Here is a 66,188-nt window from a genome sequence, read left to right on the forward strand (position 1 = left end):
GTCTTATGATAGACTGAGATGGTATTGTGGTGCTATCAAAGAAACTAATCCCGGAAGTATTGTTGTGTGTGAAATTGATCATTGCAGTAATAAATTTAAACGGCTATTCATCTGCTTCAATGCATATGCAACTGGTTTTATCCGTGGATGTAGGCCCTTGGTTTTCTTGGATGGCACTCACATAAAGAATAAATACAAGGGAAATATTTTGGTTGCTGTTGCTAAGGATGCTAACGATGATCTTTTCACATTAGCATATTCAGTCGTGGATGCTGAAAATGATGATAATTGGGGGTGGTTTTGTTTCCAACTTAAAGGTGTTTTGCTTTCGCATCACTGTACCACATTTGACCAGTTCACCTTTTTCTCAGATAGGCATACCGGGATAATCAAGGCTGTTGAGTTAATGTTCCCAAGTAGTTATCATGCTTACTGTCTGCGTCATTTGGTAGATAATTTTGTGAATAAGGTTTGTTACATAATTGTATAATTGTGGTATTAATTTTTTTTTAAATATTACTATATGTACTGTTTTATAATATTTTTTTATGTAATCTGAATGTAGGTCATGCGGAAATACCCATTTCACAACAAGAAGTATTGGTCATCAGTTTTCAAGAAAGCCGCATATGCCCCATCAAAACAGGAGTTTGAACAACATATTAACAATATAATAAAGTCAATGCCAATTGCTAGAGACTTCATAGTGAGATCGTCTCCAGAAAGTTGGGCAAATGCATGGTTTCCGGGAAATCGGTGGGGTGTTATAAATAATAACATAGCCCAGTGTTGGAACAATTGGGTTAAAGCAGCACGATTTCTTCCTATTGTTGCCATGGTGGACCAGATCCGCATTCAAATTATGGACATCATGCACAGGAGGCGTGAAGCGTCAATGGGGATGATTAAGATATTGAGTCCGTCAAAGGAGAATGTTCTTGCAAAAACATATGCGGAATCTCGTAGTTTGAAAGTGTTGAAAGCATGTTCTTGGAGTTTTGAGGTTGTGGACGGAGATAAATCATTTGCTGTTGATTTGTGTGCTACGACTTGTTCGTGCAAAGCCTGGCAGCTTAATAGGCTTCCTTGCAAACATGCATGTGCAGCAATAGAGTCAAAAGCATTGTCTTTATATGATTTTTGTGATAAATACTTTAAGACAGATTCATATCGTGAAACTTATAGAGGAATTCTAAATCCGATCCCTACATTTGAGATGCATAAGGAACTTTTAATGTTTTACGAGAAACACAACAAGAATCGTGTTTCCATGAATTTTGTTCTATCATTGCTCCTACAATAGGCATTGAAAATTTATGTTCTTTAATGTATGGGCTTCCTTCATGAGGTTGTTCCTATTATTCATGTGCAGATGGTTTGTTTCTATGTATAATTGGTGGAAAGAAATTTGTTGATATCAAGAAGGGTTATTTCTTTAGCATCAAAAGGAGCAACTTATTTATTGAACTGAATCTTTTTGCCATTATTTATCCTGGACGCCCATCGATTGTAATTTCATGTCGTGTGAAACTACAAATCGACATAACACACGAATAATTTTAAAAAAATTGGAAAAACTCACAGTTCTCGAAGATCAATGAAAATAACTTCTCCAATGAATAAATTACAAAAATCGACAACAAACGTTGTAAGATCCACACAAAACCACAAAAACATAAAAAAATTTCGAAAATGAAAAATCGGAGAAACTCACGGTATTTCTCGATTGATTTTGTTTGTTACCTGTGCGCCTTACTAATGATTCTCTGTAGTTGCCAGAAGACCCTTTCGGCCGATGGGTTTCTCCGATCAGTAGCGGCTGGGTTTTCTCAGACGAGGGTCGATTTCGTGGGTTGGGGGAAGGAGGATTTTACGAACAGAGGAGAGAAAATAGAAAAGGAATAATGGAGAAGTACGGTTCCAAACAAATCCTAATAAATGAAGTCTGGAAATATTAGCTGGAAAAAAAATTAAAGACAAATTTAATTAATTATTGATTTAGGGACTCAAAACAAAATAATATTGGATTTAGGGAGTGCAGTATATTATTTTATTAATTGGGGACTGAGCACACATTTTAAGTTTTCATGGGGTATTTTTCAACAATCCTCCCATAATATAACTCTATCCCAAAATGAATTGAATCGGATTAAAATATTATTTAAATCAACATATTATGAAAAGAATATTTTATTCTTAATTAATCTTTGTATTTTATTTAATTTGAAATATAAGGCGCCGTTTGATACGTGTGGTGGGATAAGTAAATGATTAGTAATTAGAGTGATTAAAAAAATAAGATATATGAATTAATATTATGGTTGATAAATAAAATAGTGTTTGGTATGATTTTAAAATGATCGATTAATTTTGTAAATTTTATTACAATGACAAAAATATTCCAAGTGTTAATCAAATATATATTCGTAAAATAATTGGATAGATAATTAAATATTTATAATTATAATTTATATTTATTAAAATTAATTTAAATATATTATAAATTTGTAAATATGTATTTACTTTTATAATTAAAATAACAATAATATTTTGAATGTTAATGTTAAATAAAGTTTAGTAATAATTACAATATTATTGTTTTTAAAATAAATATAAATATTTTTAAAATAATTTGGTAAATAATTAAATATTTATAATTATAATTTACATTTATTAAAATTAATTTAAATATGTTTATTAGAAATATATTTGAAAATATTACGATAATCATTAAATAAAATAAATTAGAATTTAATAAATATTTATTTTTATAAAAGAATTAATCAATAAGATTAAATATTTATAAAAATTTAATTTAAGATAGATTTGTATTACAAATTATTTTTTTTAAAATGATAGAAAATAATAAAAATATATAAAATTAATTTATTAAAAAATATATAATAAAAATTTAAATATTATATTAATTTATCATTATCACTATTCAAAAATTATATATTATCACACATTTGAGGAGAGATGTTTAATCACACAAATAACATAAATAGTTAGGACTTTCAATCATAATCAAGGGCCTCTATGCTAAATTAAAAATGAACCAAACATGATATAAGGGATGATTATTTAATAATCATTCCCTTATCATGGCTACCAAAAATAACCTAAGTGTTTTGCATTCCCAGACTTGTTTGATCTAATATAATATTGACATTTGTCCTATATGATTTGTTTTGCTATTTATCTATAAGATATAATATCTTGGATTTGAATAGAGTCTTATTCCTAATAAACTCTTGTTTCCATGTTTGTAGGATCTTTTTTTCATGGAAATATAATTAGGTCAAGATATGAAGATTTATATATATAGAATATTGAGATAGGAATGATCGACGACTTGGAAAGGATTGCTACGCCGCTGCTGGAGTTTTTCCCTAAATATACACGACGATCAGAGTTGAAGATAATTTTCAAGTTGAAGAATTTGAGTGATTGATTCACGTTTATGTCGTGTTGCTGATTGGTATTGAAGACACATGAAAAACAATACTGACGCAGAGCGTTGATCAAGAGTGCTCTTCTATTATTTGTTTTAATCAACTTCGGTCTTTCCATCTTGTGTTTTAGTTTGGTTTATTTTGATTCGTTGTAATTCCTTGGAATGTCAATTTTGATTTTGTTATTTTCACTAGTATTATTTTGTGTAAACAATTTACATCTTTTCTAGTGAATTTTTGTCATGAGACGTTGCACAAGTATTTGTGCACATCATAAGTATTTGTACTTGTGTATAATTTAAAACATGTGTTTATTCATTAAAAGTTTACGTATGTGTTAAATAATCAATTTTTGCTTGCATGTTGTGCTCCTCGTGTTGACAACATCAGAGCATAACACTAATTTCTAATACACACAATATATTTATTCTTGAACATTTATGATTAACAGCTCTTTCATAATATTTGATCGAATTTAATCCGACCAATTAAAGTAGGTTCATATTCATTTTAAAACATATCAATCTCGTTCAACAACCATGACGCAGATTAAACAAGATTGATAGATCTGATAGGCGTCCCCGCCCATCGGCTTCTGAGGAAGTATGTCAAAAAAGTCAAAATGACATTGCCAACAATCAATTTGTTTCAGAAAGTCAAAATTGTCAGCGCAATTTTAATATGGCTGTAAAAATTATTGGTGAAGATTTCTATAATTTTTTTCCCACGTTTTTCTAGGAATATAGATATAGAAAAGAAATTAATCTCAATTGATGCTATCTTCTATGCAATATTACATTCAATACAAAACTATATACACAAAATATAAGGTATGATTGTCTCACGAGTTATTTTTATAAGATCAATATTTGACTTAATATATATATACACACACATATATACACCATCGCTTAGCGGTCCGCCAGAATTTGTAGATAAACCTATCAATGGGTTTGATACACCTTCATCTGTTCATATAATTTGGCCTTACTGAGAGAGAATGTTTGTAGTATGATAAATGTAAACTAATCTCATTAAATTGCAAAATCAGTACCTCCATCAGCTGCTACAGTATTAGGGGTGTCAATTCGGGTGGGTTGGGTCGGGTTGAGTAATAGTAATATTTAAAAATTGCTTAACCGGATCCCGGGCCAACATGAAAACTCTTAACCCGAACCTACCCGATCAACCTGTATAACCCGATCTTGAATTTTTTAAATAAAATTCAAAATAATAATAATAATATTTTAATTTAAACACGTAATAACAAAATCTCTCTCATATATGATTTAAATTTGAAAGTCTAATTGTAAAAAAATAAGTATATTTACTAAATCAAATAAACAATTATTTTAAAAATAAAAAATGTTCAAAATAAATATTAAATTATGAAAATATATTATATAAATATACAATAAATATTTTTCCAGAAATACAATATATAAAAATATAAGTAATATTTATTAATTATATATTTTTTAAAAAAATTAAAATTTCGGATCAACCCCCCAACCCAACCCGAGCTTTTTTTTCGGGCCAATTATCGGGTCCAACTCGATCTGACCCGAACCCGAAAACCTCAAACTTAAACCTGATTTTTTTGGGTTGGTGGATTGTGTCGGATTTTGACACCTCTATACCGTACGACATCTCACACCAATATCTGCTAGCAATCTATCTTCAAGCTATGAGATCCTCCTACTAAAATTAGCCAACAAAGCATCTATCTGGGCCTTCGATCGATTGAATTTTTCGTCCAAGTATGTCTGTAGCTCATCCATCTTTCCAGCGATCAGGCTCACCACACTATCGTTGACAATCATCCATAGTGTCACAAGCGCGAAGAAGCAAAAAAGCGATAAATTGTCTTGGGCTTGAAGAGTAAAGCACAAGTTTTATAGAGCAAAAGTGCAAAAAACAAAATATTTTTTGAAAAATAAAAATAAGATAAAAAGTCTTTGGAAATGTTATATATGAAATATCAAGATCATCGTCATCTTCATGTTCATCTACATTTTCCAAATTTCCGTCATACTCTATCGCTTGATTTGTATCGGTCGCTATCTTCTTCCTCAGTTATATATCATCAAGGTTGATCTCTGCTTCATCTACAAGATTAGTTTGATTCTTCAAATTACTCTTTTTTTGCATGAACTCTTTAAAGTAAAAACTTGTGTGAGACGGTCTCACGGGTCGTATTCGTGAGACGGATCTCTTATTTGGATCATCTATGAAAAAATATTATTTTTTATGTTAAGAGTATTACTTTCTATTGTGAATATGGATAGAGTTGACCCGTCTCACAGATTAAGATCCGTGAGACGGTCTCACATGAGACGCACTCACTCTTTAACTTATTCTCGAACATGCTCCGGACATTTTAGACCTGCTTTCAAAATTCTTATTGTCCCTACTAAATGTAGCTTGTGTCTATAAATACCAAAATTTATTATATTACACAAAAACAACACAATATTTGGATTTTTATTATCCGAAAATGTTGCATAATTCGAAACAATATACTTTTGATTTGATGGAATGGTTGTATTTGACATAGGGAACAACTGAAAAATAAATATAGTTACCTACTAAAATAAATAATAACAAAACAGTTAATTTTTTTTTTTTACAGATATTCACAAGGGTTTTACCAATTTTGGGCAGCAAAGAGGAGAAGAGGGGAAGTGGGAACAACACAGGGATGGCGGGACAGAAGCGAGGGCGAGGCAGTGAGAGACGAAGACTGGTGGTTAAAAACTGAGAAGCGAGACGGCGAGCTGCAAGGTTTAGGGGCTTAACATTTTTTTTAAGCAGACTTAAAATTGCACTTCCAAAGTGTGAATTTAATCTGCCAAAGCTTTTTTTAAAAAGGACATGTGCGGCTTCTATGAAGCTCACTAGCGAGCGCTAGCCTTGCACATCAATACAAAGCGCACGAAAGCACTCGCTTCACAGACTTGTTGCACTTCGGAGTTCCATGAAGTGCGTGCCTTGTGCCTTGAAGCGCTTTGTGTTTAAACGACTGAAGCGAGCGCTTTTGACAACTATGCATTCATCTGCAGATGGTTAGACAGTGCCATGGCTCTAAAATTCGCTAGGCGTTAGTCGAGCGCCAAACTAACACCTAGAGCCTAAGACACCTAAGCGGGGATTAGGTGCCGTTAGGTGGACTCTACGGTATCGAGAGACTTGTAATAGTTCTTAGACTAAATTTCAGCCAAAATTTTATTAAAATCCAATTGACACTTGATTCATTCCTTCTGCTTCTTCTGCTAGGATCAGAATAATAGGCAATGTAAAAGAAATCAAAATAAAGAGAAAAATTACTTTTAGGGTCTTGTTCGATTTGTTTATGTGTGCAGAAGTAAACATACAAAGAAGATGAGAGTGGCGTGTTGGGACAAGCGTAAGCCAACAAATCGTGGTTTTAATTGATTTTCAATCCCAAAAAATTAAAAGCATGAGCCTATAATTCTTTTTTTATGTCATGTTCTAGTTTAATTCGGCTTTAAAAATAAAAGCTCTAAATTTTTTTGCCAAAAATACTTTAAACACCTAGGCCCGTCTTGAACCGCCTAAGACCACCTAGACCCGCCTAGACGCCCTTGCCGCATAGGTTGGCCGCCTAGAACATTTTCGGTGCGGTCAAGCGACGCCTAGGTGGCCGCCTAGCCCAAGTTTTAGAACACTGGGTCACGGTGCCAGTGCAGAGGTATGTGGATTGGGAGACGATTGGCGAGAATGTTGCTGTGGGATGGGAGATGGCGTGGTCACGGAAATGTTGGACTGTGCCGGAGTGACACATGTGGCAGAGGAATGAGGATGGGGATGCTGAACTGACGTTTGGAGAAGACACTGGTGACTAATCATTCAATTTAGCGACATTATTGAGCGTAACAAATAGAAACAACAGTTTCGCAAGAAGCTCTATTATTTCAAATTGAGCAGTTAACAGCTAGATAAATTTCAAGAAAATAACTATGTGCATTCGATTGCTTGTCGTTCTATCGAATGTTCCCGACAAAGAGTTACCTGAGCTAAACCAACAAGCGCAGGGTTCTCGGGAGAGAGCCCTAGCGATAAGAAGCAATCTATGCCATTATCAAGATGGCCAATATACTAATGCAAGTTAAATCTTTTACGATGCAAGTATGTCATATCATAATAGCTCAACCAGCAGACACTAACCAAAAATCTCAATTCTTTCGAAATATTTGTTGGTTACAAATTCGAAATCGCCACATACAATTGCCTCTTCTTCAAGTCAGGTCATCAAAGACAAAAATACACGGTATCAAATCCAGGAATCCACCAAATTCATCAGAGTGAATAACTAAGAACCCACTACTTCTTAATTCTTGAAACTCTATTTAGTTTTCCCTTCTCAGCACAATCAATTTCAGGGCAAACTTACCATGACCCACTAAGCAAACAGCACATAATAATTCATAACAGCAGAGATTCAAACTTAGGAAGGAAAATAATACAAACAAAGGAAAAGGTCAGGGTAAATATGTTAGCCAAGATCTAGAAGATCGGTTCACAAAAATTAATTTCTTGTGATTTCAATCAACTCTTTTTCACAGGATCGATTGTTCTACGTATTTAACACGAATTAATTAATTACAACACACAGAAAATAGAGATTACGTTTGAAGCGTGTATACGATCTTTCTCTGCACTAGATCTACGCTCCAAACCTCCAAACCTTCTCTGGCGTTCTCTCAAACTCTTAATGTAGGATTGTGTGTGGTCACAAGTTACAATATCACATATATATAAAATATATTTGTGATATCTTGTAACAAAAAGATAATAACAATATCTTTTAGTATATAAATTTAAATGGACAGAATATATTATTCCATATCTAGAAGATTTGATGATAAACTTCCATGTAATATTCTGTCCGGATAAATTTATCCCACATATACCATAAATTATAACTCATATAATTTATCCGAGTTTATATTAGAGCCACCAAAGGGACCTGGTCGGGTTCAATTAAATTAAGCTCCAATAAATTAATTTGATCCAATCAACTCATGATTAATAAAAATAATATATTAATCTTATTCCACTCCACTAAAAGAATAAGATTGCACTCTCAAATTAATTGATATTACTGATGCACAAAATCAATAATTATATCCTCTGATTTATCGACCCAACATATCACCCCTGTCGATCAATTAGAACATCTAAAACATGGTATCAAGACCATATAACCCATATTAGATATTCATAGCTTCTCAACCCTCATCTTCTCTTTGACAGTCCCATGTAATCACATCACATAATTAATTCAACAAGAATAATGAATTACTGAGCTCAGATTTTACTGTCTTCTAGAAGAACTTGTGAGTTTATGATCATACCTGTTGACTAGGTGACAGATTCCATATTACGAACATATGTTCTTTGTTATTTCACTTTGATTCCCAAAACATCGAGATATTGACCAATAGTTTGGTCTTACTCATTGATGTATCAAAGAACCTAAAGTTAGTAATCAAAGTTCATTATCCGCTCAGGATTAAGGTGTTATGTACGACAATCTAGTGATTTTGAATTAGTATGGTCAAATCAAATTCAAATCTCACGTGGTCCAGTCCAATACAACAAAATGTATCCCTAATTTTATTACCAAACCAAAGATAGGTTTCAATAAAATTGAGACGATCTTATCAAAATAATTTGTCCTTATTTATTTACCGATCGTGGACAATAAAATTTTGGATTGAATTACAAATTGAATCTTTCTGTGTTTAGCGACTTAAACACTCAATTTATAATAATACAACAATCCAATGGACATATGCATTGCTCAAAATAAATTTATTTAAACAAATAAATGAACATTATTTTAATTTCAAAATGTCATCAATATATAACAAAAGTACTCAATGGGCATCATACTATCGAACATCCTCCCACTTGCCCTAGAGTAAATGAGTCATGTCTAGTACACCCATATTTTGAATATGTTCCTCAAAAGCTCTAGCAGATAAGTTTTTGGTGAAAGGATCAGCAATATTTTCAGCAAATGCTATCTTGCACCTTGTCACGTCTCCTCGTTGAACAATATCCCTCACTAGGTGATATTTTCGTTCAATGTGTTTTCCACGCTGATGCCTTCTTGGTTCTTTTGCATTTGCCACCGCACCACTGTTATCACAATATAAAGTAATGGCATTTGATGCAGCAGGAACAACCTCAAGGCTTAGCAAAAACTTTTTCAGCCAAACGGCTTCTTTTGCTGCTTCAAAAGCCGCTACATACTCCGCTTCCATTGTGCAATCAGCAATACATGATTGCTTGATACTCCTCCAAACAACGGCACCACCACCCAATGTGAACACAGATCCTGATGTGGATTTACGAGAATCTCTATCAGCTTGAAAATCAGAATCAGTATAACCCATAGGCGCCAACTCTGAAGCCGAGTAAACCAATATATACCCTCTAGTTCTGCGAAGATACTTGAGAATACGCTTTACAGCAATCTAGTGCTCTGGTCCCGGGTTTGACTGATATCTACTAACTATCCCAACAGCATAACAAATATCTGGTCGAGTGCATAGCATAGCATACATAAGACTTCCTACAGCCGAAGCATAGGGAACTCTTTTCATGTATTCCACTTCACTTGGATTCTTGGGATTGTGGTCCTTTGACAAGTAAATTCCATGTCTAAAAGGTGTTTGACCTTTCTTGGAATTTTGCATTGCATACCTCACCAATATTTTATCAATATATGAAGATTGAGATAAAGCAATCTGTTTGTTCTTCCTATCCCGAAGGATTTGGATACCTAGAACATAACTTGCTTCTCCCAAGTCTTTCATGTCAAACTGTTGAGACAACCAATTTTTGGCAGATGTCATCACCCCTACATTATTCTCAATAAGTAGGATGTCATCCACATATATCACAAGAAAAATCACCTTGTCATCCAAAATTTTCTTATAGACACAAGGCTCATCAAGATTTTGATCGAAACCATAATCTTTCACAGATTGATCAAAAACGATGTTCCAAGACTTTGGCGCCTGCTTAAGTCCATAAATAGACTTTTTCAGTTTGCCTACTTTATGCTCTTGACCGTTGTGAATAAAACCGTCTGGTTGTACCATATAAATGGTTTCGTCAAGATTTCCATTAAGAAATGGTGTCTTGACATCCATTTGCCACACCTCATAATCAAAATGAGCTGCAATGGATAAGAGGATCCGAATAGACTTTATCATAGCCACATGTGAGAAGGTTTCATCGTAATCGATTCCTTCTCGTTGGCTAAAACTTTTGGCTACCAATCTAGCCTTAAAGGTCTCTATTTTTCCATCTATTCCTCTCTTTCTCTTGTAGACCCACTTACACCCTATAGGTTTCACCCCTTCAGGAATGTCTACAAGAACCCAGACGGAGTTAGTGTACATGGATCTCATTTCTGATTCCATGACACTCCTCCATTGGTCAGCGTCAACATCCTCCATAGCTTCTTTGTACGTGATGGGATCCTCCTCTTGTTCAATGGGAACCGCATCAAACGATTCTCCATAGAGCAAGTATCTAGAAGGTTGTCGAATGACCCTCCCACTACGTCTAAGTTGTGGAGGTTCTTGGGTGATTGGAATTGATTGTTGTTGTCTTAAGTTCTCTTCTTGATCATTTCCTTCATTCTCCATTTGGATATGATGGGGGTGACCAATCATTAGAACCAAGGTCTTCTACCACTTCATTTGTTTGGAAACCAGTGGTTAATGGTGGTAGAAATGTGAATTCAAACTGAGTAGGTTCAGTGCGGATCTCTGGAGTTGATGATTCAGCAATCTCTTCCAAAAGAACCTTACTCTTTGATTCACTCTCTTCTATGTGCTTGTCCTCTAAGAAGGTTGTATTTGTACTTACCTTCTTGACTTGAGGACTATAGAAGTAATATCCTCTTGTTCCCTTAGGATATCCAACAAACATGCATAATTCTGATCTAGGTTCCATTTTATCCATCTTTCTCTTTAGCACATAATCATGACATCCACATATCCGAATATGTCTTAGATTAGGCACGCGCCCATTCCACAATGGTGTCTTAGAGATAGACTTAGAAGGAACCATGTTCAATAATTATATTGCAGTTTGGATAGCATATCCCCAAAAGGATGTACTGAGCTTAGAGAAACTTAGCATAGACCTGACCATGTCCAACAAAGTCCTATTTCTCCTTTCAGAGACACCATTCTGCTGAGGTGTAGCTGGTGCACTCAATTGGGATATTATCCCATTATCTGATAAGTATGTTCTAAAATCATTGGATAGATACTCGCCACCTCTGTCTGATCGAAGTGTTTTTATTCTCTTACCTAATTGTTTTTCCACTTCATTTCTGAATTCCTTGAACTTTTCAAAAGATTCAGATTTGTGGGACGTTAGGTAAACATAACCGTATCTAGAGTAATCATCAGTGAAGGTGATGAAATACTCAAATCCTCCTCTAGCTTGTACACTAATTGGTCCACATACATCAGTGTGCACTAATTCCAAAACTTCATTGGCTCTATGTCCTTTAGATTTAAAAGATCTCTTAGTCATCTTACCTTCCAAACAGGATTCACATACAGGCAAGGATTCCACCTTTAAATTACTTAAAAGACCATCCTTGACCAACCGTTGAATTCTATTAAGGTTGATATGACCAAGTCTCAAGTGCCACAAATAAGTTTCATTAGTGGGAGACAATTTAATTCGTTTGTTGGATTCAATGTGATGCAAAGAGCTGGCATCTTGTTTTAAGACATACAAATCGTTATTCAAATGTCCCTTGCAAATAAGGGCTTTATTCAAGGTAATATCAACCACCATATGTGAAAAATGGACATAATATCCTTGTCTAAACAATAAAGCAACAGAAATCAAATTTCTAGTAATCTCCGGAACATAATAACAATGTCTTAAAACCAAATTTTTATTATTCGAAAAATAAAGATAAACAATTCCAACAGCTTTTGCAGACACCACATCCCCGTGCCAACTCTTAGAGTATGTTCCCCTTCATTGAGGTTTCTGGTTATTTGGAACCCCTGCAAAGTATTGCATATATGATTAGTGGCTCCAGAATCTACAATCCAAGTATCAGTAGAATCAACCACTAAACAAGACTCAATAAAAGATAACTCACCACTAGCTTGCTTCTTGGAAGCTAGGTATCCTTGGCAGTTTCTTTTCCAATGACCCTTCTCTCCACAATGGAAACATTTTCCCTTAGGCTTGCCATCTACCTTGACCTTCTTCTCATTTTGTTGTGGACCCTTCTTGTTGGGCTTCTTCCTTTTATTCCCATTTTTACCTTTCGACTTGGAATAAGACGGCCCAACAGAAGCAACAACAAATGCATCACCAGTTTTAGTCTTAAGAACACTTTCAACATTTTGGAGTTCCTTCATCAACTCAGTCAGGGACATGTTTAGCTTATTCATGTTATAGCTAACCTTAAACTGTGAGAACATCTCAGGGAGAGTCTCAAGTGCCATGTCAACCTGAGTCTCTGATTTGATTTCAGCCCCTAACACCTCAGCCACGTTAAACTGAGCGATCAATGCAAGCATATGATCTCTCACGGGCGTCCCAGGTTTCATGCGCATGTTCATAATGGTTTTAATGGCTGCTTGTCGTGCCTGACGTCCTTGATGCTCAAACATTTCTTGGAGGCTTTCCATGATTTTTGTAGCAGTGTCCATGTTCTGATGTTTCTGTTGCAGCACATTTGAGATGGATCCCAAAATATAGCAACGGGCCATCTCATCAGAACTGATCCACTTATCATAAGCCTGCTTTTGAGCTACTGTAGACTCCGCCGTAGGCACCGATGGACAGGGTTCATTGAGCACAAACTTGTGTTTCTCCGCAGTTAAGACAATCAATAAATTACGTTTCCAATCAATGTAATTTTCTCCGACTAGTTGGTTGTTGGTTAATATCATAGACAGTGAATTTCCAGACATTTTTCTGAAAATAAAATAAATTTAAATGAGCAATGCAATAAAATTACGTGTTATGCATGAAATACATTTGTAGATCCCAAAAACTACTACAACACAACAATTTACCTAAAACTCCAAAATACATAATTTTTCTTTAGGAAAAAACATGTTATTTATAGCTAGGCTGGGACCCTCCCACTAAATTCAATATATCTAGCAACTCATGCAATGTCAATTTAGTATTGCTTGATTTTGGCCATCAAAAGATATTGTAAAAATATTCTATAGAAAATTCTCACAATATCATTGATTTAAGTGTATACCCTTAAATTAATTATTTATCAAGTACTAAATTAATTATGTCACCTATAGGGTGATCAAAATTAATTTTACTATAAAATAATAATGAGTCCAATCAAGTAACCAAAACAATGTAGCCCTCCTATAGGGAGACCAATAAAATTGGCACGAGGCATACATATATTCCTACTAATGGACTAATAAGGGAGACCGTGGGCTTATTTAAAATATACCCTCTCACACTTAATATTTAAATTTAATTTTGGGTTTTATCCGATTAATAAAATCATGACTATTTTAACTCTTAAAATAGTTTAATTATTAATCAAAATATTTATTCTCAAAAATAGAATAAATAGATTTTATGCATGACAATATGGTACCTAAAGCGGTGTTTATGCAATCTACATGGCATGATACATGAATGACAAAAATAAGCAATAATTAAGCAAGAACAAATTTATGGCCCATCCTAGACACAATAAAATTAAAGATCTAATTGAGCCCAAAATTGGCCCAATACTTCAATAAAAATTCCAGCCCAAGTAATAAGCCCAGCAATCTGGTTTGGCCCATGGATAATTTTTCTGATCCGACCCGAACTCGCGACCCGTCTTCTGCAACCCTAAAAAATTTTCCGCCGCCGCCGCCGTCGCTGGAGTCGCCGGAAACGTGCGAAATTGAAGATCTCCACCGCGCCGGCCACTGGGAAATCACCGAGACACCATATCCATTTCGAAACCGAAAATAGATGCCCGATTTTCCAGATCCAGCGCAAAGTAAATGGCGATTTTCGCATCTCAATCGCGCCTGCTCCACCGTGAAGAACGACGCATGAGATGGACCGTAAACCACCTTCGCATTCATCCCTCATCCTCCCGGCCGCGGCGCTCTAGATTTCTCGATCCAGATTTGCATTCCATGGTGGATTTCGGAGATTGCGAACAGGTCCCTGACGTTGTGAAGAAGATGCACTCTGGTCCCTGGAATCCCTTGGCCGAAATTTCCGTCTAGTCCTTGTAGTTTTAATTGAATTGCATCCGGCCCTCCAGTTCTTTAAACAGTAACAGAAAAGCCCAAATCCGAAAAATACAATAAAAATTGCACGAAAATAACAAGGGAAAACATGGAGTCATAATCCACCCCCTTGATTACAGACTCAAAAATACGAAATTCAATTTCAAAAAAAAAACTAAGGCCATAAACTGTTCAAAAATTAAATAAATCCATTCAAACCACAATCACATAAATCTAACACCGCTTTAAACTAAAACATGCATAAATAATTAATTAATTCGAAATACGCAAAAACAATATCAAAACCCGTGGCTCTGATACCATCTGTTAGCCAAGATCGAGAAGATCGGTTCACAAAAATTAATTTCTTGTGATTTCAATCAACTCTTTTTCACAGGATCGATTGTTATACGTATTTAACACGAATTAATTAATTACAACACACAGAAAATAGAGATTACCTTTGAAGCGTGTTTACGATCTTTCTCTGCACTAGATCTACGCTCCAAACCTCCAAGCCTTCTCTGGTGTTCTCTCAAACTCTTAACGTAGGATTGTGTGTGGTCACAAGTTACAATATCACATATATATAAAATATATTTGTGATATCTTGTAACAAAAAGATAATGACAATATCTTTTAGTATATAAATTTAAATGGACAGAATATATTATTCCATATCTAGAAGATTTGATGATAAACTTCCATATAATATTCTGTCCGGATAAATTTATCCCACATATACCATAAATTATAACTCATATAATTTATCTGAGTTTATATTAGAGCCACCAAAGGGACCTGGTCGGATTCAATTAAATTAAGCTCCAATAAATTAATTTGATCCAATCAACTCATGATTAATCAAAATAATTTATTAATCTTATTCCACTCCACTAAAAGAATAAGATTGCACTCTCAAATTAATTGATATTACTGAAGCACAAAATCAATAATTATATCCTCTGATTTATCGACCCAACAAAATAAATGAACATGAATTTTAACCTATATCGCCATCGCTAATGTTATTGCTGGAGACGACTTGTGTTCAGAAACTCTTGCCTTCTTCAATCGGGCTCGTCCATGTAAAAAATTATGACACATATTAGAATGAAAATTCAAAAGGAAAATTAAAAACGTGTGTCAACAATGGCGACGTCTATCACACACATTTTTGACAAATTTTGCGTACGTACTCTCAACTTTAGAAAAATTGAGATGTGTAAACAATTTTTCTTTTGAATCTCGTGCTCCCGCATTAACTCATTGATGGTATGAGATGCCTATATACAAGCATTTGAGGTCCCTAAACGTACAATCTCTTACAAAATAGTACACCATCTATAGAGAGATTGGAGTGTTTAGAAGACTTCAATCGGAGGAAAATCGGAATAATTAAAGATGATTCAATGGCCGGAGGTAACGCTCGATTTATCTGCATATTTGTTTATCATTTTATATACGTGCAGAAACATGATTTTTAGAAAAGATTCTAACAGTCCATACTCGACAACACGCGTTTTACAGGCGCCATTTTCCGCACTTGTGCTTGGTGAGGAAGAGCCGAAGAGGGGAGACAAAATGCGCTTGCATGTAATGAACCGAGCCTTTTGCAGAGCTTCTAATGGAGACGATGCTCTCGCTTTAAATTTAAATCGACTTTCTCATTTATTTCTAGGCAAAATGTTAATTTTAATTCAGTATATATGATATTTTCAGTGATATATTTTTTAAATCAATTATAATCATATAATATAATTAAATAACTAATGTCATTATTAAATTAAATTTTTATAATTACGATTGAACTTACATACATATCAGGGAGATTTTTTAACGATCATTAATAAAATTTATCATTATATCAGCCTTTTAATTATGTGATTTTGATGAAAATGGTTAAAATCGATGGTTGAAACATAGTTATAGGACCGCAATTAATTCAATGAAAGATATCAAACTAAAAATATCATACTTCGATATATACAATAGTAAAATTGACATATTTTTTTTTTTTATATATAAAAAAAATCGCGTTTGCAACTCAATTTCGATATAAGCTCAAGTGCTTAACCCATTTCATACGAGCCGCCTCCACCAAAATAAGTAATATCAGTGTTTTTGGATGTATAAAAAATTGGCAAAAACTTGTATGAGACGGTATCACGGGTCGTATTTTGTGAGACATATATCTTATTTGGGTCATCCATGTAAAAATATTACTTTTTATGCTAAGAATATTACTTTTTATTGTGAATATTGGTAGGATAGACTCGTCTCACGGATAAAAATTCTTGAGACCGTCTAACAAGATACCTATTCTAAAAAATGAGATTCAAAATTGGATTTAGATTTGGAATTGGAATTGGATTTTAAGTTCGTGAAATTGGAATTTTATTTTAGGATTTGGCTAAAATTTAAAATGTAATTTGGAATTTGATTTGAAAATTAAAATATAATATTCATATATTAAAAAAACATTGTATTGTTTATTTTTAAATTTATTTTTTATTAATAAATATTTCTATAAATACTCGTTTATTTAATTTTTATCAAGAACAAAAAATTATTTTTAACATATAAAAAATATTGTTATTAAAAAGGGTTTTTAATATTAAAAATAATGATTTTTTAAGAGAAAAAATAATTTATAGAATTTTCTAAATATAAAAAATGTATTTGATTTTCTCAAATATATTAATACGGGAAATTGACTTTAAGTCTCCAGCCGTCGATTTTTTTTGTATTCAGTCCCTGGGTATTTTTTTAGCACCACATTTCCACATGAAGTGTACCACATTTTGTATGACATAGTACCACAATTTTGTGGATAGGGAGTGAACCCAAAAAAATGTTTTGATTGGGGATTTTTCACCAACTTCTCCATTAATATAATACAATACAATATAATAATGTGATTGATAATATAGATTTTGAATAAATGGTATTTTTTAAATGTTTTAAAAAAGATAAAATTTATAAGTTATATAAGTTTAATAATATAAGTAATGCTATTGTTTTTAGAATTCAAATCCCATAAATTCTATCAATTTATAAAGATTTCAATTAGTAAAATGAAATCTCATTAATTCTATATGAGTGAGTTTCATACGGGTCAACCCTACCCATATTCACAATAAAAAGTAATACTCTTAGCATAAAAAGTAATATTTTTTCACGTGTGACCCAAATAAGAGACTCGTCTCACAATTACGACCCGTGAGACCGTCTCACACAAGTTTTTGACATTCCGTATTGTCAAAAATACTGTAACAATGTGTTTGGATGCTTAAAATTTTGGATTTGGATTTGGAAGTAAAATTGGATTTAGAATTACATCTTGTGTTTGGTTTAAATTTAAAATTCTATTAGAATTCATTTCTTGTTTGAAAAAAAAAAAAACAGATTTTGAATTTGAAAATTTAAAATTTTTGTTAAAATAATCTTAATTATTTTTATAAAAATCACGATTTAAAACATATTATTCCACATATTAAAAAACTGAAATAAAATTAATTTTAAATCATTTATTTTCTGTATATCATTTCCATTTATATTTGTGTTTTATACAAACTACATAAACTTTTATATAATTAATTAACTAATATTAACAAACATAAATGAAATATTAATAAATTACAATAACAAACATAAAATGAAATATTAAATAAAATAATCAAACATAACATCTAAATATTCAAATTTAAATTCTATGAAATAAATAATTTCAAAATTATATATTCAATCACATCCTAATTTTATAAATAGAAAAATAAGTTATTATTGTTGTGAATAGTAGAGAATATAGAGAAGAGAGAATGATTTTTGTGTGTTTTATTCATCACTGAAGACCTCTATTTATAGAGTAGATTTACAGATTTGAATAGATAACAATATCAATAATCATCTATAATATCTTTTCTATAACACCCCCCCTTAGATGATTATCTACTCAGCAAATTACTTCTAAGAGATGTGGGAGTTCAAATGCTGCCTCGTTAAAACCTTGTCAGTAAAACCCAATGGGAAAACCTGAACGAAGGAAAAAGAGTACAACAATAGATACTCCCCCTGATCTCAATCATCTGATATCCTTCAACTGATACATTCCTATCTTGTGCACCAATTTCTTGAATGTTGAAGTAGGTAATGCCTTTGTAAATAAGTCAGCTACATTGTCGCTTGAGCGAATTTGATGGACGTCAATATCACCATTTTCTTGAAGCTCATGTGTATAGAAAAACTTTGGTGAAATATGCTTTGTTCTATCACCTTTGATGTAGCCTCCTTTTAACTGCGCAATGCAAGCAGTATTATCTTCGAATATTACTGTTGGGTCATCTTTGGCTGTTGGGAGTCCACATGATTCTTGAATATGTTGTGTCATAGATCTCAACCACACACACTCCCGACTTGCTTCATGCATTGCAATGATCTCAGAGTGATTTGAAGACGTCGCTGTTAAGGATTGCTTCACCGACTTCCATGATATAGCAGTGTCTCCTCGTGTAAACACATAACCTGTCTGGGATTTAGCTTTATGTGGATCAGAAAGATATCCTGCATCTGCATATCCGACTAAAGGAGACTTTGATTTTGTCGAATAAAATAATCCCATATCAATTGTACCCCGAAGGTAACGAAATATGTGTTTTACACCATTCCAATGTCTTCGGGTTGGACATGAGTTATATCTCGCTAAAAGATTAACAGAAAATGATATATCTGGGCGAGTACAATTTGCGAGATATGACAGTGCACCAATGGCACTTAGATATGGTACTTCTGGACCAACGATTTCTTCTCCATTTTCAGGTGGTCGAAAAGGATCTTTGTTAGCATCAAGTGATCGAACATACATGGGTGATGCTAATGGGTGTGCCTTGTCCATGTAAAAGCGCTTTAATATTTTTTCTGTATATGATGATTGATGAACAAATATTCCCTCTTGCAAATGTTCTATTTGCAATCCGAGACAAAATTTTGTCTTTCCTAAATCTTTCATCTCAAACTCATTTTTCAAATAATTGGCAGTTTTAGTAAGCTCTTCTGGAGTGCCAATAAGATTTAGATCATCAACATATACTGCCACAATTGCAAAACCCTCATCTGTTCTTTTTATAAAAGCGCATGGACAAATAGCATTATTTGTGTATCCTTCTTTTAACAAATATTCACTAAGACGATTGTACCACATGCGACCAGATTGCTTTAATCCATATAAGGATTTATGCAGTTTTATTGATAACATAGCCTTGGGTGCTTCACCATTTTCTTTCGATAGTTGGAATCCTTCAGGCACTTTCATATATATATCACTATCAAGTGAACCATAAAGATAAGCAGTTACAACATCCATAAGTCGCATATCAAGAGTTTCTGATACTGCTAAACTGATTAGGAATCGAAAAGTAGTGGCATCCATCACAGGTGAATATGTTTCCTCATAGTCAATTCCAGGTCTCTGCGAGAAACCTTGGGCTACGAGTCGGGCCTTGTATCTTACAATTTCACCATTTTCGTTCCTCTTTCGTACAAAAACCCATCGGTATCCTACTGGGATTACATTTTCAGGTGTTCGTACTACAGGTCCAAACACTTTATGTTTTTCTAGTGAGTCTAATTCAGTTTGTATGGCCTTCTTCCATTTCGGCCAATCATCTCTTTGTTGACAATCCTTAACGGATTGTGGTTCTGGGCCTTCATCATGTATGATGTCAAGGGCGACATTTAGGGCAAAGACAGTGTCAACAATTGTGTTATTTCGATCCCACAATTTTCGAGATGATATATAATTTATTGAAATCTCATTATTTTCATGAGAATTTGATTCTTCAGGAATAATATTATCCAAGTTTGGTTCATTGATCTCTCTTACTATATCATCCAAGATTTCTTCTTCGAGAGCTTTTGAATTTTCTTTCTCTTGTACCTTTCTTTTTCGAGGTACAATATCCTTTGAACCAATTGGTCGACCACGCTTCTGGCGTATTTTAGATTCATTTGCAGGTTGAATAATAGCTGGTCCTATGGGGACATCAATTTTGACAGGGGTATTCTCTGCATGTATATGTGATTTTGTCACATTCTTTGTATTAACAAAAGCATCGGGCAATTGATTTGCAATTCTTTGTAGGTGAATGATTCTTTCAACTTCTTGCTCACATTGATTATTTCGAGGATCATAATGAGATAGTGTTTTCTCATTCCAACAAATCTTTTGTTGTTCTTCGGGACACAACTTTATTTCGCCTAGATTTGGAAATTCCAATTCATCGAAGTGGCAATCTGCAAATCTCGCAGTAAACAAGTCTCCTGTTAAAGGTTCCAAAAATCTAATAATAGATGGTGAATCATATCCCACATAAATCCCAAGTCTACGTTGTGGGCCCATTTTGGTTCGCTGTGTAGGTGGGAGGGGGACTTGTACTGCACAACCAAATACTCGAAGGTGAGAAACATCAGGCTCTCGACCATAAGCAAGTTGTAAGGGTGAGTATTGGTGATAATTAGTTGGCCTTATACGAATCAATGATGCAGCATGTAATATGGCATGTCCCCACACAGATGATGGAAGTTTGGTTCTCATCAATAATGGTCTAGCAATTAATTGCAAACGTTTAATGAATGACTCTGCTAAGCCATTTTGTGTATGGACATGAGCAACCGAATGCTCAACTGAAATCCCTATTGACATACAATAGTCATTAAATGTCTGCGATTTAAATTCAGCAGCATTATCAAGACGAATTGTCTTGATTGAGTGATCTGGGAATTGAGCTCGTAATTTAATAATTTGCGCAAGTAATCTAGCAAAAGCTATATTTCGAGTTGAAAGCAAACTAACATGTGACCATCTAGTAGACGCATCAATCAATACCATGAAGTATCGAAATGGTCCACATGGTGGGTGTATAGGCCCACAAATATCCCCATGAATTCTCTCCAAGAAGGTTGGGATTTCAACATCAATCTTTGTAGGAGAAGGTCTTATAATTAGTTTGCCTTGTGAACAAGCTACACATGGATAATCATTGTGTAAAAGAATCTTCTGGTTCTTTAGAGGGTGTCCATGTGAGTTAATTATTATTCTGCGCATCATTGTTGCCCCAGGGTGACCAAGTCGATCATGCCATAATTTGAAGCTCTGTTGGTCAACAAACTTCTGGTTTGTGACAATGTTTGCTTCGACTGTTTTTATTGTTGTAAAATACATTCCAGAAGGGAGTGCACATAATTTTTCTTTTATCTGCTTCTGGCCAGATATAATAGATGTTATGCAAAGGTATTCGAAATTATTTTCATTTAATGTTTCAATATGGTATCCATTTCGGCGGATGTCTTTAAAGCTAAGCAAATTTCTACTGGATTTGCTTGCATATAAGGCATTTTCAATATATAGGCTTGTATTATTTGGTAAAATAATTTTTGCCTTTCCATAACCTTCAATAATTTTTGATGCACCCGATATTGTTGTAACATTATTTTCAGCTAATGTTAACTCCAAAAAATACCTTTTATTTTGAAGAATGGTATGTGTTGTACCACTATCCACTAAGCATTCATCCTGACATCTCATCGTTAATCTAAAATAAAAATATAATTCAATAAGCTAAATTAAATAATGCGTAAAGCTTTCAAATTAAATATTTTATTGAATAATGAAAACATTTATTGAATAACAAAATAAGCCTCCATGACAAATCCTAAACATGAACTGAACATCAAAATAAAAACGAGACCACGATAACCTAATAAACAATAGAAATTCAAAGTAGGAACAAGACCAATGAAAGTAATTACTCATTATTTTCTAACACACCACCACCAATCAAATTATCTATATTTCCATCTGGATTAGCAAAGAAATCAGAGACGTCCAAGTGAGTTATATCAATTGGATCATCATTGTCCACAAAATTTATCTCCATTTTTCCATTTTCCTTGATTGATTTTTGGTATAGATCCACAAGATGTTTTGCCGTACGACAGGTACGAGACCAATGCCCTTCCATTCCACATCTATAGCATTTTTCTTCATATACTTTGGAACTCTTCTCCTTTGCTTCTTCATTATTGGAATTCCACTGCTGGTGGCTTGTTTTATGTTTCTTTCCATTTTGTTGCTGATAGTATCTTCTTTGGCCACGCCCACGCCCACGCCCACGCCCACATCCACGTCCACGTCCACTTTCATTGTTATGATTTTTAGTGGAATTAGCATTCACTTCAGGAAATGCAATTTCATATTCTTCAGGAAATGTAGTTCCATTTGCTTCAGGAAATGGTGTGGATCCAGTTGGGCGCATTTGGTGATTTTTCATGAGCAGCTCATTGTTTTGTTCAGCAACTAGTAAGCATGAGATGAGTTCAGAGTACCTTTGAAATCCACGTTCACGATATTGCTGCTGCAGGAGCACGTTTGAAGCATGAAAAGTGGAGAATGTTTTTTCTAACATGTCTTGATCAGTTACTTTCTCTCCACAAAGTATCAGTGTGGAACTAGTCTTGAATAATGCAGAGTTATAGTCACTTACGGACTTAAAATCTTGTAACCGTAGGTGCATCCATTCATATCGGGCTCTTGGGAGAATTACAGTTCGTTGATGGTCAAATCTTTCTTTTAGATTTTTCCAAAGCTCTCGTGGCTCTTTCACAGTGAGATATTCGACTTTCAACCCATCATTGAGGTGATGACGGAGAAAAATAAGTGCCTTTGCACGGTCCTGCTGGGACATTTCATTTCCTTCTTTTATTGTATCTCCTAAATTCATAGAGATAAGGTGGACCTCGGCATCCAAAATCCATGATAAATAATTTTTTCCAGTCAAGTCAAGTGCTTCAAATTCAAGTTTGGTGATGTTCGCCATTGCAACTTGAAGAGCACTCGTGCTGATAACGTGTTGTGAATAGTAGAGAATATAGAGAAGAGAGAATGATTTTTGTGTGTTTTATTCATCACTGAAGACCTCTATTTATAGAGTAGATTTACAGATTTGAATAGATAACAATATCAATAATCATCTATAATATCTTTTCTATAACAATTATTGAATAAATAATTGTTCAATATTCATGACAACTATAAGAATATATCTCAAGAATCAAACGTGCAAAAAAAAAAAAAAAAATCGTTTTAATCCAACAATTATATATATAAATAGTAGAAGGATAATAATTAAAAAATTTGTTACGGATATTTTTTTTTTATTCAAATCTAAATCTTATCAAATCTGATCAATTTTGAGAATATTTGTTTATACATAATGAGATTCAGTAAAATCTTGTCAAATCCTTTAAAATTCAATTTCATTTTTAAAATTCAACTAACAAAATGGTTAAAACTAGGATTTACAAATCCAAATCCCTCCAAATATTTGTTTCTAAACATAGAGTAAGGGTTATAAGGACTATTCTAACAGTTTATTTAATGATTTTTTGTACAATATTTATATCATCAATTAGGTTTTTTGTGAGACGGTCTCAAGAATCTTATCTGTGAAAATTCGTGAGACGGGTCAATCTTACCGATATTCACAATAAAAAGTAATATTTTTTCATGGATGACCCAAATATGAGATATGTCTCACAAAATACGACCCGTGAAACCGTCTCACACAATTTTTTGCCTATATCATCAACATTAACATTACATTATTACCCATTTAATACATACTTTTCAATGTAAGGGTATACACATGCCTGAATATTATTAAAAATTTAATGTTTGAATTCGTATCAAATTAAGTATATTTAAGTTCGAGTTCGATTCAGATCTCGAAATTTTTTAATTTTCTTACTCGAGTTCGATTAAAAATCTTCAAATCTATTGACGAACTATTTGAACTATCGTTTATATAGTAATTTTCGAGAATTAATGTTCGAAAACTTCAAACGTCCCTCAAAATATTATTTGAATATAATAATATTATATTAATAAAATATTAACACTCACAAACTCTCGAATATATAATTTTGATTATAATTCAATAACTTTAAATACAAATCAAATATTTATCAAATCAAATAAAAATAAATAATAAACCAACTCGACCCGTATAGTGTACTACTGTATTTTCCTAAGGTACATCTCAGTTACCCACCCGTTTCAAAATATCTGTACGTCCAACCTTTTAAGTCCCCGGTGGCTTAAAGTCTTAAAAATAGTAAAGCAAAACGTCCATAGTCTGCAGTAATCTTTCTGCTTTTGCGCCACCGCAAATTGCAAGAGAGGAATGGAACTCAAGGGCACTCCTATTGACCATGGATACTCCATGCCTCCGGAGTGGGAGCTTCACTCCGGATGCTGGATTGGTTGGCCGGTGAGTTTCGTCGGTTCTACCTGGAACTTTTTGTTTTTTGTTTTTATCTGTGTTACCGTTTTTGATTCGTTTTCGTCTGGACAAACTTCTTTTTGGTGAATTTTATGTGTTATGGATGTTCTGTTTGGTGGGTTTTTTTTCCTTCGCTGTGCTTGAGATGGGATTTCATGGCCACTGATGTTTATCAACAATTATGTGTACCTTGTGCCTGTATCGGATGGCGTAGTTTCCTGTTAGATCAAAATGTTATCTCAATTCTGCGTTTCATAGGAACGGCCGGATAATTGGAGAGATCACGGAGTGCATGCGCAACGTTCATTTGCCAACGTTGCCGCTGCGATTTCAAGATTTGAACCCGTTAACGTGTGTGCTAGTTCTGAGCAGGTTGGCATAACTGAGTTTTTAGTATTCTCTATATTTGGTTCCTTTTTTTAAGATGATAACATAAATGGCAGTGGAAAAATGCACGTAGTCTTTTGCCCGAACAAATCAGGGTGGTTGAGATGAGCATGAATGATTCTTGGCTCCGTGATACTGGTCCAACGGTGAGCATTGATTGCTTGGTTTTTAAAACAATCGATTTTTCCTTTATGATTGAAGTTATATGATGAGCATGAATGATTCTTGGCTCCGTGATACTGGTCCAACGGTGAGCATTGATTGCTTGGTTTTTAAAACAATCGATTTTTCCTTTATGATTGAAGTTATATTTTCATATTCGAAATTATTATTTGCAGTTTGTTGTGAAAAATAGAATCACAGATACTGAGAACCAGGGCAGCAGGATTGCAGGGATTGATTGGAACTTTAATGGTTATGGTGGTAAGGCAGCATAGTTGACCCTTCAGTTCTTGTTCTCTGATATTGTGTACATGAGTTTTGGACTTGAATATTACACCTTTTTTGTCAGATTTGTATCAACCAAAGAGAATAATAGTCTTAGCACTAGAGTATCCTTACGGTGTTGCTTGAGTTTTTTTTTGCTTCCTCGGCATACCTCTTCAAGCGCATCATTATTTTGGCTTATGATTTTTTGTTCTTTTATGTTGTAATTTTGTTTGCCATTGGCCAGCATTGAAGCTTTATCCATGAAGATAAATTTCTATGCGTAAACTGGTTCACATAAAACATGTCTCCTTAACAAGGAATTGCTTTGTGTTACTCCGTATCCAGCTTCTTAAATTAAATTAATTTTTGCTTCTCATGGGGAGAACTCGCTACAAAGGCAGCCAAGATGTTACCTTTCCTTTTGAATGATATCATACCAGTTGTACTTTTATGAACTAGTTATGTTGCATTTCATTCATCTGGATAATTCCTCTTTCCTGGAGTCGTCTGCATCTCTTTGTTATTAATATGAATTTATGCTAGTTTTGGTGTCGCTTCTTTTCTATGATTTCAATTTACTTTTTACTAGAATCATATTTTTCTAGGGCCTTATACTGGCTTGTGTGCTTTTCATATGTGCTGCAACAAATAATTTCTTGGGTGTGTGTTTCTTTGTTTTAGTTTTGGTGTCGCTTCTCTTCTATGATTTCAATTTACTTTTTACTAGAATCCTATTTTTCTAGGGCCTTGTACTGGCTTGTGTGCTTTAGGTACGTGCTGCAACAAATATTTTCTAGGGTGTGTGTTTCTTTGTTTTACGGAAAGAATGTTCATTCCACATTTATCATATTCTCTACTTGAAATGTGACAAAATGTTACAACACAAACTATTTGATTTACCTAGGCGTAGATGAAGGTTGTTACCAAGATTGGAGCCTTGATCTCCTTATTACTAGAAAGGTTGGTCAAGTTCTAACCAGAGGAAAATTTGGGACTTTCCAATCCTTACTTGGTCCAAGGTGCAGTTTACCACATTTTCATGTTTGCTTCTTAATATTTTCATTTTAGGTTCTGGAAATTGAAAAGCTTCCAAGGTTTCCCCATTCTATGATCCTTGAAGGCGGAAGCATTCATGTTGACGGAGAAGGTTTTTGAAATTCTTCATATATTTTTTTCGGTGAACAGAAAGCTTGCGAGAATCTGCATGCAATTTGTTATGCATGAAACAGAATAATACGAACTTATTAGGAACTATTCGCTCACAACTAGTGATTGCAGGACATTGGCCCTATGTTTCTAGAAGAAAGAAATATCTTGAAGCTAAAAGAAATGAGTGGAAATAAAATGATATATAATCTTGGTGAATTGAATGCTTAGGTTTGTTATTTTTTATACAGTGGATCAAGTTCTTGTAATTTATGTCTTCAAAGCTGAATAGTTGCATCCTGTAAGTCAAAGTTTGGATTTGACAAATGTGATAATATGGAAATTTTGAGAAAGTCAAAATCCTTTTGGAAGAAGAAACGAGCACCCTGATCCAATATGATGTTGCTGGTTATAACCTTTCTGCATCTGAGTACTTGAAATGGAATGAAACTTCTTGCCACCAGTTACCTGATTTGTTAATCGAGAAATAATCATTTTTAACCAAAAATACGGTATGTTTGTCCGAATCATTATCCTTAATTAGTTGTTATAGACAATATTTATTTGATGTGAAATAGATGACGTTCTACTTGGTGATTGCATCAACGTGTTAAATATAATCTGAAAACCAATCCTTCCAGAACATAAGCATTTGCTAACATAAAGGAGATTGATATTTAAGTTATGTGAATACTTTCGTAATGTCAAAAGTAACGTGAATAATTATATTTTGTTTCTTCCTTCAGGGACTTGCCTTACAACCGAAGAGTGTCTCTTAAACAAGAATAGAAACCCTGGGTTAACCAAAAGACAAATTGAGGACGAGCTCAAATCATATCTTGGAGTCAAGAAGGTCATCTGGCTGCCTCATGGGTTATTTGGTAGTTTTCTTGTTCACTTTCTGGGTTTGCAAGTTTCCTTTCAAGTTTCCGGAGACCATTTATTTAAATCATTGAATCTTGAAATTTAGGCCATTCATCAATGAAAAATTAATTGACAGGTTTGGTTTATTACTTTGTTAATTTTGATTGAAGATAATTGATTGTTAATGAGTAACTTCAAGTTTATTAACATGTGAAGCCTTCTTGGTTTCACTTGGTTCCCATTTGGTTGAAGAGGCATGGTTTGTCGATCAGATATTGCCAGCACTAAGTTTGCATATGGTTTTCCATGAAGATTATTATTGTTATTATTATTATTATTATTATTATACTAAAATCATGAGTTATGCCATAAAACTCAACTCTTATGGTTGATGGATCCATTATGGCGGCGAACATCGATTTTGAGTTACGATGTCCTTACCATTGTTTCATAATTTTTCATCGTGTTTTATCTCCTTGTTAACATATAATTTAGTAAGTGAAATTTTTTGCTTCATAAGAAGAATTCTTGTCCTTATAATATTCAGTAAACTTCTGGTGTTATCTTCAAGTTAATGAAATTGGGTTGGGGAAAAAAGAGTAATAAATCACGTACTTTGTCAATTGTCAGTGCTTAAAGTTTGTCGTGCTCATGTTTAGAGACAAGATTGGACTGTGGACTTTCATTTATTTTAGACAACAGTAAATATAATTAGGTATAGGAAAGCTTGATCTTCAGTGAACTTAAATTTCACATCCATAAATTTTAATGTTTGTAGTATTCATCACGCAACTGCTGAGAAGTTCATTTAAGTAGATGAGTGCTGAGAAGTTCCAATCTTTATGGTTATATTTGTCATTTTACACTCAGACTTAGCAATTACGAGTTAAAAAGTATCATATTGTTTTGTATATATGTAGTCATAGTCAAGGATACTTTTTGAAATAAAATAGCCATTTAGGATTCAGAACAATACATATGAATGTCCTTGAAAGAAATTGTGGTTATTACATTTTACTGCTTATTTGCTTATGTAGTTATCTTACTTGACTCGGACTTCAGTGAATTATTTCCAATTTTTTTAACAAGTTATTAGTTTTCCTAGCATGAATTTTTATCCTTAAAAGCAACATGGTGTCCTGATTCCTAGATCGTGTCCTACAGGGGATGATGACACTAATGGGCACATTGACAACATGTGCTGTTTTGTAAGACCCGGTGCTGTATTGTTGTCATGGACTGATGATGACAGTGATCCACAGTATGAGCGTTCTGTGGAAGCCCTTTCAGTTCTTGCTAAAGCCACGGATGCCAAAGGTAGAAAACTAGAGATAATCAAACTTCATGTGCCTGGGCCACTCTACATGACAGATGAGGAGGCTTCTGCCTTGGAACAGGTAGAAATTTGCTTATTTGTCATTCGACTCCTTGTGTTCTGGTTCCGTTCCATATCAACTCATAAGATATCATACAAAATGATTCAGGCTTGAATTCTACTTGAAAATATATTATGTTCGGTCATTTTGAATAGAGATCGAATAATATTAATTACAGTTCAGTATATTTACAGCCGTAGCATATTTTAGAATTATGGTACGAAATGGTTATACCTTTGTTTTACTGATTTATGGGTCCTACTTATGATTGCTTTCTATAATGCGATAAGATTATTGAGTAGTTAAATCCCTAATTATTTCCTCTTCGTGAAAGTAAGCACCGTTTTTGTGTGTTGACAACGAAAATGCACAACGAGTTTGTCCATGGGTGATTATAACACCTATCTGCTCAAAAAGGGCTACCAATGCTACCATAGTGCAAAGATAAAACAAGCATAAAATCGAAGACATCACATTGGTTTTCCATATTGTGATATCTTGTTCCACATCCAAATATTGGGGCAATATGAATTGGTTTATAAGAACGTGTAATGGATCATCAAGCAACTTTGATTAATCATTCTTATTCTATGAAGTGAATACATATGTAAAGTAATGATATGTAGAAACCATTTTGCAGTGCCTCACCTGCACAGTTCACTAACGTTTCCACTTTTGGCTCGACGTTTCAACAGGATGGCAATGCTACACCAAGGGTCGCTGGCATGAGGCTGGCTGCTTCATATGTGAACTTCTACATTGCCAATGGAGCAATTATTGCACCCCAATTTGGTGATGAAAAATGGGATGATCAAGCTCTTCGTGTCTTGTCTTTGGCATTCCCAGATCGCGAGGTGAGAAAGTTTAATTCATGTTAACAACGAGAAATGGACGCTCATCAGCTAAATGGTGGGGTAACCAAATTTTTTATTCCCTATTATTTCTTTGAAGTTTGAGTTTCTATTATCTCTTTGAAGTTAGCAAGCATATGGCATGAGTTCTTTTGATCTCATTTACCTCTCTTGGGGAGAATTTTGTGCTCATTTTCAGTTTCTTCTTTGTGATACTTTACACGCTATGGATCATATGGAATAGCAGATGTTGATTTGTTGTTAGCATTGATGGTTTGTATTCGAAATTTCTATATTTTCGCGAAAACATCATTTTCTTGAGACTTGTGGTTCAGATTGTCGGAGTCGCAGGTGCTCGTGAGATTGTACTAGGAGGAGGAAACATACATTGCATCACGCAACAGCAACCGTCCTGTCCATAATATCTTTTATGGTGCAAGATTGCTTTGAATACGAATTCAAACAAACATATCATGGAAGTTTTCCAGAGTCTTACAGGGAGAGAGATGAGAACAACCCAGATTTGAACAAGAAGGCATGGTGAAAAACTGGAGTCGGGTTGTCCAGTTTTCCAACTGATGTTTCGCACTAATAGATTTTTGTCATGTTTTGGTGAGAATTTATTATATATTTATTAAAAATAATTACATCTATCTCCATGGAGATTTATCATTTTTCAAGTTCAAGCAACATGATTAATCCTGAATTTCACATGATCCAGCCTAGATTTAGACTCAAACCCAATCTGTAAACAGCAAATTGGAAACTTGATACTAAAAACTACATGTTATACCTTCAAGATTTGATGTAAAACTGCGGCGGGAATTTGATCTTTGAGTCTAAATCTAGGCTGGATCATGTGAAATTCAGGATTAATCATACTGATTGAACTTGATTCCTTTAGAATTTTCTTTTTTGTTTGCCTTGTTATTGATTACATGACTTTGGGTTTACATATACATACCATAATGACCCATCTTAGATAAGGCTTCGGTCTCAGCCCATACGTCTAAAAATATGTTTTATATTAAGTCTAATAATAAAAAAATTTGTATTTAATTTTAAAATTTTAGTTAATTCAATTAATTCGAGAGTCCAAAACAATCTTTAGGACAACAAACTCTACAAAAAGTTATATTGAAAAAGAGGTAAGTAAATATGCGCAAAGCCCCCGGAAATTTGCAAAAGAAGCATAAAATCCGTGAATTAAACTAATAGGTTGATAAACTCTTTATTTTCCAAAAATTCCTAAAAAAAAGTCTAAAAACTTGTATTTGATATTTTTTTATTTTTTGCTTTTTTTTCTTGACAAAAATTGACCGAAATGCCTAAAAAATAAAGTTATCAATTTGGGTTGAGTCCGTCGGGTCAGCACGCTCCGTCACACAATTTAAGTGGGTATATACGTATTTTTTTAATAAAAGTTGTGAATTTTTTTGTATTAGTTACTTTATATAAAACGTAGACGTATGAAATCAATAATTAGAAATTTTATTAATATTTTTTCGAAATATTTATTAATGAAAATTTTAATTAATTTATATATATATTATTATTACACGACTCAACTTAGACTGAGTTGGGTTGAGGATTTCCAACACGTCGAGATTTTTCTAAAATGTATATAACTTATTTATTCAAGGTTTTCCATGACTATTCAATGCATGACTATTAATGTAACAAGTAATATAAACAAACATGTGTCACATACAATTTAGTATGAATTTTTTGAAAGATTGATCTTCTAATTTGGACAATTTTTTAAACCCATTGACCATTTAATAATTTAGATTGTGGTGAATAAGTTAACTAATCCACTGACTTTTATATTATGATAATATATATGGCGGTTTTTATAATATTTTCCATGCTTAATTAATTAAATTAATGGAAAGTATTCTTCTGTTGACCGAATTATTGTGGTAATCAAAATCTCGATTATTAAAATTAGTATATAATATATCTAATAAATGTAATATAATTAATTAAATTTCATTAAAATGGTGAGTGATAATCTCTAATAAATGTAATATAATTAATTAAATTTCATTAAATTGGTGAGTGATATGGAGATTATAATTAAGGTTGTGTTTTCTTGGCTTCATATAATCATATAATTAATAATCTAATCCAATCAAAAGTTGATTATTCATCTCAAGTCAATCAAAATATTGAATTAAAATTACAATATTATTTTTATTTATATTCTTTAATTATTGAAGAAGGTAAAATTTTAATTCATCATAAAATCAAATATATTGTTATTTTTTCCATACAATTAATATTACTTTATTATAAATAAACTTTTTATGTAATGATTTCAAAGATCTATATTTGTGAGCCTCGATTCATAATATATTATATTCAAATTTGTTGTGAAAAAGTAAAAATTTATGGTATAAAGTAAAAATCTCAAACTCTCAAAATTTACCAAACTACACACTTTATACTATTTTTCTCTCTACTCAATTGTGATTTTCTTCACAAATGAGATATCTATTTATAGGAAATCTTTACAAATAATCCAAAAATAAAATACATCATTACCTACATCATCACACACTAATTTTCAATATTTACAACTCTTATTTCAACATTCAAATATTCAATACACATCTTTTAAATATATTTTTCAACAAAATTCAAATATTTCAATTATCAAAATTATCATAATAGCCATAGGATGCACCTCATCTCATTTACCTTTGACAGAGGTCAACAGTATTTATTGATACAATGGCCCACCATGTTAATTGACATTAAAATATCCACTTATAATATTTAATTTTCTAGATTATTATTAATGACAATACCTTATTTTATATTTAAGGGAAATGGAATAATTCTATGAAGTGTATTTTAATGTAACACATTTGATAGATTAAAACGTATTTATTATCAATATAATCTCTTTTAATACAATGCTTCAACTTCAAGAATGTTGCAAATAGAACATTAAAGTAAAAATCAACAATAAAATTACCCACATACGAAGCTTTGATATATATATCTTTTTAATTTCAATTCTACCACCTCTATATATATATATATATATATATGTGTGTGTGTGTGTGTGTGTGTGTGTGTGTTAAAGTTTAGGCAAAAACTTATGTGATACGGTCTCACGGGTCGTATTTTGTGAGACGGATCTCTTATTTGGGTCATTCATGAAAAATTATTATTTTTTATACTAAGAGTATTATTTTTTATTGTGAATATCGGTAGGGTTGACCCGTCTCACAAAAGACATATTCTCAACTTTATATAAATAATGACAATCTTCATTAAAATAATCAAGAATTGTTCTATATATATATATATATATATATATATATATATATATAAACACACACTACACATAGTGTGTGTACATTAACATATTCTCTCCCACCCCCACTTTCTTCAAACTTCTCCTCTTCCAAGAAATATTTTCGACAATTCACTTGTTGAGAGACCTTTGTCGTTGTCTCTCCATAACAATTTGACACCAAGTCATTTGCAACATTTTCCCCTCTCCACAAGTTTGAAAATCACAGCTGAATTATGTACAAGGGCCTCGAAAGATTTGCATGCCAACACCACAGTTAAAAAAAGGTAAAAAGTCCAAAACTTGTTCCTGTTTTAGAAGAAATTTAAACCATTTCAGCCTATTTCTTGTCGAAACTCCGACTGATTCTTGGGATACATCAATGTATATATAACATAAATGGGATTCATACATGAATTTTTTTTAAATAAAATATCCTTGTTTTGATGTTTGTTTCTGTGACATGTTTAAGAAATAATTTACGAAAATAAGTCACAAATCAAAGAAATCGTATATATCCATACACAGACATTGAATGTACAGATTGTTTGGGGCGATGCATACATATGATAACAACTTATATTAAGCTACTAGATTCTTGATTTATCTATGTACTAAATTTGTGTTCTTTGTGTGAAATTTGCAGAAAATGGATCCATCAAAAGGGAGCAATCAATATAGTTCACATTCTCCTTGCAAGTGCTTGTTTGAGGTATGGTGAATAAAAAAATATCTATTGGTATTTTCTTGATGGAGGGCTAAAAATGTAATTTCCACAGATAATTTATAAAATATTGAGTACCTAGTGTGTTCTGTAAAATCATGTGATTTTAAATGCATTAGGACTTTTGAAGCCAAGCCACCCCCCACCCCCACCAAGAAATGGACAAAAACATAAGTTTACCTTATTACGACTTAGAACATGTTCTGGTTTTCCCATGGCCACCACCTAAAATACAATATGTCAGTGCTGTCTACAAGCCATATATATATATATATATATATATATATATATATATATATATATATAATATATATATATATATATATATATATATATATATATATATATATAAAAGCTTTTTTCAACTTGTGTAATTAGGTAGTTATCTGTCACTTGAAATAATGTCCTTTTACATGTAATTTGTCTGAAAGTATAACATTCCCAAGCAATATCAGGCATTGATGCTATTGAAATATAGTGCTCGACCATTTTACGGTTCAAATATTTGAGTTGCAGTGTTTCTATCGGTTATAGTCTTTGGTATGACAAGAAGCGCTTGATCCTACATTTTAAATTTTAAATTGCACTGATTCATAGTTTCTGATATTTTACTAATTTTCTATTTCGAAATCTAGATCAAAATCTTAATTCTTTTGTGGTGATATTTGTTATCAAACAAGGCAATGCAGGATGATCAGTCACAGATCCAATCCCAAAGTCCATGTCGACACAGAATCGTATCCAAGAATCGACTCAAAGATGTAATTCACTCACTTGAAACATCTAAAGAACTGCTCAAAGCATTGAGTCGCATTTGGCGCCTTGAACATCAAACTTCGGCAAGCTTATCACTTATGTCAGCTCTGCAGTTTGAGCTTGATAGGGTTTGCGTACAAGTCAATAAGTTACTCAAAGAACAAAGCTTGGAAAGGGGTGAAATTGATCTAATCTTGAAGCAGTTTCAAGAGGAAAAAAGGATCTGGAAAATCAAAGAAGGAGATAGGATACACTGTGCCATTAAGTGTATCTCTGGAGAGCTCAATAAAGAGAGGAAGTTGAGACGACAAACTGAGAGACTGAACAAGAAACTCGGTATCGAACTTGCAGAAATGAAGGCTTCTCTATCTGTGGCTAGCAAAGATCTTGAGAGTGAGAAAAGGGGACGTAGACTTCTGGAGCAAGTGTGCGAGGAAATGGCTCGTGGCGTAGGAGAAGACAGGGCTGTGGTAGAGCAGATAAAGAGACGATCTGATAAAGTTCGACAAGAGGTCGAAAAAGAGAGGGAGATGCTACAATTAGCTGATATATTACGCGAGGAACGTGTTCAGATGAAGCTTTCGGAAGCTAAGTATCAATTCGAGGAGAAAAATGCAGTTCTTGATGAGTTGAGGGATGAACTCGAGGCCTATTTGCAATTCAAGAAAACTGAGAAACAAGAGAAAGCCTCTCCAACATTTGATAAGATTAAGGAACTCGAGGTGTATTTGAGGGAAACGTTGCCTGGATTGTGCAAATTCCAATCCAATGATCAAGAAAACGTTGAAGAATTTTGTAAAGAATATGAGCCTGCAGATGATCTACATTCCATCAAATTCGACTTGGACGATATGAGTAAGAGTTTCCAATGGAGTTGTGCAGTTAAAAATGATGGAACCAAGAAACCAGCCATTTGTACAAAAACCAAATGGACCGATAAGAGCACAGAGCGGGAATCTAGTACCAACAAACAAGGGGATTTGGAGGTGTTTGATAACAGAGGATTGTTCGAATTTGCATCAAAATCTTGGAAGAAAAGTATGGAAGATGAACTCCAAATATACAATATGATTAAAGATCTAAGGGATCACATTGTTTCTGGTTCAAGAATTGCGGCAGCATCTCAAGACTTGGATGATCCAGGCCCAAATGTTGCTTCTTCGAAAGACACGGAGAGGGTGGCATGTGAAGTATACCGATGATTCGACGACATTTTCATATTTAATGTATGCTAATTTTTGTTGGAAGAGAAATAAAATTCAACCATCTTGCGTCCAAGAACGTAGATCCAATGTTGTTCCATAAAAAAAAAACACAAGAATATACACTTTGGTGTTACATTTTTCCCGATAGTGTCACTAAAATAATTGAAAAGCTCAATCAATTGTGATGCTTTTCTTGTCATCTTGCACATGGCCTAGTGTTAATGGCCCCATGCAATTTATATGCATTACATAGTCTCTATGTGTGTCTTCTGCTTGTCAGATTTCACAAGACTACAATAACCCACAAGTTTTTATCCATCCAATTGACATAAATTTTCCAATCCTTACGCAATCAATCTCAGTACACTCTCCCTTCAAAATATTTGTGAAGAACTTCATTATACTATATATTCCTTGTCAATTTGGTAAATTATTTTCGTCGAGCGAGGACAGAGATAGTGTTGATTATGTGCTTATGATGTTTCGTCGTGGTATTACCTCAAGTCCTCTATTTCACTTCTATATTATGATAGTACAATAAAGGATCTTGTGTTTTGGGGATGGTTTTGAAATGAAGAATAGATTACTGGAGAGAAAATTAGTTTGTATTTTCAATTCTGTTAAGTTCTTTGTTATTAATAAATAAGTGATATACTTGAGTAGACTCGTAACTTATCATTGGAATGAATTATTATAAATATTGATGTTCATGTTCGATTGTTGATTATATGTTTGTGATGTTATATATATATATATATATATATATATATATATATATATATATATATATATATATATATATATATATATATATATATATATATATATATATATATATATATATATATCTAATACTATTATAAATATATGAGTTTCAATTGTGAATTTACTTGGTTACCCTTTTCCAACTATTACTTAATTAATGTCTTATTTATTTATTTATTTAGATGACTTTTCAATGTTCTTATCTAATTACCTATTACCTAATTTGTTTAATTAATACATTTTACTATGCATTATTTCACATCAATATATTTTCTAAGCTTTATAATAAAAAATGATTCGGACTTAATTTTTCTAAACTTCAAGTTACAATAATATATAAATTTTTGGTTATCGGTTCAGACTTAATTTTTTAAACTTCAAGTTAAAAAAAGCATGATAGCTTGATAGCTTCATCAATCCAAAGCATGATAGCTTGGGATTACCATTCTTGAGCATAACAAAGTCAGACCAGGAAAAAAAAAGGAAAAGTAAAAGAAAGTCAGAATCATAACAATACATCCATTTTTAATCTTAACAGAACAGCATTATCAGAATTCAGAACACATTGGATGAAAGAGCGCACTTGATCGAACAAAACTCTGTATCTAATACTATTATAAATATATGAGTTTCAATTGTGAATTTACTTGGTTACCCTTTTCCAACTATTACTTAATTAATGTCTTATTTATTTATTTATTTAGATGACTTTTCAATGTTCTTATCTAATTACCTATTACCTAATTTGTTTAATTAATACATTTTACTATGCATTATTTCACATCAATATATTTTCTAAGCTTTATAATAAAAAATGATTCGGACTTAATTTTTCTAAACTTCAAGTTACAATAATATATAAATTTTTGGTTATCGGTTCAGACTTAATTTTTTAAACTTCAAGTTAAAAAAAGCATGATAGCTTGATAGCTTCATCAATCCAAAGCATGATAGCTTGGGATTACCATTCTTGAGCATAACAAAGTCAGACCAGGAAAAAAAAAGGAAAAGTAAAAGAAAGTCAGAATCATAACAATACATCCATTTTTAATCTTAACAGAACAGCATTATCAGAATTCAGAACACATTGGATGAAAGAGCGCACTTGATCGAACAAAACTCTGTAAGCATTAAGATCATGATACAGTGCCCGCCCTTTGCCACTGCAGTAGTCTACAGCTTGTGCTATGCATAAGGCCACTCTCAATCTCATTGCCCATTTCAGCGGTTTATTTTCCCCTGTATTTAGTTAAATAACTAAGTAAAGAATAAGTTCAAAGCTTTAAAATAAGAACTTCATCCATTCATGACTCGCCAAAAATAACTCTAAGAAATCAACACAGCTGACATTTGACCTGAGAAATCTCCAAAATGAAAGTGAAAGGATCGCAGTCAACAAAGAGTAAGTAGCACAAACCAAGATTAGAAGGGGTCCCAGTTTGAAGGTTAGATTAAGATATAATATTCTGCAGTTATTCTACTTAAATTATACCATTCCAAGCACTCAACGATTGAAATCAATAGTTTTAGATAGTGATTTTCCAAATCAAAGTTCCATGTTTGTGTATGAAAATCACCGAGTATTGCATGAAAATGATTGATATATAGGGCCATTATCAATTATTCCCCATAAAATTGATGTCTTCAAAAAATCCTCCCAGCTCTATAAGCAAATAAGTTGCAAGATTGACAAGAACTCACAATGAAATAAATGTTTTGAAAGAGTTTCATGAGGCATATATTCGGCGACGAGCAACCTTTCATCCCCTTCGCAACAACATCCTAACAAATTCGCCAACCTCAGGGCTCCGAAGGTTACCAACTTCCCTTGCTTCCTCCTAAAAATTCCAGTCAATCATTGCCATCCACAATCAATTTGCCTAAACCTTTCACCTAAACTGGATCTGTAATTCCTGCCCCCGAGAAAACAAATAAAGCTTCAAAGTTCTGAAGGAGGAAGAGAATTGCATGTACAAGGAAATAATTCTCGATGCATGAATTTGCTAAAAGAAAGTATGCATAGCAAAACATTGGTCAGATGATGAGGAAACGATGGTGAAGTTGATAAATTGCAATCAGGAAAGTAAATAGGAGTAATGATGAGGAAACGGTCACTGGAAACGGCCACTTTTATTGCCAATGAATGGGAAAACAATGCCAATTGAAGTTTGAAATTATGCATAGCAAAACATTGGTCAGATGATGAGGAAACGGTGAGGAAACGGTCACTTTTATTGCCAATGAATGGGAAAACAATGCCAATTGAAGATTAAACTTTATTTTTTAAAACTTTATTTTTTAAACTTCAAGTTAAGTGAACATATAATTTGTGATTAATATTTTTTAAACCTGCAATATATTTTCTATTTTTTAGCGGTCCGGACTTAATTTTTTATTTTTTAAACTTCAAATATTTTCTATGTTTTTTTAAACTTCAAATTATATTAACATATAAATTTTTGGTTAGCGGTTCGAACTTAATTTTTTAAACTTCAAGTTAAAAAATATATATGTTTTATAATTAAAATAGTTCAAACTTTATTTTTTAAACTTCAAGTTGATTTAACATATAAATTTGTGGTTAGTATTTTTTAAACCTACAATATATTTTCTATTATTTTAATATATTTTTTATGTTTTATAACCAAAAATGGTTCAGACTTAATTTTTTAAACTTCAAATTACATGAACATATAAATTTTTGGTTAGCGGTTCGGACTTCATTTTTAAAACTTCAAGTTAAGTAAACATATATGTTTTATAACAAAAAATAGTTCAGACTTTATTTTTAAAACTTCAAGTTAAATAAACATATAAATTTGAAGTTTAGTATTATTTAATTTAAACCTACAATATATTTCTATTCTTTTAACAAAAAATGATTCATATTAATATGTTTAACTTAAAGTTAATTAAAATATATACATTTGTCATTATACCATTCATATTTATCTATAATACGCATCCATACATTGTTGGTTATCTAATATTTGATTTACATATGGTTTCAATCTAAAAATTTAGCTTAAATAAATTTGTAGATGTTGGTGATTTGTTGTATTTGAATAATTGATATATTTTACTATGCATTATTTCACATTAAAAATTGGACTATTATTAATATTTTTTAAACCTACAATATATTTTTTACGTTTTATAACCAAAAATGGTAAAAACTTTATTTTTTAAACCTCAAGTTACATGAACATATAATTTTTTTGTTAGTGGTTCAGACTTAATTTTTTTAAATTTAAGTTAAATGAACATATAGATTTTTAGCTAGAGGTTCGGACTTAATTTTTTAAACTTCAAGTTAAATAAAGTTAATTTATTTAATTTATAGATTGATACATCATTATGCATTATTTTCCCCATTATTAGTTAATAACTGATATATTTTTAATATAAGTTAGTTTATTTATTTATTTAATTGATACATAATTATGCATTATTTCAAATAAAAAGTTGAATACTATTAATATTTCTTACATATTTTTTTATTATGCATTCTTTAACTTGAAAAAGTAGACTACTATTAAAATTTTTTATATGTACGATATATTTTCTATGTTTCATAACAAAAAATAGTTCGAACTTAATTTTTTAAACTTCAAGCCAAATAAACATATACGTTTTATAAGCAAAAATGGTTCGAACTGTATTTTTTTAACTTCAAGTTAAATGAACATATAGATTTGTGGTTAGTGGTTCACAGAGTAAAATATAAATCAAACAAAGAGAAGAATTATATTTTCTGTTATATATTTTATTTATTCAGCAATGAGCTTTTTATAGGCAAGTACACATATAGAAAGAACCATAAAAATAGCAACAGTATTTGACCACTAAACCATGAAATAACAAATATGCTAAGATAATTATTTTCTGTAATACGTTAATAATAAACAATGACTAACAGACTTTATTTGACAAGACATATAACTAAGTACTTCGACAAACTTTTAACAATTCAATAATCTCTCCCTTAAACCGATAAGGTCAACATCGGCTTAATAAGAATATCATCCCTCAAATTTGTTTTGTAGTATGTTAAACCAAGTAGTTCCTTTAGTTTATGAAATGCAGGCAGTTTCAGGGACTTGGTAAACATGTCAGCTACTTGGTTTTCCTTCTACAATATAAGAGATCAATTGTTTCATTATTTGTGAGGTCACAATTGATATTTCACATCAATGAGCTTGCTTCTTCCATGAAGTTGATGCAACAAATTTAGCTTCAGTGGTTGATAAAGTAACAATTGATTGTTTCTTCGAAGTGCATGGAACAACCGCTTGATCTAAGAAAAAAAATCATCCTTAAGTTTTTTTCTATCATCTCGATCTTCTGCATAATCACTATCACAAAAAAATCCATCAAATCTGATTGTTCTCCTTTCTTATAGTAGAGACCAAGTTCTTGTTTTCGTTGCAGGCATCGTAAAATCCTCTTAACAGCTTAAAAATGCATTTCTATAGGATTCTCAACGTATCTGCTTATGAGAATGAAAGAATACATAATATTCGACATTGTTGCTGTCAAATACATTAAGCTTCCAACAATTTGCTTGTAAAATGTGTTGTCAATCTTCTTTCCTTCACAACTTTTTGTTAGCTTCAAACTATACTCTACGGGAGTACTTGCAGAATTGCATTTCTTCATATTAAATTTGCACAAAACTTTTTGAACATGTTTCTTTTGTGAAATAAAAATCTCATAAGTAGATTGAACTACTTCATACCAAGAAAATAATGCATCTTGCCAAGATCTGACATATCAAACTCAACCATCATGGACTTCTTAAAATTTTCAAACATGACACTATCATTTTCAATGAATATAAGATCATTAACATATAAACAAACAATGAGATTTTTCCTTCATCTTCAATTTTGTACAAAGTTTATACTCATATGGACTTTTTTGAAAACTTACCTTACAACATGGGGGCGAAAAAAAGAACTATACTAAGCTCGTGGGACTTGCTTTAGCCCATACAAAGTTTTTTTCAATTTATACACTTTATTGTCATTTCCAACTTAATATAACAAAGAGGTTGATGGATACATATATGTTCTTCCAATTCTCCATGTAAGAATGCCGATTTCACAGCCAAAATAAAAGATAGACCATGAATATTGTGCTACTAAGGTAATTACCAATCTGATCGTATCATGTCTTGCAACTGAGCAAATATTTCTTTATAACCGACTCCAAACGCTTGTTTGTAATCTTTTGCTACCAACGGTGCCTTGAATTTCTCGGCTTTCGATTTTCTTTCAATTTAATATTGTAAATCTACTTCACACATCGTTTTTTGACCTTTTGGAAGTTCGATGAGTTCCCAAGTTTTATTTTTATCGATGGATGTAATTTCAGCATCCATTTCCTTTTGATATTTTGATTCTTTGACACCTTCTTAGAAAGTTACTGGATCACAATATGAAAATAGAGCAAAATGAACAAATTAATCAATTTGATTATTACCAGTTACCTCATAATTTGTCATCCATGTTTCTCTTCTTCTAAATCGTTGAGATCTTTGTTCATTTTCTGTTTCATTAACTGAAATATGTTGATTGATTATTGATTGTTGCTTGTATTCTACAGATTATGCATTCTCCAAAGGATGTGTCATCCATGTTGCTCTTTTTTCTAAATCGTTGAGTTCTTTGTTCATTTTCTGTCTCATTGACTGAAATATATTGATTGATTATTGATTGTTGCTTGTACTATATAGATTATGCATTCTCCAAAGGATCTGCATTTCTTCTCCATTTTCTCCATCAAAATCAGCTTGAATTGGTTGTCTAACAATATTTTCATCAACGAAAAACTACTGAACATCATGAAATTTTTTGGCATTGGGATAACTGCATCTACCGATTATAGTGTTAGTATCCATTTGGTTCAACTTTGATCACAATTCTTTTTCTGTACATATATTTTACCTTGCTGACTTGTAACTCAACTGACAACTTAGTTGAGATAAAGCGATTGTATTTTGTTAGCTCAAACCAATCATACCGAAGTTTTAATAGGGTATTCATTCATTCACCCCCTCTAAACATCTAGCCGGTCCTAACAATATATGAGATTGAGTACATGCTGATAGTCATAGACTAAAAAACGAAAGCTAGAGAAATCCACCATTCATTGTTGCAATTGCAATTATTAAATAACAAAAAGACACTTGGTTGTTGTATGTTGTTGAATTAGTTAAATATAATTTGACATAGTATATTGACAAAATAATGAATTCCTTCAAAAGCATTGCTTAAGAATTGATATGTACATTAACCGATATTCGAACAGTCGTTTATTAATTTTAATTTAAATTATTTAAATCGTGTTTGTTTAATCCTTTTATTTTAATTTCAATTTATTTTATTAATTTATTCAAGTTTTTGTTCAAGTTAATTAAAGAATTGTTTTTATTGTAGATTTGTAGTATATCAAGTTTTATCGGACGATATCCGTACTTGTTATTAAAACTCGACACGGTACACAGAAATAAAAAAAAATTATATAACGAAAAGTAAATTATTTAAAATAAACATGTGAAAACATGTAAATTTCATATATGTAATTAATATGAATTTATAAAATATATAATTTTCATTTTTATTTATTTATCAACTAATTTTATCTCAGATAAAATCGTTTCCACGTGCAACGCACGTGCACTTTTCTAGTATATATATATATATATACATTATTTGTTTACCGATCAAAGAAAAGTTTGACTGCTGATACCCAATAATTGTTGTAAATAGAGAATCAAAGAAAATAGGTGGGATTATTCAGATCACATGCATTCAAATCATTGGTAACTACAGGTGGAATTGGAATTGGAATTGGATTCAACTTGATGCTTTAACAAGATAGTAATGACATCGAACTTCTAAAAGAAATCATATATTTCATTGTGAATTATTATAATGAGAAGGCCTCCCTTAATTCCGAATGCCTCCAGGAAATATCATACAAATTTTTATCTATCCACACTAGGGACGGGCCGAGCTGCTGGATATCCTCCCACCCCACAACTTTTATAACCCCTAAAAATTGAAAAAACATCACATCTTCGGTAACTCCTCTACTATGCCCGTCCTTGCAGGAAAAATGAAAAACATGTTCCATTACCGCTAACTCCCCTGTGACCGGAACCAGCAGGAAATACGAGAACACAATCCAGAGACTCCTCTGCTGGACCACCCACGACAAGTAAACAATTAATATTATAAACCAAGGGCACCTTGTGTGGTTTACAATGTTATGTGCCTTGGTAACCTCAAGGTGCCCTTGGTTTATGATATCATTTGTTTACTTGTTGTGGGTGGTCAGTCTGATGTGTGTTCCAATTTTCCAATCGGGGCCACGTGCAGAGATGTTAGCGGAAATGGAACATGTTTTTCATTTTTCCTACCAAGGACGGGCCTAGAAGAGGAGTTAGCGGAGATGGGATTTTTCCATTGAGGCCGAGCCTAGTATAAGAGTTATGATGATGTGTTGGAGGATGTTTTCAAGGGTTACAGCTGGGTGTCGTTACTCAGGAGCTCGGGGTAGCATCAATTAGTGATCAGGAACTCAGGAGCTATGGTTACACCAAGTTCCCATTGTCATAAAAAAAAAAAAGAATTCCCATTGTCATGGTTACAATGAGCATAGAATTTATAGGGGCTTTCGCCCAATTTACTTCGGTTACGCCTACACGACTTTATTTTGTTAAGCTGATCGGATATAAATAAGAGTTGTGATAAGTTTTCAGATATTTGGTTTTCTGATTACATAATATTGCTTGAGATTTCTCCATGTGGCTTTTTTGATACATTATTATGCATTTGCTATGCAGCGCAAGAAAAACATATATTTTTCAGATTTTCTACTGTAATGGGATATTGACTCAAACTTTACTACATGGTTTGCGAATTTTTCTATATATCTCTTGGCTATTGACGTTAGTTCAGTCCTCATACGCACCTCGGAGTTTTTTGCCGTTGTGCCTCGGATATCTTGTGCTTGCCTGAAGGAATGCTATGCTCTTCAATAGTCAGTTATCTTAGTTCGACCGCTCGTCAAACACAAGTCCTTGGCCACTATCTTCCTAGAATGGACGGGTATATATTTGTTCATTTGGTCACTGTAGGCTATATGGGTCTGACTCATTTATCCGGTCGTCACAACTACTTGAAGGGATGTTATCATCTATGTGATTATTCTACATTCTCTAGCTTTTATCGAGTCTTCTCATTTACCTCATTGTTTCGACTCGAAGGGAGGGAGTGGTGATACCTCTAAAATAATCGATTGACATGTCACGTGGTATGTCATCATGTTTTACCACGATATCATAATTTTCCTAGTCAATTCAAGAATAGTAGGAGAATAAGGATTACACAATAACATAGACCCGACATCTTTGAGGCGAAAAGGAGAAATGAGGTATGTTTTTTAATAATTTAAACAATGGTGAATTGTTTAATATATATCAGCTTATCCTCCACAAGAGGGGGATCAAATTTTTATCGGTTTCTATCCCTCTCTCTTTACACACATTCTCTCTCATTTTTCTACTTTCCATGGTTGTTTTGCCCGACTTAGGCATCGGATGGCTCATGCCGGGAGATATCCCGGTGCCCCCTGACTGGTTTTTTCATGCTTTTCCGGCGATATTGGAGGAGGGAGGACAATGAAGAGCTGACCTAAGAGAAAGGAGATTTGGGAGAGGATCATGTTGAGTAAGAAAAATTTCACACAATGACACATCGACTCCAACTCTAAACACAATAACATGCATAACGCTTGATTCAATGTACTTCTAGCAGTAGCTTAGTAGCCATCTCAACTGACACATATCTGGATCATACAAGTAGACTTTTAAATGGCAATCAGATATCATACTATCATCTAAATATGTAAAGAAAATTACATCACATATCATCCAATATATTGACGATAAAACAAATTATTATTAGCGTGCAAGCAAAAACAAAAATCATTAATTTACATTTCATATTGAAATCACTGTTACTAAATTTAAGGAGTGGCTAGAATGCAGTATGAGCCTTTAAACTGCACCAAGGCTCATGCTTCATGGTGAAGGCATGTATCGAAGGACTGAGTCTCATGGAGCCTAGAGTTTAGGCGCATTCCTTCTGTGATTTTAATTTTTATGATGGGATTGACAATCAAAATTCATATTGTGGAGAAGGATTCTTTCCAAGATATCAACAAAATAAATTTGGGCAAATAGCTGAACATTGAAGACAAGTCATTCAGGGGATGATTTCAATTTTAAGAGCCACCAATTGTTTTAACAACACGGGTTAGGAAGGTACCATCACTATTGAGAGGTCTCAGATTTCCCAGATGCTGATGTGAATGACACTGGACACATGGGGTGGTCCTTCACGATCAGACTGAGGACTTCAGGACGAGCATAGTGACCAACCACATCAAAATCAAATTTTGCACGAACTACCTCCCCAAGATCTGCATATTTAATGTTAATTTGATAAGAAACATCTTGAAAAGAATACACTTGATCACTGGACGAAAACCATAAGGCAGCCAAACTCGATAAAACTCCAAACCAATTATCAAAGTTGAAAATTAGAGGCCTACCTAAATCAGCAGAAATAAGAGCCTCTCCTTCATAATTTGGGCCTGCCAGTACAGTTCCTGATGGTGAGATTATGACGCTACCGCCAGCACAAACAACAGAATCTGGTGTAAGATCTTCATCCACGCCAGAAAACACGTACTCAGGTTGCGGCGGATAATCTTTCCTTCTACAGAACTGGTTGGCAGATAGAACGAAACAGCCGCCTTCCAGAGCAATGTGGATCATCGATGATTGCCACACATTTCTTGCATCAGCTGTGGGTGCACAGTATATCTCAACACCTGAAAACATTACCATCCTGAAATCAAGTAACACGAGTGGATTGGCAGATCATGATATTCGGAAATTGAGTAGACCCAGCCTGTAACTTAAAAATCATATCAGCTTGTGGAAAGTTATATACTCGGTATCATCATATGCCTGGGAGCTGCAATTGCAAATGCTAATCCAAGTGGCTGTTTATTTGGTAAAATTACCAAAATATGACACTTGGATTACTTCATAGTTTAAGAGATTTGAGTTACACTATCTTTGTCAACTACAACTCTTGGTAGAATGGCAAGCTTATGTCATATTTTAGTACAGTGAAAAGTATAAATACCACTAAAAATTCTGACCTTTGGCATACATAGCCGTCCTTAGAAGTGGCATCCTGTTTTCCCAACAAATTGCTGCACCGATTTTTCCAATAGGAGTCTCAAAAACGGGAATTGTGGACCCATCTCCGAAACCCCAAATTATGCGCTCTAGGGCTGTTGGCATGACTTTTCTATGCTTTCCTAGATAGCGACCTTGAGAATCAAAGAACAAAACGGCACAGTACAAAGTATATCCGTCTCTCTCAATAACACCCATCACTAGATGCAGCTTATATTTTCCCGCCATAGCAGCCAAACGATCAACTTCAGGACCTAAAAGGAAAATCAAATTTTCATTAAAACTCCAGTCCAGAAACTCTTAGCTAACCTGCCGCCACATTCTTTTAAGATTTACACAGCATGTGCTTGGCATTAGAGCTCATGGGTTTATTTAAAATAAACACTTTTTATATTAAGACACAAAATGCATGTGTAAAAAAACATATACTACCTCTGTCCCATTATATTGGATTGTTTCTTTTTTCATACAGATTAAGGAATTCATTGGACATAACAGTTATACAAACAACTTTTCAATTTACCCTTGTTTAATTAGTGATTATAAATATTAAATAGTTTGTTATCTTTCCAATAGTTAGTTAATTACAAGACCCCAAATTAAATAAGAGTGTATTAGAAAAAGAATAGAAAAAATATTGCTGAATATGGACACATATCTGTATATTTTGGATACATGTCTGTATATTTGGGACAAACTAAAAAGGAAAGTTGAAATATATAATTGAGATGGATAGAGTATATCTTATTATATGTTTGGCATTACAAATTTTTACATCAAGATTTTGAAAACAAAAATTACTTAAAAATAACATTTATATCTTATCATATGCATGGGTGTACCAAAAATTATTTTAGCTACCAATGAACATTCATGTTTTTTATATAACTTCACCCGCCTAAGCAAGAATCAGTCACTGATGGTTGTACAACTGAGTTACTCTAGCTAATTATACGTTTCGGCAATGTCACAAAGGATGCACACACACTGGCCCAGACCTCTACAGGCCCGATACATAGCTCGATCATGTTAAAAGATGTCACTAATAAACAGTTCAGCATGGAAATTCCAGAAACTTTAGTTACTTCTTCCTGGTGAACTCTAACCTGTTTTATTTATTTATGTTTATCCATTTGTTTCGAAATAAGAATAACTCATTATCCCATGAGAATAAATAAGGAAAGAAATAGCCAAATAGGTTAGGGAGGCTTGATTTTAGGAATAAATTTTCATTTTATTTGGCCAGAACTTGGGTATAAATGCGAGTATCATAAAAACACATAAAGAATTTCTTCCTATATATTGCTACAAGATCCAGAGTGCTCTCATTAATGAGCCTCTATACCCAAATTCATCACGAAAGTGAAAAAGGGCGTAGATCATCCAAGACAAGGAGTATCACAGATCTTAACAACTGATACACCGTCCCATAACTCGGTCAATATCCCTAGGCCATAACAGTTTCATGCCACAGGAATCTCTATCCAAATACTCCAGCAAAGCCCCACATTCTGCCGATACCTATGACATCTACGAATTCAATTTCTATGCTTAACACAAGTCCTGTGGGTACAAAATCAAGCTAATCCTATGGTGCAGTTGCAGAAAACGCAAGGCAGAAAACGCTGGATTGTGGACTCACAAAATTTAGACAGCCATTATGTGATATTACGGATGCTGAATTCTTACCAGGAACATCAATAGCGGCAGCATGATATTTTCGGAACTCTTCCTTACCCTTGGCCGTACGGTTGCCAATTGTAACACCGAAATCTGATCCACGGGGATAGCCACCTATAAATGCTTCCGGAAACACAACTAACTGAGATCCATATGATGCTGCTTCAGCTATAAGCCTCTCAGCTTTATCTATCACAACAATCACGCATGTTCAGTACTCTCATAAGCAAATTCCAAAGGGCAGAAGTTTTATTACACATGAAACAAGAATCACAGTATCTGTCCTATCCCTTTCCCAGCAGGTGCAGCGAGCCAGGGATTCTAGTCTAAATAGAAGTTCATGATTTTCTTAGAACATAACTTGCACTTGTTTTGAAAAATTCCATTTGAAATGTGACATTTTTTCCCATTCGGCTACCTCCATACAAGGTGCTGACACCAAAAAATAGAGAAACTTGATGCTCAGTTGATTAAAACAAAACAATTAGCCTTCTTCCAATAATAAAACTCATCAATACTATTTCAACTGGAAGATATTTCCCCCCTAAAGTTCCCTAAACCGTAAATTTCGCACCCCAGCCAAACATGAGCATGCGTAATGATAAAAAAAAATCATCAACATAAGAAACCCAAATAGCAAATGAATCCAATTCAGTCGAGAAAAATGAAAAGAAATTGAAACGGAAGCCACCGAGAGTAGCGGCGGTGTCGTAGAAGACTGTGGCAGCCTGAACCACGGTGGCGCGAACGGTAGGCGGCCCAAAAGCATCAGCACCGCCCATGTCCACCTCTGCAAACAGTGGTCCTTCATTGACAGCTGAACTTGGAATCAAATCCATGTTTCTAGCCTATGATTGATGAGCCAGTAAAAAATGGGGGAAAATGAGGAAAAAAGGGGCCGTTGGAAGTGTATTAAAAAAAGAGTGAATGTAATTTTTTTTTAATTTGTTTAAAAACTAATTTTTGATTAGTGTATTTAAATTTTATTTTTATTTTATTTATATATGATAAATTTATAATTTAATTAAATAAAAAAATTACACGACTCAATCTCACATAACTCAACTCAATTCACATCTCACTTCATTTCTTCTCAATCTTCACAAAATATCTTATTCTTCTCAACCCTCCTTACCATCAATTGTAATTTTGTTTAGTTTCTGGCTACAGTGAATCTACAAAGTATTCGCCAGCAAGAAATTGAACGAGAGAATCACGTCTTGGTAAAAAATCAACTTTTTATTTTGAATTTTATTGGGTCGAACTCGACCCATAAATTCGATTGAGATGTTATAGATTTATTTGTTAATTTCCTATCTACCTGTTAGACCGCACACACAAACGCAAATTGCTACCAAAATTTTTTATATGTATCCAGATCGACCAAATCGACCCATGAGAGTGTGTCGAGGTGTGAAGAGCTTGACCCTGGGTCAAGCTCGACGCAAATGAAGAGCTCGACCCCGAGGTCGGTCGAGGGCATGATGGGTTGAGTCAACTGTTATTTCACCCAGATCTTATTGACTCGATCCAATTTTTTAAAAAGTAAGTATTTTGTGAGATGGTCTCATGAATCTTTATCTGTGAGAGGGGTCAACCATACTGATATTTATAATAAAAAATTAATACTCTTAGCATAAAAAGTAATATTTTTTCATAGATGACCCAAATAAATGGTTCGTCTCACAAAATATGACTCGTGAGACCGTCTTACACAAGTTTTTGCCTTTTTTAAATTAACAATATTTAATTTTAAAATTTGGGAAGTAATAACATTTTTATTTTTTTTTTGTTTTTTTGTTTTTTTGTTTTTTTTTTTTTTCAAATTTACTTCGCCACTAAACTTGGAAGGAATCAATTCTTTGAATATAAGTTAATATGATCCAAATACGTTGAGATTTGTAAGAAGATTGTATCATTTTTGAACGAGAAAGAAATAGAATATTTGGTCCAGCATACACAATTTGGTGATTTAATTATGATTTAATTATATATGCTGAGGATTATAACAGTTCGAATAAATTGTTATGCTTTTGATGATTAGACAAACTTATGATAGTGGATGTAATGATTTTTTGAATGATATATCGTAAACGATTTTTACAGTTTTTATTGTTAGAGTATTGCTAACAGAGCCAAATTGTTCAAAATTTTATCTTGTAACCTGAGGAAGATGAATTTAGGTGGATGTATTTTGGTAGGAAGAAATAATATCTGTTTGGGGGACTTAATAGTTAGAATGGATAAGTATGAAAATGACTTAAGAGAAGAGATAAACATAAAAAAGTTGAAATTAATCCGTCTTTTATTCGTGTTAGGTATATTGGATAGACAAAGGAAATTTTAACAGTGTGTTTGGACAACCAATATTTGGCAAGATTTCATGAGATTTGGATTTCAAAATCTTATTTTACTGTTTGGCAAGATGTTAAAAAAAAAAAGATTCGGATTTGCTTAGGAATTTCATGGGATTTCCACAAATATATCCAAATCCCATAAAATTGGATAAGATTTGGTGGGATTTGGATTTTAAAAAACATAAAATTACTTTTTTATCCAACATATCATTCTTCACCAAAAGTTTATAAGGGTAATTTAGTAAAATTTTATAATTCCAAATTCAAATCTTTTTTTCTCAAAACAAGAAATGGATTTGTAAATACCATTTTTAAATTTTAAACCGAACACCAAATGGAATTTCAAATACTTGAATTTCCAAATCTAATTCCAAATCCAATTCTAAATCCCACAAAATACTCCCAAATCCTGGTTGTCAAACACTTAAGATAAACCTGACTTCTAATAGGTTAAGACTTTTCCAACTCATCCCGTAAATTTTGTTGGCGGTCAACCCGACACACCCAACTCGCATTGACAACTCTACTCCACTTTCGAACACGGATCGAATTGGTCTATTTTTGAAAAGTTTGGGGTGGAAATGGCACTTGCAATTGAAGAGGGACTTTTTGGTTTTTGTCAATAATTAGTTGAAAGCATTTATTACTGTAATGCTCGTAGATTTATTTTTCGCATTACTCTGAGTTTTGCTTGTTCGAATTTTGCACTGTTTCCGCAAAGATTGCCATGCCGCAACCCGAATATCCTAACCACACCCAACCCGACCCGGTTATGGGATTCGAAGCCGCTGATGGAAGCGACTCCCCGGAGGACCAGCACCATCAAAGGCGAGATGGCTTAGAATCGATGCCCGTCATTGACGCGGTACCGATTTCGATGGTGGCCCCGGATGATGTTTTGCCGGAGCCGACCCCCAAGGTGGCGAAGAGGCGAAGCATGGAGGAAATGGCCAAGAGGCCCGAATGGTTGCCGGAGGACTGGAGGATTGACTTGAGAGTTCGCACCTCTGGCGCCTCTACTGGACTTATTGACAGAGTATGGTTTCTTTGGTTCTAGGCTTTGAGTTCGTTTCGCGCCTTACTTTTTCCTCGTATTTTGTTACCTGATACTTCCAATTTTTGATTCGTTTGTAAATTTTGTACATTGGTTTCATTTCTACAAATTAAGGTTTCTGTTACTGCTATCTTTATGTTTGTTGCGTGATACTTCCATTTTGATTCGTCTGTAATTTTGTCCATTGTTTTTCATTTCTATAAATGTAGGTTTCTGTTAGACTGTTACTGTTGAATTGTGGACTCTAATCCAGAATATAATTAGACCACGGCTATATTGAACTGATGGGAAACATTTAAGTTTCTGCATCACGCACAAATCTGCAAGTTTAAGCAGTAAGCTTGTTCAACCTTGAGTTATGTGTGTTGCCAAGTTTGTTCAATTTAGCGCCATATAGTCGGCTTAAACAAGAGTTTGTTGAATTTAACATACAGTTATGCAATTTGTTATTAGCTAACTGTTGCTAGAACTCTATACATTGGTGAAACATTATGGCAAAATCCCAGCCCGGCCTCTTCAGGTAGCTGATTTTTCCCAGTTGGGCAATTTATGATAGCTTCAGCTGATATAAATTAAGAAATGATTGAATCTCCCAGTGTGTTTGTGTGTTCTTTCGACAATTTTAATACGTAATTTTGTTTTTGTAATGCCCAAAAGTTTATATAGTAAAAAATTCTCGACAAATTCAGACTGGCTTTAACATTAACTCCACATATCTGGTGGTTATCTCATTCCAAAATAACCATCTAAAATTATGAAAAATTCAATTTGCAAATGCTTGATTTCTCTTGAGAATGAAATGCTTGCTCTTTAGAGGGCTCATTTACTGTGGCAAAGTCACCGTGATCTTAAGAATGAAAATTTCCATTTATCAAGTCTAGGAAAAATATGGAAGTTATTGTAGTTGTGCGCAGGTCACGCTTTCTTGCAGCCTGTGTTGTTTATGTTAGCAGAGGAAAATGGTGGCTATTTTAAATTTTGTCTCGAAACCAAATTTTTAGGAATAAACAAATAAAATATTAATCATTGGGCCAAATGTTTTGTGGACAAAACATGTGCAACACATTATACATATCCAAATAATTTGGCCTTGTATATGCTCAAAATCAATGACTTGTGCCAACTCGTTGTTGGCCGTAAACCAATCCAGCAAGGATCCGAACTGTGCTTTACCAAAAACTATAACCTGTAGTAATAATGTAACTCAAATATTTTAAACCGCATAGCAGCCTAAGCGCAATGGTTCGATCGCTCTAGCCAGCAGGGATAATTATTGCACCTCAACAACTTTTCTCTCAATAATTGCAGTTTTTGTCATCAATGAGAATCGAACTCATGATTTTGGCTCTGATACTAATTGTAGGAACAAGCGTTTTACCAAAAGTTATAGTTGGTGCTAATAGTGCAATTCAAATATTTTAAACCGTATAGAAGCTCAAACGTCATTGTTCGATCGCTCTACCTAGTAGGAACAATTATTGTACCTCAATACAAACTCATCTGCTGAAGACAAAGTTATTTACAAAAGATACACCAAAATCTGGGATACTAGTTAATTCTCTCTCTTTGAATTAATTATCATCAAATTATGCTTGGTTACGATAAAATAGGATATTATCTCTCTTTATTTTGAATTATTTCTTTCTATAGGTTAGAAGATTTGGAATTATTTATTTAATGTGAATGAGGGACACTCTTTTGTATTTATTGAAGGAATTCTTGAATAAAATTTTATCTTTGCATTCTTACAAAATATATTGAATATGAGATCATGAGTTTCTCTCCGATGAGCCTCGATTACGTATTCACACAATAGGTTGTAAAGGCCAAAAATCAAATAAGCAAATAGGAGATCGCTGACTTTGTGTTTCAACCATTTACAAGACCCATAACTCATTCCGTTTCAAGGGAATGTAGCATATTGGCATCAGAGACCAGTGTTACGGGTGAATCACAAGAGTTTCAGCAGGAATTTGATGCTTTCTTATAGTGTACAAGGATGACAAGACTGCAGCAGAACGCCGCCACCGTGAACTGGCCGAATAACTTGTACTGTTAACTTTCACTCTCACCACTAACCACATAGGCAATCACGAGAGCCATATAAGAGCCACACCAGACTAGAACCCCGTTCCCGGCCCAGTCGTGAGTTAGGGACCATTGGTGTCCCTAAATTCTTTAAGATCAATGTCCCATGCTACAATGGCCAAACCAATCCAGAAGGTCGGCTCAAGCATTGTGAATATTTTTTCCGCTAATGCATTCCAGAGGTAGAGAAAGTGGGACTTGTCTCTTTTCACTTGGATGTATTTCGAGCCTCAAATTTGCAGTAATGAGTTGGGGAACATTGGTTAAACTACATTAACAAGATTTAGTCGAAGACTGACAATGGCTCTTTGAACAATTATTTGCTCGAGTTGGGGATCTTGCTGGCTAACCAGAAGTTCAAATATTCTTTCATGGCTTGCAAGAACATATCACTGTGGAAGTGGATCTTCATCAACAACTGCGATGTCTTGCTAGATTAAATGAACGGAGGCTAGATTGAACCTGCTTGGCATATCTCACCACCACCTCGTTTTCCATTAGTAAAAAATTATCTCAAGGAGAAATAGAAGAAAGACACTCTCACGAACTATGTTTTAACTGTGACGAGGTTTATCCGCCCCGTCACCAATTCAGTTATTCAGGTTTGAAAGGAGCATGGACGAGCCACCTGATCCACTTGAGACAAAGGAAAACCTGAATGATCCATAAATTTCTATACATGCACTTAATGGGAGATCCCCCTACTACCACCAATCTTACCACCGATACAAAAAGAAAGATTCTGTCCCGTTCCACAAGCAGTGCTGGAGCGGGATCATGCCAGGGGAAGATAGCATTTCTGGTGCATTGGCAGAGGTTATCTCCAGCTGAACCTCTCCGGAAGATGCAGTGACTTTAGCAACTGAGTTTCCAGAGTTTGCATTTGAGGACAAATCCGATTCTCCAAAGGAGGGTGATGTTTCGAACCCAACAACTCAGAATCATTGACCATAAACCAGCCCAGCAAGGATCCCAACTCATCGGCCAAAAAGGGAGTTATTTGAAAAAGATACACGCATGGGAAATTCAAGAACTCCACCACCAAAGTCTAGGATTTGAATAAATGATTAGAATATCATATTTCCTTACAATATGCTGGATGTTATCTGTCTTCATTTTGAATGAGTTCTTTCTATAGGTTAGCAGATTTGGAATTCTTTCTTTAACATGTGTTCCCCTTCTGTAAAGTTGTGTTCTACTGATATTTTGAAAACCAAAAATTTAATATTTCTTATTGAATGTTTTTTTTTACATTTTACATAAAATTTGGCAAAGATTTTAGCAAGTTGAAGAATGGACTTCGTAAGTGCTGACCTTTTCAAATGATAAACATAATTTAATTAAAATTAAAACTCAATAAATACGTGTCAGTTTTTCCTCGTATTATGAAAATTATTTATACTGAGAGTTTAAATGTGTCATATTTTTGGAGACAATTGAGGATTTTGGATTATATTCGACTGATTTGGAGTTCTAAGGTTGCTGTATGTTGTAATCCTATGCTTGTTATTGAGCAAGTGGGGAGTTTACTGCGAGATGTAGGCCTACAAGTTTGTTTAGAGCACTATTTTGATTCAAAAGTTTAAGGTAGAAGCTTGGTCGCATTTATAGATGCGGAAATTTTCCTTTTTCTTAATATTTCAAAATGTAACTTTTTTAATAACCTGTTATTATGGTAAATCCAACTTGAGATGTGATCACCCACATTACTTACTGGTTAATACTTTGTTTGATGATAGAGATCAGCACTGCAATGATTGTGTCTTCTATAATATTTTGCTGGAAAACCAGTTCTAATATAACAGGATTTGTTGACAATTATGTTGAAACATACACAAGACTGTGGTGTTTGTGGCAGTGGCAGTGGCAGTGGCAGAATTTTGTTTCATAAGATAGTGCCTGCAAGAAATGTCATAGAGCTAACCATTTAGGTTGTGTGGATACCATATTTCAGTTAATGACTTTCTCTCTTTCGTTCATGGTGCAATATGACCTGTTCAGTAGTTATGAATGAATGTGTTGATCCCACCTTATTGGCGAGCAACGTGAAAATGAGACTATTTTTAGAAATTGATTGATTATAATACATGAATAAAATGTTTTCTGTGTTTGTTCAAGGCTGCCTCCTTTCCCCTCCTGAAACTATATCATCCGTGGACATAATTACATTGTGCAATTAGGTTTAAATGTTCTAATCCGTTATTGAGTTCATTTTTTAGTGCTATTAATTGCCAAAAATTATTCATGATTTCCTATGTTACACTTTCTTTTGTGTTCCAATAATTTTTAGTCATTCTATCTATTTCCAATTATTTTTTTGTAGACGATGCCTTTTCTTATGCATTTCTATATGTATACTGTCAACTATATCCTTGGCTATTTGTGCCTAACATCCGACATATGCAGTACTTCTTTGATCCATCGGGACGCAAATATCGTTCCAAACATGAAGTGCTCCACTTTCTGGGAACAGGCAAGAAGCTTAAGAGAAATGCCGGTGATGTGGTGAGTGAAATTTCATTTTAATTCCAATTTTTACAGCCACTTTACAATTCCGTTCTTAAAATTTTCTACAAACTTGTGCATATACCGTGCATAAAGATATGGTCTTGTCCCTCCCTCCTAAGTTTCACAGAATGCTTTGTTTAACTTGTTCATCTTACATCTCTTGCAGCTTTCTGGGAGCAAAAAATCGAAAAATTCAAGCAGCATACCATTAGGTGGCCTGAACAACGTTCAAGCAAATTCACCTCAGAGGACATGAAATGGTGCTTGGGCTGTATCACCGTCGACATGAAATGGGTTTTGACCTTTCTTCCCTTTCATGGACGGATATTATAGTTTTTTTCCTGCATCAAATTCAAATTCTCTTCTTTTGAACAGCTTATATAGGACGAATGTTTGTTTGAAACTTGCAGTTTACACACACACACACACACACACACACACACACATATATATATATAGCTTAATCTCAGATCTGCGGCAAACGAACAAATCACAAGCGCAAGGAGCCACTGTCACCACATTTATCATCAATAGGATACTGGTCGTATATTTTTAGGATTTGTTCAGAGTTTATTAGGCAATCTTTTAAAAATGTGTGAGTTTGTTAGGCTCATTAGTATAAATGGACTTTCAGTCTGATGCACACTTTTATTCTTTCTTCACGCTAGCATTTACGCTAGAAAGTGTAAGCATTGGAGAGCACAAATTTTGGATGACGAGGGGAGGAGGATTACGTCCCCGAGTTAGAATTGTGGCAAACACTTGCAATCAATCTAGCTTATGTTCAAAATTTTGGGTAAGATAATTTGGAATCACCACTGTAGAATAATCATTGAAAATATATTCTCCGCAACAGCTATCATGAAATCTTTGTTCTTAAAAAGTCAAGAATACGCAAATGTTTAAGTGCATTTTCAGTGATTTTAACTCTGTTTCTTTTTCTTTTTTTTAAAAAAATAATAATAATTTTAAGTCTGTTTCGATCATTGCGTTATGGTGACTACGGAAAAAATGAAGCATGTGAAAAAGTGTAATGCAAAAACTATCGAACAAAGAGTTGCGTTCTTGCTTTTATTTAATTATGCATCTAATTGTTTATTTTGGATGTTAACTTCGATGCTTTTTTAGTGATGTACAAAGATTTTTCTTACATTTTCATGTGAGGGTTGCTCGAAATTGTCTCCGGTGAAAATGCCCGAGAACGATAAAAAGAATTTCTGTAGATTAAAAGGGTTTCAAGTTTTAAGTTTTATTTCAAGTTTCCAGCCAAACAATTATTTAATGTATCATCTTTTAATTTTTTTCAGCCTTTTATATGAAAATCTTCGATCCAAACTCATTTTCGTTTGACTTAAAGAACACGTGGTTTTCTCAAATATCTGGTGCAAGTTTTGAAGCATCTCAACCTAAACATCAAAGGAAAATGTGATTCGTCCGTTTTATTATGGTATTTTTTATATGTTGAGAATTTTAGCTTGGATTTTTATGTTTGAATGCATGTAGAAAATGTGTTTGTGCAGAATGTGTGTGTGGTGTGCTCATGTATGTGTGCAAAGTGTGTGCATGTTGGGAATAGTGAATGAAAGCGACATTTATGATTGATCATGTTTGCATGAAAATGTTATTGTCATGAATATCGTAGCAAGTTCCTAGTTTATTCGATGTAATCATAATTTTAGTATATATAAGAGTTATATATACAAGGGGATTAAAATTATAGATAATAAGCTTAAATTAAGTCGGTGATGAATTAATTAAAATATGGATCTTTAATTAAAGAATCAATAATGCGGCCCATGCACATTATGAATGTGATCATCTTATCTGGATCGTCGATGTTGGGACGTCTAGATGTGGGCATTTATATATAATGTGATTATGTACGACTTGGACCGATTTAATTAGTCATTTCATAATAAATTCCGTTGTTACAATGAAATTCAAATTAAGTCATAAAGATGATCATATATGGACAAATCTTAATCCTGACGTGATTATAAACTCATGTTCATTTCAATATGATTCTTAATTTGCTTGTTTAATGTTTGCGATTGCTCATTCTTATTACATGCATTTTAGATTTATATTTGAAATGAATGGTTGGGAATATGAATTCATAGACATGGAATCCATTCCTTCTTGCCAGAAGTAGAAAGATGATTCCCTCATTTGTTAATTCTGGAACAGAGTGATGGGACCAACTAATTTATAATCAAGTTATAAATTGAATCACTCACTAGCGAATTAATGGTAAATGAGGATAAGAAGTAATTGAAGAGGTAAACGGAAAATTCCTAGCTTCAGTTACGAATTGTCTATGGAAGATTAATCCATATGTAATGATTATATCAATGGACTACTCGATTTTGTAGAGTAAAATATTTCATAATGAAGAATAGTGCAATTCCATATTTTTAGTGGAGTAATTAGGAAATTAATAAATTAGATAAATTAATTAAAGAGTTTAATTATTTATCCAATTTATTGGAGCTTCTAATTATGAATCCATGGCTCCCGATACGCCTTTCCAAGTTAACGACGAGCTAGAAATGTAATTTAGAAATCACCTGGAAAATTGTTTCTATAACTTCAAATGCTTTGAGATAAATATAATTAATTATGATATATTAATTATATTAAAATATAATTATCAGATAATTATATATTTGGATTATTATAATAATATTAAAAAATGTTGATAATATCTTTAGTTTATTGTGAATAAACTTTAGATATTATTTGCTATTTGAAAATAAGTTAGAATAAGATTCTAATTTATTTTGACAGATCCTAGAAATCCTATTTGATATCTTTAATTTATTGTGAATAAAATTTAGATATTATTTAACATATAAATAAGTTAGAATAAGGTTCTAATTTATTTTGATAAGATTTTAGGAATCTTATGACTTTTAAAAATAGTTTTAAAAGGCATAAAATATAATATTCAAACCAAATCAAATCTTGGCATATCCTAGATGATATGGTCGATTTTTGGAGTCCCAATTGGAATTAGATTTGAACTCTTGGTTTTGAATTAATATAAATAGGATTATAGGCGGTCTCTTGAGAGAATCACTTTTTCTCTACTTTTCATGAGTTGAAAATAAAGTAGAGAACAAAATAAAATTTTATTTCTAGCATTTGTGTTTTTTGAGTGCCCACACACTCCCGTCGATAGGAAGAATCGTATTGAAAGACTGTGGTTTCTACGCATATTGGATTTACAAAAAGGAGAAAAATTACAAGAGGTTAGTCTTCTAGTAAATAGTTTTGTTTAAATTCATCAGTAATCTATATTCATATGTTAGATTATACTTTATGAAATTATGTAATCGCTTCCGCTGTGTTTCGATTTGATCGAAATTAAATTTTATAGTCAGTTTTTCTTCAGAGACTATATATAAATTCCAACAGTGCAATGTTTGTGCAGAGTGTTTGCAATGTGTGTGCAAAATTTGTGCCGGTAGTGTTTCTGCAGTGTGTATGAAATGTGAGTGCAGAGAGTGTGCAAAATGTGTGTATTGTTTGTGCAAAGTGTGTGTCGAGAATGTGCAGAGTGTGTGTGTATGTGTGCAGTGTGCGCCGTGTGCAAAGTATGTGCATGTGTATATGTGTGTGTACAAGAGTGCAAAAAATGTGCAGTGTTTGTGCAAGTGTATGCAATGTGTGTGTGCGTGCAATGTGTGGGCAGAGTGTGTGTATGTGTGTGGGCAGAGTGTGTGTATTGTTTGTGCAAAGTGTGTGTCGAGAGTGTGCAAAGTGTGTGTGTGTGTGTGTGTGTGCAAAGTATGTGCATGTGTGTGTACAAGAGTGCAAAATGTGTGCAGTGCTTGTGCAAGTGTATGCAATGTGTGTGCAAAATGTGTGCTGTGTTTGTGCAAGTGTTTGCAATGTGTGTGCAAAATGTGTGCAGTGTTTGTGCAAAGTGTATGCAATCTATGTGTGCGTACAGAGTGTGTGTATGTGTGTGCAAAGAGTGCAAAATGTGTGCAGTGTTTGTGCAAGTGTATGCAATGTGTGTGTGCGTGCAATGTGCGTGCATAGTGTGTGTATGTGTATGTGTGTCTGCAAAGAGTGCAAAAATATGTGCAGTGTTTGTGCAAGTGTATGCAATGTGTGTGTGCAGAGTGTGTGTCTGCAAAGAGTGCAAAATGTGTGCAGTGTTTGTGCAAGTGTATGCAATGTGTGTGCAGAGTGTGTGTATGTGTGTGCAAATGTGTGCAGTGTTTGTGCAAGTGTATGCAATCTGTGTGTGCGTACAGAGTGTGTGTATGTGTGTGTGCAAAGAATGCAAAATGTGTGCAGTGTTTGTGCAAGTGTTTGCAATGTGTGTGTGCATAGTGTGTGTATGTGTGTGTGCAAAGAGTGCAAAACGTGTGCAGTGTTTGTGCAAGTCTGTGCACTAGTATGCGGTGTGTGTGCAATAGTATGCAGAGTATGTGTGTGCAGTGTGTGCAAAATGTGTGCCGAGGGTATGCAGTGTGTGTGCATGTGTGTGTAGAGTGTGAGTATGTGTGCAGTGCATGCGTGTGATTGTGAGGTGCTGCAGGTCATAAAGTTTATTTTACAAGTTTATAGATTTTTTAATGAGTTGGAAATGTTTGAAGGTTAAAGTACAGATCTTTTGAAAAGTTAAAAATGTTAACTTGTCATGGGGTAAAGTTCTAATTGTCGACGGGTTCTTGATGTGCTTTCAAGTTATCGGTTTCCGAGTCAAGATGTCTCTGCCAACTTCCGGATTCATGGATATTATGTGTATGACAAAAAAAATTTGAATTGTTGAAGGCTGAAAGATGACTAAATCACGTTAAATATTTATTTTCTTGTTACGATATATGTTCGTTGTTCAACTGCTTTTAAAATATTTATAGGAAAAAAAAATTATGTTTAAGAATTTTGAAGTGCACAAGTGTTTTCTTAAGGATATTTTGAGGTTTGAAATATTATGAAGTTTTATTTAAAGTTTAAATATACTTATATATGTGAAGTTTTGAAATTTTAAATCTATGAATTGTATACTTCTCGATTTTGATATATGCATTATTTGTTATGTCTGGATGAATTAGATGAGTTTATATGTTCACTAGATTCTTTTGATACATATAATAATGATTGAGTTGGTGGTGATGTTCGAGGGAGTTTGCATTTGGTGTGACAAGCATTTACCCGAACTTTTCTATTTCCACATATGATATTACTCAAAACTTTCATAAGACCGTCTCATGGATCAATTTTGTGAGACAAATTTTCAGCTCGACTCGATTCATGAAAAATACTACTTTTCAATACAAGTATTGATTAGGTCAACCACAGCAGATCTACTCATGATATTATTCTGATATTGGTTGAAAATTTTGGAACAAAACATTGTTTTAATTTCTTTTATTTTGAAGGATGTTGATGACTTGCTTTACGAAAATTGCATGACAATTTATTTTTATATTAAGCTATGATTTCTGGTAAATAATTTTTATGTTATATTTGAGTGTTATCACTTATGTATATAAAAAATTCTTGGCTTTTTACAATAAGATAGTCCATGATAAAATTAAACAAATCACAAAAAACGTGATATATCTCTAACTTATTATATTACGACGTATAACAATCACATATAAATTATTTTATGACGAAGTAGAAATTGAATTTGTGATTACAATTTACAACCCTTTAAAATATAGTGTGAAAAAATATTTGTGAAATGAACATTTGTTATCTGATTAAATGTAATAAGCCAAGTGTGAAGATAAAAAAAATTATGTGTACATGTTTGTACTTAAGGTGGGGGGTATGTGAAAGGGCCTTGAAATTTTTATATAGTAGTGCTATTATTCAACTATCTTCAAATAAAGATAAAAATAATAATTTTCATTCAACTATATGATAAAAAATAATAATTAAAATGGTTTCATTTTGCTAATTTTATATCGACATATTATGTAAAGTGTTGACATTGGATTAAAGTTTAGAGAATGGTGGCTAAATTCTTTTAAAAAAATTATTATTTTGAAGAGTTTCTAATAGTTTCTAGGCTTGTTAAGAAATATTCTTGAAAGAGTAGTTTTATTGGATAACTTAAAAAATTAAGTACGGAAACAGTCTGACTTGACTAGTGATGAACTATATAATGGAATTGACATCTAACAAAAAACGACTTGAAAATAAGTGAGTAATGAAGTGAGACAAATTTTTTTATGGTTGTTCGAGATAAAATTCATACCTTGCTCATTCTTTCACTTAAGAAAGTTTCCACATAAAGATTTTAGCTTCACAATGTCTTGTAATAATTCATTTCAGCTAAAACTTATTATTGCCTAAACTGAAACTCGTAGTAATCACTTTACAATATTTAGATGCTTAAGAATTTTTCGTTCTAAAACAAAATAAGCCAACGGACGGCTTGACTTCATAATATGGTATAGAATGATATTTGAAAATATGATATATTCTGATAAATGTGTCAAGTGAGTAGCTTGAGATTGAAAGATTGGGAGTGCTAAAAATTCTTGAAAATATGTAGACTTTGAGAGAATAATCAAATATTTCAACAATTTTGTTTGTTTTTCAATTATCATATGTATCCTTACCCGACATGATGGACATGTCGTTTTCAGTTGTCGTTCGTATCATTTAATGTTCCTTGTGCTTTTGTGACTTTAATCCACATATTTTCATAAAACTGAGATATCATGTCCGAAATATGTAGTTTTTTGTTATTCATATGTTGGGATATTGTATAACCATTTCTAAATATGGAAGATGTTGAATGACTTGACTTGCATTATCCTTTCTGAAAATACTCAATTCTGACTTGTTGAGTTGCGGTTGGATTTTCAACGATTTAAACAAGTGAACACCCGTTCATTTTGATAGATGCTTTCTTGCAGTTAGAATTCAGATAATCTGTGAATTGACTCTCTTATCAAAATAGCTTGTACTTTTGATACTTTTGTCTGAACGACTTGAAATGATCTAGTAGCCAGAAAACTAGAAATTACAATTAAACAGCGGCGGGATCTAAAACAACTTGATGTTGTTATTTGTCGATTACCAAAACTTAGGATCCAATATTTATCATATATCCTTCATTTTGATCTTGAAGTAACATATGATTTAGGGAAACAAATTTAAACATTATATATTTGTTTTGTACTTTCGATTATTAAAATTTGGTATTAAGAATCCCTAAAGAAATTTTGTTAAAATTTCAATATGTTTACATTGTATTATGAATAAACCCCAACAAACGATTTTTTTCTCACTTTTTGTTTGTATTGATATATAAGACAATTAGTAGATACTTTTAGAAATAAATAGCTTCATGTATTGTTAAATTACAAAACTTTTGTGAAATGATCTCATTAGTTAATTTTGTAATACGACTCTTCTATTTAGGTTACGATGAAAAATATTATTTTTTTTAAATAGCTTCATGTATTGTTAAATTACAAAACTTTTGTGAAATGATTTGATTAGTTAATTTTGTAATACGACTCTTCTATTTAGGTTTTGATGAAAAATATTATTTTTTATATAAAAAGGAATATTTTTCATCGTAAATATGGACATGATTGACATGTCTCACGAAAAAAATATTTATAAAATTAATATTTTTCATCGTAAATATGGATATGATTGACATGTCTCACGAAAATAATATTTAAGACTTTATCACAAGAAATATACTAATGTTAAATGGCAAAAACTTGTGTGAGACGGTCTCACGGGTCGTATTTGTGAGATGGATTTCTTATTTGGGTCACCCATAGAAAAGTATTACTTTTTATGATAAAAGTATTACTTTTTATTGTGAATATGGGTAGGGTTGACACGTCTCACAAATTATGATCCGTGAGACGGTCTCATATGAGACTCACTCATGTTAAATACACACTTTAGGAATTGGTTACTTATATTATCAATTTATCTTATTTTTTAAATAAAGTCATTGTTAAAATTATACGACCAAAATATACATATCTACGAATCAATTTGCACGTGCTTTTCAAACTTTCAAGTTATGTAATTTATAGTTATAATAGATATAAAATTAATTTTAACTTTTTTTATTAAAATAAAGTCAATGTAACACTAAAATCGTGCTTTTCAAACTTCCAAGTTATGTAATTTATAGTTATAATAGATATAAAATTAATTTTAACTTTTTTTATTAAAATATGTTGGTCCCACGTACGGAATTTGAGATAATAAAACCCGAAAATAAAGAATAAACTGGACACCGAGATTTACGTGGAAAACCCCTAAAAATTATTAGGGTAAAAACCACGGGCAAGATGAAAAGAATTCCACTATAATATTTTGTGGTGTACAACTCACTCACTGTGTTTCCAAAGAGAACACACTCTCTTAATACAGGAGAACAAAACACCTCACAAATATTATAGAACTAATAGGAGAAAAGAGAGAAAACTCAAGATATTGCTTGAGAATGGGATGCTTATGAATTGCAAAATGATCACCTATTTATAGGTGCATGGCTATGTGTGAACATGGCTATGTGAATAAGAAATTGTTGAACAATTTCATCACGCAATTCCTTCTGAAATTCTCGCAAGTTTCCTCATTCATTGAATGTGTGCACCGGCCAACTTGTATTAAATGCTGTGTGCAATTATTCTACCGACATTTCTCCCACTTGGAGATTTGATTGAGAATCAAACACATCTCCACACATCCTTTCAATCTTGCCATTTCCTGCTGCTTACGTTTCCGCTAGACCACTTGAGGATCTACACCACTCAAACTTATCAGTGTTCACTGGCTTGGTCAGAAAATCAGCTATATTATCCTTTGTATGGATCTTCTGCATATCCATGCTTCCTTCCTCTACTACTTCCCGCACAAAGTGAAATTGTACTCCAATGTGTTTCGTCCTGGAATGAAAGGCTGGATTCCTTGCAATGTGCAAGGCACTCTGACTGTCACAAAACAAAGGAACCTTCTATTGTTTGTGCCCGATCTCCTCCAATAACCTTTTAATCCATATTGCCTCCTTGCAACCTTGAGTAGCTGCCATGTATTCTGCCTCTGTTGTAGATAACGCCACAACTGTCTGCAGTTTTGAAACCCAGCTTATTGCTCCTCCTGCAAGCGTAAACACATAGCCAGTAGTAGATTTCCTCTTATCAGGATCACCTGCATAATCTGAATCGACATAGCCCCTGAGTGTAAAATCCGATCCTCCATAACATAATGCAGCATTCGAGGTACCCTTAATGTATCTAAGGATCCTCTTAACAGTGCTCCAATGCTCTCGTCCAGGACTCGCCATATACCGACTAACTGTTCCCACTGCTTGA

General features: G+C 33.2%; 6 protein-coding genes across 13 annotated transcripts in view; 4 read left to right on the forward strand and 2 right to left on the reverse strand.

The window, feature by feature from the left end:
* The window catches only part of LOC140823185 (uncharacterized), a 3,915-nt gene extending 2,043 nt beyond the window's left edge, over positions 1–1,872 (forward strand). For all 3 annotated transcript variants that reach the window (XM_073184376.1, XM_073184377.1, XM_073184378.1), the window contains exons 3-4: positions 1–469; positions 566–1,872. The exon at positions 1–469 is cut by the window's left edge and continues 525 nt beyond it. In XM_073184376.1, coding sequence (XP_073040477.1) covers positions 1–469; positions 566–1,303 — 1,207 coding nt within the window. In that variant the 3' untranslated portion in view covers positions 1,304–1,872. The remainder of the gene's footprint in view (positions 470–565) is intronic.
* Positions 1,873–22,551: 20,679 nt separating this feature from the next.
* On the reverse strand, positions 22,552–23,622 carry LOC140824318 (uncharacterized). Its single transcript, XM_073185920.1, has one exon. It carries the CDS (start codon positions 23,620–23,622, stop codon positions 22,552–22,554), a length of 1,071 nt encoding a protein of 356 aa, XP_073042021.1.
* Positions 23,623–24,873: 1,251 nt separating this feature from the next.
* Positions 24,874–30,792, forward strand: LOC140823186 (agmatine deiminase). Of its 2 annotated transcripts, XM_073184379.1 has the most exons (10): positions 24,874–25,074; positions 25,345–25,458; positions 25,530–25,619; positions 25,812–25,896; positions 26,807–26,862; positions 26,971–27,049; positions 27,795–27,929; positions 29,077–29,309; positions 29,984–30,142; positions 30,475–30,792. In XM_073184379.1, exons 1-10 carry the CDS (start codon positions 24,988–24,990, stop codon positions 30,559–30,561), a joined length of 1,125 nt encoding a protein of 374 aa, XP_073040480.1. In that variant the 5' UTR covers positions 24,874–24,987; the 3' UTR covers positions 30,562–30,792. The 2 variants fall into 2 exon arrangements, with proteins under 2 accessions (XP_073040480.1, XP_073040481.1); XM_073184380.1 differs by lacking the exons at positions 24,874–25,074; positions 25,345–25,458; positions 25,530–25,619 and adding an exon at positions 25,646–25,723.
* A 2,722-nt stretch (positions 30,793–33,514) lies between these two features.
* Positions 33,515–36,271, forward strand: LOC140823187 (uncharacterized). Its single transcript, XM_073184381.1, has 3 exons — positions 33,515–33,733; positions 34,093–34,158; positions 34,851–36,271. The coding sequence occupies exons 2-3, from the start codon at positions 34,096–34,098 to the stop codon at positions 36,126–36,128; spliced, it is 1,341 nt and encodes a 446-aa protein (XP_073040482.1). The 5' UTR covers positions 33,515–33,733; positions 34,093–34,095; the 3' UTR covers positions 36,129–36,271.
* A 1,652-nt stretch (positions 36,272–37,923) lies between these two features.
* Positions 37,924–49,757, reverse strand: LOC140823188 (bifunctional nitrilase/nitrile hydratase NIT4B). 4 transcript variants are annotated; one of them, XM_073184385.1, is made up of 6 exons: positions 49,550–49,757; positions 48,868–49,047; positions 47,139–47,432; positions 46,521–46,802; positions 46,235–46,388; positions 37,924–38,135 (listed from the first exon to the last, which is right to left on the reverse strand). In XM_073184385.1, the coding sequence occupies exons 1-5, from the start codon at positions 49,695–49,697 to the stop codon at positions 46,240–46,242; spliced, it is 1,053 nt and encodes a 350-aa protein (XP_073040486.1). In that variant the 5' UTR covers positions 49,698–49,757; the 3' UTR covers positions 37,924–38,135; positions 46,235–46,239. The 4 variants fall into 4 exon arrangements, with proteins under 4 accessions (XP_073040486.1, XP_073040485.1, XP_073040484.1 ...); XM_073184384.1 differs by lacking the exon at positions 37,924–38,135 and adding an exon at positions 45,758–46,051; XM_073184383.1 differs by lacking the exon at positions 37,924–38,135 and adding an exon at positions 45,758–46,149.
* A 1,977-nt stretch (positions 49,758–51,734) lies between these two features.
* On the forward strand, positions 51,735–57,268 carry LOC140823190 (uncharacterized). Of its 2 annotated transcripts, XM_073184386.1 has the most exons (3): positions 51,761–52,251; positions 56,764–56,862; positions 57,032–57,268. In XM_073184386.1, exons 1-3 carry the CDS (start codon positions 51,943–51,945, stop codon positions 57,119–57,121), a joined length of 498 nt encoding a protein of 165 aa, XP_073040487.1. In that variant the 5' UTR covers positions 51,761–51,942; the 3' UTR covers positions 57,122–57,268. The 2 variants fall into 2 exon arrangements, with proteins under 2 accessions (XP_073040488.1, XP_073040487.1); XM_073184387.1 differs by lacking the exon at positions 56,764–56,862 and having other exon boundaries at positions 51,735–52,251.
* Positions 57,269–66,188: the final 8,920 nt, after the last annotated feature.

This window comes from Primulina eburnea, chromosome 2 (assembly GCF_022965805.1).
Source record: "Primulina eburnea isolate SZY01 chromosome 2, ASM2296580v1, whole genome shotgun sequence".
Taxonomy (NCBI): domain Eukaryota; kingdom Viridiplantae; phylum Streptophyta; class Magnoliopsida; order Lamiales; family Gesneriaceae; genus Primulina; species Primulina eburnea.

Coding starts and splice junctions, on each gene's coding strand:
- LOC140824318 (XM_073185920.1), bottom strand. CDS start 23,622: ATGGCGAACATCACCAAACTTGAATTTGAAGCACTTGACTTGACTGGA.
- LOC140823186 (XM_073184379.1), top strand. CDS start 24,988: ATGGAACTCAAGGGCACTCCTATTGACCATGGATACTCCATGCCTCCG. Junction 26,863..26,970: donor ATCTCCTTATTACTAGAAAG/GTTGGTCAAGTT, acceptor TTTTCATTTTAG/GTTCTGGAAATTGAAAAGCT. Junction 27,050..27,794: donor CATTCATGTTGACGGAGAAG/GTTTTTGAAATT, acceptor TTCTTCCTTCAG/GGACTTGCCTTACAACCGAA.
- LOC140823187 (XM_073184381.1), top strand. CDS start 34,096: ATGGATCCATCAAAAGGGAGCAATCAATATAGTTCACATTCTCCTTGC. Junction 34,159..34,850: donor CTTGCAAGTGCTTGTTTGAG/GTATGGTGAATA, acceptor TTATCAAACAAG/GCAATGCAGGATGATCAGTC.
- LOC140823188 (XM_073184385.1), bottom strand. CDS start 49,697: ATGGATTTGATTCCAAGTTCAGCTGTCAATGAAGGACCACTGTTTGCA. Junction 49,048..49,549: donor CGACACCGCCGCTACTCTCG/GTGGCTTCCGTT, acceptor TTGTTGTGATAG/ATAAAGCTGAGAGGCTTATA. Junction 46,389..46,520: donor TCTTATTTCTGCTGATTTAG/GTAGGCCTCTAA, acceptor TTAAATATGCAG/ATCTTGGGGAGGTAGTTCGT.
- LOC140823190 (XM_073184386.1), top strand. CDS start 51,943: ATGCCGCAACCCGAATATCCTAACCACACCCAACCCGACCCGGTTATG. Junction 52,252..56,763: donor CTACTGGACTTATTGACAGA/GTATGGTTTCTT, acceptor CGACATATGCAG/TACTTCTTTGATCCATCGGG. Junction 56,863..57,031: donor AGAGAAATGCCGGTGATGTG/GTGAGTGAAATT, acceptor CATCTCTTGCAG/CTTTCTGGGAGCAAAAAATC.